Below are 72,089 nucleotides of genomic sequence, written 5' to 3'. Positions count from 1 at the left end.
AGCCTCTAAATGTAATAGAAGAGTAATAGGGAAATGCCGGCAACAAGACTCTGGCTATACCTCAAAACATGATAAGAAAATGAACAAAAGAGACATGACATGACCCCGGGATGGAGTGGGGCTCACCAAGTCTGCTGGGAAAACAATACCGCTATCACTGGCCGATGCCGCCCGCTGTGGAACCACCTGTATCATTTAAAGATACAGTGCCCCCGGCAAAAGGGATGTTAGTGCCGTCGAATAGCACTAGTATGTATAGCTAAAAGTTCTATTTCAAAATAGAAAGTCCATATAAGCAAAAACAACACATAGGAACAGCAAGTCACAATGAACAATATCCAAATAACCAATTGAAACATAAAGATTTTCAAAGTAAGAAAATAGTGTATATATATATATATATATATATATATATATATATATATATATATATATATATATTGTTGCGAGATCACTAGCACCGATATTCCACCGTCTTTGTTAGCACGGAGTCCGATCACGCCCGATCGGCTAGGCCATCTCCCCACGGGCAATGTTGTTTGACATTATTGTCACGCCCCAAAATCCAAGGAGCGCGACCGGCGCTCAACCGAGTAAACCCGGCCAAGCAAGCCTGTTAGATCTCGTTCTACCCAAACTAACTCATGAATAAATTGGAGCTGGACTCCATTAATCAAGTTCTATAAACATATTATTCACGATTTCCATTTCATATTCCATTAGCAAATTCATTCGCCATAGTAAAGGTATTACAAGTTTTATACATCATTGCCAAACATCAATACTTCTATTTTAAATTCCCATGCCCGACACTACCCACAACCTGTCTACGGAGCCTCTAAATATAATTGAAGAATAATATGGAAATGCCGGCAACAAGGCTCCGGCTATACCTTGCACAAATACCAATATAAACTCCGAAGGAAAGGCGGCATGAGCCACGTAGGGCCCCGAGAGGAAAGGGGCTCACCAATACAGCTGATGGAAAGTGGAGGAGGTGCTACTGTCGGTGGACTGGAGTACCTGCTATATAACCACCTACAATCATAACACGAATGTAGCGCCCCCGGCAAAAGGGACGTCAGTACATTTGAATTGTACTGGTATGTATAAACAAACTTCACCCTAAGTAAAATCAAATAACACACACAAGTAACAGACATCAATAGAATCAACGATCAAACACACGTGAAAGAAACAATCAAAGCCAAACAAGTTTTACAATCTCTACTTCATAAACAAGCATGTAATTGTAATGGACATAACAATCAAATCCACAAAGAAAGAGCAATTCAACAAGTTTACAATCTCTCCTGTTTCCCCTTCCATATTTCCACATCAATAATTTCACAATTTGTTCATAGTTCATTTCAATAGCGATTTCGATCGCTTTCCAACCTTATTATCTCGGCCACCCTTATTACCTCGGCCACCCTTATCACCACAACCCACACCTTATTTCTTCGTGTTGCGGCGAGCAACCCGATCCCACCGAACAATCACAATTCACAAACAACACAACAACAACAACAATTCACAAAGAATAACGACAACAATCCTCAAGAAACAACAACAATGACCCTCAAGGAACAACAACAACAATTTACAAAGAATAACAACAACAATCATCAAGAACAACCACAACAATTCACAAGAATTTCCGTAGCCATAAATACCACTTCATCATATTCAACAACTCATATGCAATTTAAGTCACCACAATAATTACCCACAACAAGCCAAATATGTTATTACCACAATTGTTCCAAGTGCATCATTTACGATTTCCGTCCATCATTTGTTTCTCAGTTCTTACCACATAACACTTTCACAATCACACACCCACATTTGGTTTGTTTCCATTTACTTGCACCATCATATCGTAAGACTTAACCAACAATATTCAAGGCACATAAATCACAAGAATTCACAAATAGTTCACATAAGTAAACACATACTTTCATGTCGACATCCTCAAGCTTTTACAACTTTGCACATAACAAGATAGGCACATCAAATCACTTCTCACAATTACATATAACTTGGTGGTATGGAAATCAACTAAGGCAATCAATTCACATATTCTCATACAAGGTACACATACCGTATGCTCGTCACAACAAGGGGGATCCTACAAGAGTTAAAGTTAGCCATACATACCTCGTTTAAGCTTTCCTTAAGTTACTACAACGTTCCGGAAATTCTAGCAATTCCAATCTAGTTTGAAACATAACAAAATTGAACACAAATTAGAAAGGTATTCATGGTTTCAGCTCATTTGAGCATTTTATCAAATACTAGTTGAGCATCTTAATCTCAAATCTCTTTTTCAAGGTTTTCCTTCATTCCCCAACCAAATCTTTACTTATTTAAGTTAAACAATCTTCCCATAAACCTAAGTTGAACATGCATGTATACACAGTATTAATACACCCAAGAATCATACCTTAATAACCCATCTTATACTCCAAACTCGAAGTTAAAACCTTGGCTCTTTAGGCCTTTCACAAGATTCATTACTCATGGCACGGTAGCTGCATTTTATTTATATTCCATGCTTTCACTTCATTTAATTTCAAGGATCACAACCAAATACCAACACATAGAACATTCCAGAAATCATATACCTCAAGTGCGTTAGTAATGGAACTTTTATCCAAAAGGGTTCTTCCCAAAGAAGGGGTGTTGGCCCAAGAACAGGTAAAGTTTTGAAGAATGACAAATGAACTCAGTCATGGACCAGGTCCATCTTGTGAAGCACAGTCATGATCAACCTATACATGTGAGATGCACGTGAAGGAGATAAGTCCTACTGATAAAGCAGCAATATCTCCTGATCTGATCGAAAAGGTTGCATATTAGATAAGGAGAGAAAGTCTCCTTATATGAAGAGAACACAGTCCAGGATAAAGATAGTGTTAGAGTTTGATATCATTATGAACTCTTCTGCGATAGAAGAGCAGCAATTGAGTCCTAATCAAACTCTGATTACTAACCTATTAAATAACAGTGATTGTTCTCTTCTACAGGGATGGCACATACGCAGAAGTTAAACTAAATTGAGAGCAAAAGAGCAAGGCGATTTTGCAAGCAATTTATGTGAAATTTGAGTGTGCACTCCTGAAGCTACTTGAACGAGATAGAAGAATCAGTTCCATTGTGTCTTTCTTTTATTCTAGTTCAATTGTAGTAGGTGGTTTAAAATTGTACCTTTCAGCTTTCATAGACGCAATTGTATTAGGTACTTAGAGTGTTCAAGTTATAGCTAACTTGAAGTTGTCGCAACAGTTGAGGATGTGTGCTATAACGGTATTAGAGTTAATCCGTAGGTTTACAAAGAGTTTTATAAATGCTGTTTTGACTCAGTAATTTTAGTGGAAGTTTGGGAAAATCCTACTGAGTAGTAGGTCGTGGTTTTTTCACCTTTTGAGCCAGGTGTTTTCCACGTAAAAATATCTGTGTTCTTTACTTTCAGTATTTATTATTCCGCAAACAGTAGTAGTTGGAACACCTAGAAGAACCAGGTTCTTCTATAGAGTAGTTAAGCGAAAATTAGGTACCATACAAATCACCCCCCCCCCCTTTTGTGTGGCATTGACGCATAAAACCTCAATTGATATCAGAGCGGGTTATCCTTGAAGTGGCTAATACCTTAGGAAAAGATCAAAATGAGTCCACCACCTGGAAACTGGGAAGGGCAATCCACTGCTAGGCCACCACTCTTTAATGGTCAGTACTATTCTTGGTGGAAGAACAGGATGAGATATCACATCAAAGGAGAAGACTATGAACTCTGGGACATAGTCACTGATGGTCCTCTAGCAACTACAAAGAAGAATGCTGAAGGAGTGGACGTGCCAAAGACAAGAGCTGACTGCACTGCTGAAGATTTGAAGAAATGGGAGAAGAATGTCAAGGCCAAGAAATGGCTTGTGTGTGGAATGGGTCCAGACGAGTACAGCAGAATTCAAAGTTGTACACTTGCAAAGGAAATATGGTACACTTTACAAGTGGCTTATGAAGGAACTCCTCAAGTAAAGAGATCAAGAGGAACACAACTTTATTCTCAATAATGAGAATTTTAGTATGAAGGAAGGAGAATCTATCCAAGAGATGTACACAAGGTTCACAACACTAACAAATGAACTTAAATCTCTTGGAAGAATTATCCTGAAGAAGACAAGGTTGAGAAAATCTTGACAAGAGTCTTACCAGTGACTTGGGAAAGCAAAATCACTACTATTCAGGAATCAAAGAACATTGCTACCCTCAAGCCGGATGAACTGATTGGGAACCTCACTGCCTATGAACTGAGAAGGCAAACCATGAAAATGGATGCACCTAAGAAGGAAAGAAGTCTGGCTCTCAGAATAGCAGAAGGTTCAGAACTGGAGGATAATGAAATGGCCGTGATCATAAGAGATTTCAAAAAGTGCCTGATGAGAGGAAAGGTTTCTTCAAGAGGTACAACCTTCAACAAACCAAGGGTTCCTAAGAAACAGACCAATGAGGGTTGCTACAAATGTGGTAAGACTGATCACATGATCAAGAACTGTCCTCAATGGGAAATTGAGTGGATGAAGGAAAGGGCTGAACGAAGGATTAGGAAGAAGGAACAGGTCCAACCTAAAAGGAACAAAGGATCAACAAAGGCTATGGTTGCTGCTTGGGGAGAAACAACAGATGAGGACTCAGAAGATGAAGCTGGAGATGAACAAGGACTTATGGCTATCGGAGAATTAGATGATGAACAAGAGGTAAGTGTCCTTCATCTCAAAGACAAGATTAAATTCCTGTCTAAAGAAAGGTTGTCTGAACTATTGCTAGACTTCATTGATGAGTCTGAGATAATTAACAATGAGAAGGAAGATCTGTCTAGGGAATGTGTGATCCTAAAAGCCAAGTGAAAAAATCTAGAATCTAGGGCAAATGAGAGTGATAGTAAAAATGCAGAGTTGAAGAACCAGGTTCTTGAACTTGACACCAGTGTCCTAGAACTTAGGTCTGAGAACTTAAAACTGAAAGTAGGAACAGGTAAAAAGAAAGCTGATCACACTCATCTCACTCTAGAAGAAAACTTAGGAAAAATGACGGATGAGATGTACAGGAAAGATGAGCAGATAAAAGTCTTAAAAGAAGATCTATGGAAGGTAAAACATGAACTAGACAGAACTTGCAAATGGAACAAGGCTTCTGATGCACTTTCCTGGCTACAAGAACATCACAGTAGCAACAAAAGAGGACTTCGTAATGGGACTCAAGCACCTAAATGGGATCCTTAAAGCAAGTACCTCACTCTTCCTGAGAACAAAATCTGCACACATTGTGGCAAGACTGGCCATTACAAAAATGAATGCAATGAAAAAGAAATGGCCAGTCAAAAGAACAAAGCTTTTGTTCAAGAGAAAAATAGGCTACCTGGGTGGGCTAAAAGGAATTTGATTTATCCCTTTGCCTATAGAAAGGGACCTAAACTAGTTTGGGTTCCTAAGACTAACCCTTGATTTCTTTTTTTTTTTGCAGGCCCAAGTGAAGGGAAGTAGCCAAGTATGGTACATGGATAGTGGTTGCTCAAAACACATGACTGGAAGCAAGAACCAGTTCCTTTCACTTGAGGACCTAAAGGGAGGTAATGTCTCCTTTGGAAATGGGAAGAAAGGTGAGATTATTGGGGTTGGAAAGGTAGGTAAGACAGACTCACACTCCATTGAGAATTTCTACTTGATAGATGGCTTGAAATGCAGCCTGATCAGTGTGTCACAATTATGTGACAGAGGTAACCTTGTAGCATTCACCTCTACAAAATGCTTTGTGATTAACCTTACCACTGACGAGATTGTTTTGCAGGGAAAAAAAGTGAACAATATTTACATTATAGATTTGTCTACTCTTTCATAAAATGAACTCACATGCCTAAGTGTGTTGGATAATGATCCCCTCCTATGGCACAAAAGACTTGGTCATGCTAGTCTGAATCAGCTAAACAAATTAGTCTCTAAGGACTTGGTGATAGGGCTACCTAACATCAAGTTTAAGGAAGACAAAGTTTGTGATGCTTGTGCAAGGGGGAAGCAGGTAAGATCATCCTTCAAAAACAAGAAAATGATAAGCACAACCAAGTCGTTGGAACTGGTTCACTTGGATCTCTGTGGTCCAATGAGAACCTTGAGCAGAGGTGGAAAGAAATATGTGATGGTGCTAGTCGATGATTATTCTAGGTTTACCTGGGTACTATTATTAACATCTAAAGATGAAACATTTGACATGTTTACTGCTTTTGTTAGGAAAACTCAGAAACAACTAGGTAATCAACTTGCATCCATAAGGTCTGATCATGGAACTGAATTTGAAAATGCTAAGTTTGCTGAATTTTGTGATGAGAATGGTATAGATCATAACTACTATGCCCCTAGGACTCCTCAACAAAATAGAGTAGTTGAAAGAAAGAACAGGACCCTTGAAGACATGGCTAGGACTATGCTTCTTTCTAGTAAACTGCCCCACAGCTTCTGGACAGAGGCTGTAAACACTGCATGTTACATTATCAATAGATGCATGACTAGACCTCTTGTAGAGAAGACTCCCTATGAGTTACTTAAAGAGAGAAAACCAAATATATCACATCTTAGGGCATTTGGATGCAAGTGCTTTGTGCACAATAATGGAAAAAACTCCCTAGGTAAGATTGATCCCAGAAGTGATGAGGGAGTATTCTTGGGAGATTTTTCACATAGCAAAGCATATAAAGTGTTCAATAAAAGAACTTTGTGTGTAGAAGAAAGTGTGCATGTAGTGTTTGATGAAACTAACATTCTTTCTGAGAGACAGGAACATAAAGATGAAGCCAATGGACTGGTAAAGGACTTGACTGAAGTCTCACCACAAGTTAAAGTGGCACCAAAAGAAGGAACAGGTGATGGAACAGGTTCTCCCATCTAGGGCAACCTGACAGGGGGAACTAATCAAAGAGGAATTGAAACTAATTCCCTAAAAGAACCTGTTCATGACCCTGTTCCTCAGCAATAGAACATGGGAGAAACATCTAGCAGAAATCAGTTGGTTGTGAAACCTCACAAGTATCAAAGGTCTCATCCTATTGAGAACATAATCACTGATCCAACATTTGGAGTCAAAACTAGATCACAATTAAAGAATCTGTGTGCTTTTGATGCCTTCCTATCTATTATTGAACCTAAAAATATTGTTGAGGCTTTGCAGGATGCAGATTGGGTGAATGCAATGCAAGATGAACTCAATCAGTTCGAAAGAAGTCAAGTTTGGCATCTAGTTCCAAGACCCAAGGACAGATCAGTCATTGGCACAAAATGGGTCTTCAGAAACAAACTTGATGAAGATGGAACAGTTACAAGAAACAAGGCAAGACTGGTGGTCCAAAGTTACAGCCAAGAGGAGGGTATAGATTATGATGAGACCTTTGCTCCAGTTGCAAGACTAGAGGCAATAAGACTCATCATAGCCTTTGCAGCACACATGGAATTCGCTCTCCATCAGATGGATGTCAAAAGTGCCTTCGTGAATGGCTACCTAAAAGAAGAAGTGTTTGTGAAACAACCTCCAGGGTTTGAGAGCAAGGAATGTCCTGAGCATGTGTACAAATTAGACAAGGCTCTCTATGGACTCAAGCAGGCTCCTAGAGCATGGTATGAACGATTGTCCAAATTCCTGCTTGAACATGGCTATAAAAGAGGTAAAATTGACAGTACCCTATTTTTAAGGGAAAAAGGTAAGGATCTCCTTGTGGTACAAATATATGTTGATGACATAATCTTTGGGGCCACCACTGATAAACTAAGCAAGGATTTTGAAAAATTAATGGGGAGTGAGTTTAAAATGAGTATGATGTGTGAGCATAATTTTTTTCTTAGGCTTACAGATCAAACAAAGCCCAAATGGAACCCTGTTCATCATAAGAGGACTAAGCACATAGATGTTAGACACCACTTCTTGAGAGATAACTATGAGAAAGGATTGATCTCCATAGAAATTTGTGCTACTGATAAACAAATTGCTGACATCTTCACTAAAGCAATGAGTAGAGAAGACTTTGAGAGGAACAGGTTGGAATTAGGGATGATTAAGATCACCTAATAGGACCAGCTCAGAATGCACAATGAAAAAAATATGAAAAAAAGATATGAAAAATGAAAAAAAAAATTGGCTAGGAACTTTGAACTTGTGTAAATATCTAGATTAATTCTTACTCAGCTTCATACTTTAATTAGTATATGACATGTGTTTATATGACTCACTAATCTCTTACAAAATTTCTCTATTATGGCATTTGAGGCATGTTCAAGAGAGTTCTAAATGAAGACCCTGGTTCATCAGTATGGGTTTATATGAAAGCTAATGTATGTTTTTTATACTCCGCACAATTAGAAAGATTAATATTTCAATCATGAGCAGAAGTTCTATAAATGTTCAATTCCTAGAAAATTCTATCTGTTGGCAGTGAACCAGTTTCGTCCACCTAGAACTCTAAACCGTTAATTTTTCCTAATATCTAGGGAAGCCAAATCGATCATTCAAAATCTGGAATTTCAGGTTGATTAGACCTCTAATTGACCACTGCAAAAGGCTGTCGTTACTTATTAAATGTGTAATTCTCTTTAAATACACATCACTTCTCCTGCCTTCATCATAAGTTCAAACCGTCAAAAACTCTTCTTCACTTTCACTTACCCTCTTCTCTAAAATTCCCAAATTCTTTCAAGAAATCAACAATCATGTCTAACCCACAAGAAAATCCTAGAACTCCTCCACCACCATCTCCCTCAAATTCATCCTCAACCACTCCACCCAGTGGATCTCCAAAACCTAGACTACGTAGGGTGAAAATGCTTGCTCGAAAGACTGTAGCATCTGGGCCTCTGAGGAAGGCATTAAATAAAAGGTTGAAAGCAAGCCAAGTAAAAGCAAGCCAAGCTCAAAACTCAGATTCCAGTTCTGATTCTGAATCCTATCAATCTGCTACTGAGGGGGAAGGACATGGGTCTTCTGACTCTGAAAAGACTCAAGAATCATCTTCCAAGGTAAGTTCACCTGAAATTGAAAATTTACAGACTAGGTTTGTTCTGGTTGGACCCATTAGGGATGTTGAGTTGCTTGAGATACGTAGGAGTGGAGGTAAAAAGAAGTTAGAAAAAGAAAAAGAGAGAGAGGGTGCATGTGGTGAAGAGAGGGGAACTGGGAATAGTGTAGTACCTGCTATTTGTGGGGTTGAACATGAAAGGGTAGAAGCGAGTGGCCTAAAGTCAGGGGAAGTGATTCTGGGGAAGCTGCTGAGGGGTTGGTTCATCTGAGCACACAAAGAGATGAACCTGTTTCATCTGCTGAAGAAACCCTAGCAGACCTGCTGAAAAAGGTTGGGGCAAGCTATGACCCAAAGAAACGAAAAACTTCCACAACAAAAGCCCCAAATATTCCAAAGCCTTCCAAGAAAAGAAATGTTTCATCCCCAACACCTACTGCCTCTTCATTGCCTAAGGGTAGAGCCACAAGAAGTAGGGTGAAACAGAGTGAAGCTGAGTTACAAAAGGCTTTGGATGCAAGCAAGAAAAAGAGAATGGATAAAGGAAAGGGAAAGGTTGCAGAATCCTCAGAGGTTGTTGAAGAAGAGAAGATGGAACTGGTCCATCAAGAAAGGGGTACATCAGTAGAGGTTCCTACCCCCAAGCCCAAAAAGCCCAAGACTTCCTCCAAGAAGTCTTGCTCTGTGTCTGAAGCTGTTGAACCTTCACTTGCCAAGAGGACAAGATCTGTAGAGAAAAACAAACAAGCAAGAATTTCTAATGATGAAGAATGGAGTGGAGAAGAAGAAGAAAATGACTCTGAGAAGGAGCAGGACAGGTTTTCCATATTTGGCAGAAGAAAAATCTTGAAGGGAAGACTGTTGAAGGACCTGGTGGAGCCAGGAATGATTAGGTTGGTGGATGCTTTAGCAGCTCAGGGGTGGAAGGACATGGTCCTTCAGATGGATGGTAGGCTTGCCAGGAATGAGCTGATTGAATTTATGGCAAATGCTGAGGTTAAGGATTTAGAAGCCTAGTGAAAGGAGTTCAAGTGCAGTTTGATGCACAGAAACTGGGAGAGATTCTGAACATACCCTCTGAAGGGTTTGATGACTATACAAGGCAAAGGTGGCCTTGCCTGGACTCCCTCCCTATTGCCCTTGAAATCACCAAGAGGTTTGTGATTCAGAAGAAGTGAATGAAGCCCGGGCTGTGCATAAGAGTGAAATGAGGCCTGAGCACAAGGTTGTGTATGAATTTGTCAACAAGTGCTTATTGCCCAGACAGGAGAGAAGGCACACTGCTAACTATATGGATCTGGTCCTTATGGAGTGCCTGGAGAGAGTAAAGCAAATCAATTGGCTTGCTTTCATTGTCAAGCTGCTAGACAGGGTCATAAATAGCTCCAAGGCTCATGCTACTCCATATGGCTTTATTCTAACCACAGTTCTGGACAGGCTGAATGTGCCTCTGAAGAAATGGGAAATGGCCTCAAGCAAGGAACACTTTGGCATCAATACTCTGCTTGCTTATGACTATCCAGTCAATGCCATCCCAAATGAACCTGGTTCATCCCAGAGGACACCCATCAACAGCAAGGTTAGGAGTCTAGTTCAGGAATGTGCAGCCAAGGATGCTGAAATGGAAAGGCTCAAGGAACGTGTGGTTGAAGTAGAAGCTAAGAGGGATGGTCTCAAATCTGAGCTTGCCAAAGAAAAGGAGAAGAATGATGGAATTCTTCAGAACATGTTGAATCTTCTCCAAACCCAATCCCAACCCTCTAGTTCCTCCAAGCCTTAGGACTCCTAGATCCTGTCTCCTGCACTTGTTTAGTACCCCCAGTGACCCAGATTAGGGATTTCTCTATCTTTCTGTTTTTTTTTTTGCTCATGGTTTGAATGTTTTTCCTTCCTTTTGTGGATTGTTGGTGGCAACATATCTCTATCAATGACAACTGCTGTTTTCTCTTGTTCAATGATTATTCTGACCTTGATAATTTAAATATGTTTGTTGATTACTAATGATTGCACCATGATTGCACTTGCAGTTGCCCCAGTGGCCATGAGTATTTATTAAAATCTGGGACTCACATTGTGTATGCAACTTTTCGATGATGCCAAAAGGGGGAAGAGATATTGAGATATCGTGCTTTAAACATTCTGAAATAAGTGATGTTTATAACCTAATTAACCTGGTCCTTGATGATAAGTGAATTTTCTAAGTTTAGTGTTGATGGTTAAGCTGAGTTCTTACAGGTTCCAAATCAGTAAAAAGCACAAAGTTTGTCATCATCAAAAAGGGGGAATTTGTTGGCCCAAGAACAGGTGAAGTTTTGAAGAATGACAAATGAACTCAATCATGGACCAGGTCCATCTTGTGAAGCACAGTCATGATCAACCTATACATGTGAGATGCACGTGAAGGAGATAAGTTCTACTGATAAAGCAGCAATATCTCCTAATCTGATCGAAAAGGTTGCATATTAGATAAGGAGGGAAAGTCTCCTTATATGAAGAGAACACAATCCAGGATAAAGATAGTGTTAGAGTTTGATATCATCATGAACTCTTCTGCGATAGAAGAGCAGCAATTGAGTCCCAATCAAACTCTGATTACTAACCTATTAAATAACAGTGATTGTTCTATTTTACAGGGATGGAACATACGCAGAAGTTAAACTAAATTGAGAGCAAAAGAGCAAGGCGATTTTGCAAGCAATTTATTTGAAATTTGAGTGTGCACTCCTGAAGCTACTTGAACGAGATAGAAGAATCAGTTCCATTGTGTCTTTCTTTTATTCTAGTTCAATTGTAGTAGGTTGGTTTAAAATTGTACCTTTCAGCTTTCATAGAAGCAATTGTATTAGGTACTTAGAGTGTTCAAGTTATAGCTAACTTGAAGTTGTCGCAAAAGTTGAGGTTGTGTGCTACAACGGGATTAGAGTTAATCCTTAGGTTTACAAAGAGTTTTGTAAATGCTGTTTTGGCTCAGTGATTTTAGTGGAAGTTTGGGAAAATCCTACTGAGTAGTAGGTTTTTCACCCTTTGAGCCAGGTGTTTTCCACGTAAAAATCTCTCTGTTCTTTACTTTCAGTTTTTATTATTCCGCAAACAGTAGTAGTTGGAACACCTAGAAGAACCAGGTTCTTCTATTGAGTAGTTAAGCGAAAATCAGGTACCACACAAATCATCCCCCCTTTTTGTGTGGCATTGACGCTTAAAACATCAAGGGGATATACCAACCAACAATAGATACACATATCAAAGTCATAAATTAGCAGTACACCAGTTATCCTTGAATTACTCTTTTCAAATAATGACAACGTACAGTTTCAACACCGCAGTATGCAAGAACTCGGATCACATTGGATGTATTTATAAGGCAAAGTATTATCTTAAACCGCCACTTATGGGCAGAAATTAAGTACAAAAGCCTTTAGGCCATTATATTTTGAAGTCATTTATGAGCAATAAATTCGAGGCTCATTTCATAGTCTGTTTTATATTTTCTCACTTCATAGGCATCACTAGGCACAATTATAACTTATGTTCTTGGAACGTTATCCACACTCTACTTTCCAATTCATTTTCAAACATCTTTATAGATTATCAACAACTAGACACACTCAATCAAGGCATTTGGTACACATAAGAGCAATTAGGAGTATTAAGCATATCAAGTTTTTCTCACCTAATTGGTATACTAGTTTTCATTTAAAACACAACTCAAGCCGTACAATTTTAATAAGCAAACCATACTTTAGACATCTATCTTTCAATACAAGGCTCATTCGGAATAACCAAGTTTATGAGTTTATAGGAGATAACCCGGAATATAGAAACTAGGAATGTTGAGCCAACGATACTTGAACTTACGAAAACATTTATGGAATTCGATTCTAAGAGAGAAAGTTTAGCCAACATACCTTGTCGAGCTTTCCTTAAGTTACAACAATGTCCCAATACTTCTAGCGATAATAATCTATAGGAATATAGAAAAAATTGATTAATAATTAGAAAGACCCCCATGGTGCAACTCTCTTAGGGATTTCATCGAACACCAAACATGTGAAATAGACTTCAAGGTCCTATACTTGAAATCCCTTCTTTCCTCAACTAATTTCAACAAGAAACTACCCAAAAATAGTTGAAAATTCCGCATACTACAACCTAGTGCACATGCATGGCTTATTTCTAACCCTACCATATATTTGAACTCTTAACCTCTTGCATTAAAGCTCTAGGAGTAGGACTTACCCGGATGGACGATAATCTAGTGGCTAGCTTCCTTGATTCTTGAAGATTTGAACAAGATTAGGTGATTTGGAGTGCTAAGGTCCCTCTTTCTCTCTCTATATTGTTCTTACCTCTCTCTAAAATGGTCAGAATATCGTCCCAAATGAAGCCCCTAATGCTATTTATCAAAATGGGGTCGGGTTATGAAAATAGGAAAATTAACCCTCCGAACTCGGGTCTGCGGTCGCATAATGGACTGCATAATGGGTATGCGGGCCGCAGACGCGTCGCAAAACCCGTTGCCCAGAACTAGACTACACTTGACAGGTCTGCGACAATTTTGCGGTCGCATAACCACTTCTGCGGTCGCATAATGGTCTCATAATGGCCGCAGAATTGCATTATGCTAGCCTTTGGTAATTTGATCATAACTTTGCGTAGGAATGTCCAAATGACGAACGATTTGAAGCGTTAGAAACTAGACTTGAAGACCTTTCATCTGATAGGTTGTTCATCACATAAAACCTTATATATATTTAGATATACTCGTCCAAAGTGTGGACTTGTGCGAACTCATTTAGAATTTTAGCCTATTATGAAATTTTCTAACTTGGCTTAGACTTAGGCCTTTCCTTGGACCCCAAATTACTTATTATAAGACTTATACACTTATTTACCAAATCCAATTGATGTCCATCATGTTAATATCACTTAAACTATTATAATTAGCCTACCTGGCACCACGAAATCCTAAATTACTTAGCAAAATTTTCCGGGGCATTACATTCTCCCCCGCTTAGGATCATTCGTCCTCGAATGAGAAGTAGAGTCCGCCCCAAACACTTAACATAATATATCTCTTTTCTAACCTACCTCGGGTCGCTAAATTTTGACTAACTCCCAAACTTTTCAGAAATTTCGGCAGCATCTCCTTTGTAACTAGGCATATCCTTCTGCCAGAGAACCACCAAAACCATTCTAACGACACATCAACAACTCGACAAAGCACCACAACGTATATATCCATAACACTAATCTCAGCATTACAAGCGCTACATTATCATAATGATACCTGAACATGGACTGCACATTTTTAAATCATAACATCTATAAGGTACCTTTCAAATCAAAACCAATTGTTATACAATCAAGAGAAAAGACTTTATTTCCACAACACTCTCGGCCTTCAATGTGGCCTCTTATACTTACAGACTTCGCCATAACACATTCGCGGAAACAATCTCCACCCCCAAACTTACCTAACAAGGATGACAAATAGACACCCTTCATAGGCCAACTATCCATTAACTTCTCCTTCAATAATTTCCACCGGAATGATGCCCAAAGGATTTCCAACTGCCTTCTTAGACATAGACATATGAAAACAGATAATACAGGGAGAACAACGATGGGGAAACATATACTCATAGTGCGGCCTAATGTGAAATACACTTATGTCACCTTCATTATCAATTCACATAACATCTTCAGGGGGGAATATTGATATTAACCCGTTCACCCTCCTAAACTCTAAATCTCTACACGAACACCCAAACTAAACCTTTGATGACCTTCAACAATTACTCTAAGATGTGCTATCATAAACTGACCATAAAATTACCTATCGAATATATGTGATCACACGGTGAAGCTTCCTCTTTGACTTTTTTGAACCTTCAATACCCAATAGATTTAATACAATGAGGAACAACGGAGTTCATGATTGGACTGGAATTATTCAGGAATCCATTAAGGCGCTGAGTAGAGTACTTCCTGAGGTTGTATGCTAATAGACACGAAGATTACTACCAACAATGCTGACATGGTTAATTATTGTGACGACATCAATTATTAGATAAATGGAGCATAGAGATAACTAGCACGCATTGATAAGGTGGGAACCATGTATGTGATCTTGAGATCTAAAAGAACTGGGTCTTTCTAGACATGAGATGCATGGGAAGCATGATCGGGCGGATGAAGACGCTAGCATCAGTTATTATTGGGAGGCGACGAGTTACGCAAGGGATAGTAACAATTGTTCCTTTCCATGTATGCCTTGCCCGACAATTGTAAGCTCTAAGGGGAAGTGGTCAAGTACATTACACTGGTTGCCTCCTTGAGAGTAAGGAAGGTTAGTTTAGCTACGAATGGTAAGATTCTTGCAACATGGATGCGGTAGAGATTTTAAAAGAAATACATGAAGTTGAATGACACTCTTAACATTTATTGGCACAAGGAATCTATGCCATAAGCCCATGAGGATGAAAAAAAGTTAAACGCTTATGAGATTATCATAATTCAAACAGCTTAACCCTTCCCAATAATTGACCCTATATGAGATAACTAATGATACGGCAACTTGTCTTCCAAATCAATAAGCTCATGATATGTGCAAAACTCTGAAGCCATCTAATCTCAACCTTTCACGAGGGAAACCACATAGCTAGGACATTTTAATATTGGGATGAAATCATGTATTGGTTAGAGGGGTTCTAATGGTTAACATGATGCTCTGGGGAGAAAGACAAATAACACTTCTATCCACCCAGGGAGGTGGAATACCAAGGGTAGCAAAACTCCCCGCACATGACAGACATAGTCAATGATTCTAGAAGTCGAGTGTGTAAAGACAAGCGAACCCAATGAGACAGTATAAAATAATCATGGAAGGTCTGCAGATGTTCATGATGAGTTGTCCATGGATTTTGACTTGAGAAGTACCCAGATGCTAATGAAAGACAGGAAAACATGAGAAATAGGCGTTGTGCTATGATAACCCCCCAAAGGTGCATTAGGTCTTGACGGAAAGCCAATTAAGGGTCCTTATGAGAAAGGAAATGTTATAGTGACACATAGAAGGACGCGTTCTCTCATGGTTATCGAACAAGTGTTGGGAAACTAGCACAATGAATTCACTAACTAAGGAACACAATTAACACATGTTGTGTAGGTGTAAAGAGAAAACAAACATCTGTTATGAGCTGGACAGGCTTCTGCTATATTAACTCCCAAACTGCAATACAAGACCATGTCACAGGAACCACACTACTAGGAACAAAGTGAGCTACTTACTGCGGGATGTCCCAAGTGGACACAAAAGTTGTACTAAGATGGCGACACAAGATCTTCCTATGACGGAGATGTGAGGAACTCAATTTTCAGGGAGACTATATGCACACGGTGACCATTTCGAATGACATGCACTTGTATGATAGGTGCTGATGCATACTCATATGTTACTAGACAGTGAGAAGGTTTCGTGATGATACTCGCAAGAGAGTAGAGTGGTTGTTCAAACCATAGAAGCCATATACACTAGTGAGTAAAAGAGTGACTCGAAAGGATCGCAACATTGGGATGCTTTACATGGAACTTGACACCACATAAGTAAACTTTACGAAATAAAAAGATGTTGTCCATTTAAATAAAAAGATTCTGTAAGAAATTCATTGGGTATAGACCCTTGTTAAGAATTTAGGAAAGCAAGTGGGAAGTATTAATCCTAGAGTTATAACTTAATTAAAGGACATAACAATATAACTCAATTCCACAAGAGGATGTAAATAGGAGAATTTGTAATAGAGTGGATTCACGAATAATACGTCTCGTTCAAAGAGTAGGTGCATGCAATGTTTTGTGATTCAACATCTTGTTAAGACCATGATTATGAGAATTCTTCAATATGGATGTACATATACAACAAGTAGAAATTTTGTGTTGTTCATAATGATGTACTAAGGAGTGACTTACTAGGTGGCTTTAGGTTGATAGGGCAATAGCTTAATTGATACCCCTCGACTCCACATCCCTGACGTACGTTGGTACCATACTGATATACTACATGATCTGGTGGTACAGTGACATTAATAAGAACACGGGTACTCACCTAAGCAACAAGTCCTATCAATCCCTATATGGCTCGATACATTCTCCTAACAAACACTTGGGCACTCTCTCTCGGACTCATTGGTGGGGTCATTCCCTCCTTACTGCTTCAAACTCGTGGATTATGGTATCAATATTACTCATGTTGAGAATAAGACATAGTGAGGAAATTATCTCCCTATCTTGAGCTCTACTGCACGATCTGCAGTATCAAAGAAGAGTGAAATTCCTAAATGTCCGAATAGCCTCCAACTTTAAGATGTGGTCGACAACACACCGATAAGAAGGACTCTACTAGACACGGCTCCGAGACATCCTAGGACACTTTAAAACCTTAGGCTCTGATACCAAGTTTGTCACGCCTCAAAAACCGAGGAGCGCGACCGGCGCTCAGTCGAGTAAACCCGACTAAGCAAGCCTGTTAGGTTTCATTCTACCCAAACTAATTCATGAATAAAGAGGAGATGAGCTCCATTAATCAAATTCTGATAATATATCATTAACAACTTCCATTTCATTTTCATTAGCAACTTCATTCATAATTTTCAAAATATTACAAGTTTATAGATTTGTAAACACCAACATTTCTAGTTCCACTCCCAACATCAAGCACCACCCACAAGCTGTCTACGGAGCCTCTAAATATAATAGAAGAGTAATAGGTAACCGGCAACAAGGCTCCGGCTATACCTCAAAACATGATAAGAAAATGAACAAAAGAGACATGACATGACCCCGAGATGGAGTGGGGCTCACCAAGTCTGCTGGGAAGAGAATACCGCTATCATTGGCCGATGCCACCCGCTGTGGAACCACCTGTATCATTTAAAGATACAGCGCCCCCGGCAAAAGGGATGTTAGTGCCGTCGAATAGCACTAATATGTATAGCTAAAAGTCCTATTTCAAAATAGAATGTCCATATAAGCAAAAACAACACATAGGAACAGCAAGTCACAATCAACAATATCCAAATAACCAATTGAAACATAACAATTTTCAAAGTAAGAAAATAGTGTATATATATATATATATTTGATTGGGAGATCACTAGCACCGATATTTCACCGTCTTTGTTAGCACGGAGTCCGATCACGCCCGATCGGCTAGGCCATCTCCCCACGGACAATGTGGTTTGACATTATGATGCGAAAGAAAGTTGTTACAAGAGTAGTACCACCATGTGCTCAACATGGAGTCTGATCTCCACCCGATCAGCTAGGCCGCCTTCCCACATATGCCGTGTGGGTTGGCTTTTTCTTTTCCAATTCACAGGTTCCAGTTTCATCCCAATTTAGGGGAATAATCACAATTTCACCAATATTTCCATTTCATCCCAAATCACAATCCACCCTACACCGGCACGTGTAGTTTCAGGTGTGGGCCTTATGACCCACCCTTCCTCGGTTTTGCTAATGATACTCCCAAAAATATTTTTAATTGATTTGCACACAAGGTAATATAAATATAAATATAAATATATTCATCTCAAAATCTTTCACATTGTATAGATCTTTATTAATATTTTCAACCATCCACATTAATAATGTTTCCTTGGATCTTTGGGCCTTTCACAAGATTCATTACTCATGGAACGGTGGCCGCATTTTATTTATATTCCATGCTTTCACTTCATTTAATTTCAAGAATCACGACCAAATACCAACACATAAAACATTCCAGTGCGTTAGTAATGGAACTTTTACCCAAAAGGGTTCTTCCCAAAGAAGGGGATATACCAACGAACAATAGAAACACACATCAAAGTCATAAATTAGCAGTACACCATTTATCCTTGAATTACTCTTTTCCAATCACGACAACGTACAGTTTCAACATCGGAGTATGTAAGAACTCGGATCACATTTGATGTATTTATAAGGCAAAGTATTATCTAAAACCGCCACTTATGGGCATAAATTAAGTACAAAAGCCTTTAGGCCATTCTATTTTGAAGTCATTTATGAGCATAAAGTCGAGGCTCATTTCATAGTCTGTTTTATATTTTCTCACTTCATAGGCATCACTAGGCACAATTATAACTTATGCTCTTGGCATGTTATCCACACTCTACTTCCCCAATTCAATTAATTTATTTTCAAACATCTTTATAGATTATCAACAACTAGACACACTCAATCAAGGCATTTGGTACACATAAGAGCAATTAGGAGTATTAAGCATATCGAGTTTTTTTCACCTAATTGGTATACTAGTTTTCATTCAAAACACAACTCAATCCGTACGATTTTAATAAGCAAACCATGCTTTAAACATCTATCTTTCGATATAAGGCTCATTTATGAGTTTATAGGAGATAACCCGGAATATAGAAATTAGGAATATTGAGCCAACCATACTTGAACTTACGAAAATATTTATGGAATTTGATTCTAAGAGAGAAAGTTTAGCCAACATACCTTGTTGAGCTTTCCTTAAGTTACAACAATGCTCCAATACTTCTAGCGATAATAATCTATAGGAAGATAGCAAAAATTGATTAATAATTAGAAAGAACCCCATGGTGCAACTCTCTTAGGGATTTCATCGAACACCTAACATGTGAAATAGACTTCAAGGTCTTATACTTGAAACCCCTTCTTTCCTCAACTAATTTCAACAAGAAACTACCCAAAAATAGTTGAAAATTCCGCATACTACAACCTAGTGCACATGCATGGCTTATTTCTAACCCTACCATATATTTGAACTCTTAACCTCTTGCATTAAAGCTCTAGGAGTAGGACTTACCCGGATGGACGATAATCTAGTGGCTAGCTTCCTTGATTCTTGAAGATTTGAGCAAGATTAGGTGATTTGGAGTGCTAGGTTCCCTCTTTCTCTTTCTATATTGTTCTTACCTCTCTCTAAGATGGTCAGAATATCGTCCCAAATGAATCCCCTAATGCTATTTATCAAAACGGGGTCGGGTTATGAAAATAGGAAAATTAACCCTCCGAACTCGGGTCTGCGGTCGCATAATGAGTATGCGGGCCGCAGACGCATCGTAAAACCTGGTGCCCAGAACTGGGCTACACTGGACAGGTCTGCGACCCTTTTGCGGTCGCGTAACCACTTCTGCGGTCGCATAGTGGTCGCAGAATGGCCGCAGAATTGCATTATGCTAGCCTTTGATAATTTGATCATAACTTTGCGTAGGAATGTCCAAATGATGAACGGTTTGAAGCGTTAGTAACTAGACTCGAAGAACTTTCATTTGATAGGTTGTTCATCACATAAAACCTTATATATATTTAGATATACTCGTCCAAGGTGTGGGCTTGTGCGAACTCATTTGGAATTTTAGCCTATTATGAAATTTTCTAACTTGGCTTAGACATAGGCCTTTCCTTGGACCCCAAATTACTTATTATAAGACTTATACACTTATTTACCAAATTCAATTGATGTCCATCATGTTAATAGCACTTAAATTATTATAATTAGCCTACCTGGCACCACGAAATCCTAAATTACTTAGCGAAATCTTCTGGGGCATTACAAGGAGGACTGTCAACCTATCTATCGGGACCTGCGGGCATGAAACGCAACGTCCCCATTCAAAAGGGATGTCAGTACGAATAAAGTACTGAATATGTAAAGCAGGAAAGCATAAATAATAGTAATGCAAAGAGAGATAGAGAAGATACAACCTGTAATATCTGAGTGCCTCTGAGCGCTACTGACATGAAACGCATGATACAGATATATGCACATAAACTTTTAAAAATATACGCCTCTGTTGGCATCATCATCATTATCGTATCGTACCTGGCTGTAATAGGCTTGGTAAAAACCTACTCGGTCATCATAAGGCTCGATAGAATCGTACCCGGTCACGTGGAGCTCGATAAAATCCAACTGATCAATGGTTGCACAATAGGTGCCGTACCCAGCCTACTATAGCTTGGCTCGGTAGAGTAAAATAAATATATTTATATATAATGCATGTTAGACTCGTGGAATCACGTTCTAAACCTTTCAGAGTGATGTAAGTTCGTCGCACCGTCTATTAATATTATGGACATCCATACCATCAATATGAACCTTAATAGGATTCAAAGATCATACATACTTGCTTAGAATAACTTTATAAGGAAAGAACAACAAGGACATCCTTAGTAGCTAGGAGTAGATCCACTATGAAATAGCATATCTTTTACGTTCATTTCACTTTAGATCAAAAAGAAAGAAGGAAGTCCCTTAATATACCTTTGCAATCTTCTCTCTAATCGTCAACCAAGCTCAATATCATCTTCTTACGTCCACAATGAGTAAACCGACTTCGACCCAACCAGACCCTATACTCCCCCAAAACACTTTCAAAGTAGTCTCTATGATTGTGACTTCTTTCAAAGATGATCTTATTTCCGAGGTTAAATCAACTGACTTACGATGTACTTTCACGTACAAAATATGGGATGTAACATCATTCCTCCCTTTGGAACATTCGCCCTCAAATGTTGACTAGTGCGCTTATTAGTCTCATTACCAATAGCTTTTATGAATACTTTAATACTGTCCTTGCCATCTAGGCAACTATTTTGTGAATAAATCCATAGGCCAGGGCATTCTCCCCTTTAGGCCTCTTTCTCATACCACGACCTGTGGTCGAAATTCTTCCGATCTCGTAACTGTTGCTATCTTCTGTCATGCAGCTTGTATGATTTTTTCCTCGTATGTGCGCCTACACTACTCTTCTCTCCTTTTTCTTCTAGGCTTTAGCCAATCTCTAGGCCTCACTGATAAGTGCATTTTACTTGATTTTTAACATATAATTTCTTTGAAAAACACAAAAAAAAACTATCATATTTCTTCCATACTTTGTCCAAATTATGCAGGAAAGGTTAAAGAAGTATTGGTCCGGGAACGAGAAGATTACAGAGGAAAAATTAGAAAAATGGACAAGCTAAAGCAGAGTAAAATATGGCGCTAAAGAAAGACGTGATATGCCATGACAAAGGACAACCGACTCACAACCGGCTACAACAAACTATAACCGACTCACAACTGGCTACAACAAACTATAACTGACTCACAACCGGCTACAACAAACTATAACCGATCCATAACCAAAGAAGCTCATAACCAAGCATAACAAGGCCACAACCAGCCATAACAAGTTCATATCCAAGAGTGTATTGAAAAGTTTGTCATGGCTTGGCTATAAAAGAGGCATCAATCATGAAATGAAAAGGGGAGCGAGAGAGAAATCTGAGAAGTGAATATTGAGAAGAAAGGTTTTTCTTTCTCTTTGTTCTTTAGTTTTGCTTCTGTTTCATCTTTTAGCCATTATTCTGGCTTCATTTCTTGTTCTGAATAAATTGTAGTATTGGAAATTACTCTAGTTCCTGTTTTTAATTAGATAGGAGGTATTATTCTCTTGAATATTTCTTTCTATTTTCTTATTTAATGGGCAAGATTATTTCCGTTGTCGGTATTAACTCCATTATGGAGTAACTTTTCTTGTGTTGGAAAAATGACGGATCTTAATATTTTTATATAATAGTAGATATTATTCTTCAATTTCGCATACTTGCGCTGAAGCTTTTTATTTAAATTTTACCTGCTTTATAGTTGGGTGTTATTTAATTTGTTAACATCTATCTATTTAGTACTACATATTAACTTCTTACTAATTCTGTAATCGAAAGAGGCAGAAGAGGTAATACTTAATTTTGGTATTGATAGATGTTAACCTATATTTAGTGACATCTAGCTCATATATGTTAAAATTGATTCTACACTTATTTGTAATCGAAAGAGGCGAATAGTGTAGTAATCAGTTATAACAAGTAGGGTAACCGAAAGGGACTTACTAAAAAGAGCATGTTTTAGTTCAAGTATATATTTCTGGTTCTTTAATATTACCATTTTAATGATTAATTTGTATAACCGAGAGGAGTGCATTTAATTGTTCAACTATAGTAATAATATATAAATATAATCGTGAGAGACATTTATACATTTCTGAGAAATAGAAGTTGAAGGATAAATGTATCTACTATATAATAAAAATATTAAGTGAAATCAGGATCCCAACACCTTTTTATTATATTTGTGAAAAATAAAATATTTTCTATTGCTCTGTTCATGTATTTTTAGTTAGTTAATTCACAACTCAACTCTTTCTGATTTTCTCAAATAGTAATTAAAACAAGAAACGTCTGTAGAATAGATAAACCAATCTCTGTGGGTTCGACATCTTTCTATACTATAATTTGACAGGGTACGAGTTTAATTTATACACACGCCAGACACTCGTCACTCACCTTGTGAACATATACAGAATTATGACTAGTTGTCCCTCTGGGCATCTATAGGTGTATTGAAGTCCTTCGCTTGATACTTTGTCGAACTTAGGACTATTGTTATATCTTGTTTCATAGCCTCAGTTATCTATGCTTATGGTTTTACTGCATCTGGGTAGGTCATACTATACCATAACACTTACTTCGGTTTACGAGGTCTGCTACCCAACTCAAGGTTACTCTCGATCTTATATGTATAAATCTAAGTCCTTTAATGCTTTATCATTATTGTTCATCTTAAGAAAGATGGCCTAATCTCATCTCATACTTTGTAACTTTTATCCATCCATTGTTAATTCACCTTCATGTTGATCTATAATCTACCACTGATAACTGGAAACCTCTTACGTAATACATTGTAACTAGGGCTCCATCGCATCAAAGAACATTTGAAGTGATTTGCCCGATCCACCTAAGGACGATAATATACTTCAATAACCGTATTTCATAACATCCTAACATGATTCTTATGGGGGGTATTCCAATCCCGTGCAATTTATGAAATCCCGCTTCTTTAAATCATTACTCAATCAAAGGCCTAAGCGTCATCCTCTTATCTATCACAATTACACCCATATTCTACTACCAGGGCAGCATTTCATCTCTTCTAATTGCTCCTAGTCTTAGACTCTTCTAAGTTCATTCAGGCTATACTGAGCTTTCTACAACTTATGAAAACCATCAGCTCTTTTGTTTTGATGGGCTTAATCCTGAGGCCTTACCTATTCTTGTCTTCTTCTTACTCACCTTTTCTTATCCATACTCCTGTCTACCTAAAACCTCTACCATACTTTAGCTTGTGTCCTACACACATCTATTTATACTACTCACAACCTTCCTTTAACTTGCTAGCACCATAGATTTCCTTTGTGCCTTATCAGTTGTCTTTAAATTTAAAAAATTACTTTTCTTGGTCGTTCTGCCACTTTTTGCATGAATACTTGTCTTATCTTAGTGCCCAAACATATTGGAATTCCATACAGTCCATATGATCTTGAATATTACTTTTGATTTCTATTTCCCGTTCATTAGTCATGATAGGTGCCATTTTCTTATGGAATGCATACGATGGTATAGTGAGACTGTTGTTACAAGATCATTTCTTCTTTAGGTCACTATGCTTAGGTTGAAGCCGTCTTCCTTATTTCATCAACTAGTCTTTCGTGGTAATACTTAGGGGAGACCCTCTGACACATGTAAAGCTGCGAGCTTATTACACCGTATACCCGAAGGAATTTTTTTTATGTTCTTACTCGCCTATAATTATCCTTAGTTATTACCTTTTCGCCCTTGTGCTCGTCGGGTTGCTTCTGAATTGAAATTTTGACTGTCTCCCCACTGGCACTTTCTTTTATTTTCATAACACTTATACGGTACCTTTAACTACCCCAACTCCTATCTGAATATTTCTCATGGATCACGATGTCATCATATCTACGAGACTGAATTCCCTATGATGGGTTCACTATCTTTATCTTGCACGATCTGTTGATTTATCTCTATCCTCTTATCTAGCCATAACTAGACTCTTCTTGAATTAACTACTAACTACTCGTTGGTCCATTCCCATATCTATATTTCGCGTAATCTCTCTTGGGTTATTTTCTTTGTCTTAACTTACCCCTCGCATTGGCTCCTTCTGTATCAAGTGTTTATTCGCACTTATTTATCAATAACATCTAGCGAGAACCCTTACTTCCTCTTCCCGACGTCATGCTTGCATAATATTCTGAAGTCGTAACATATCTGTAGGATCTGAATAAATGCAATCTTATTCCTTTCGCCTTTTTACCGCATTCTTCTTTTACTATCCCATAGTTACCTCATCATCTTTGGTGTCTCTTTACATCTTCACTGACATCTTGCTCGCCTTGCGGTTACCCTTATGTACCAAGGATAACCAAATTTCTTACACACGAGGGTGACACCTAGTGTAATTGGCATACTTAGTCCCTTAAGCTTAACTCTACTCACAGTGCTTGCTTTAGGGAACTGTATTCCTAAATGACCTTTAGAGGTTATTATTCTAATGTCCATTCTATTATTTCTGGAACTCGATCTCTAAAATTCTCACGATGTCGGCTATTATCAAATCTTTCTATCCCTAATTCATGTTTAGCGTATCTTGTTCACTAGCCCATACTATTTCAATTACTCCAAGGTCTAACTTTTCCTTCTGGTAATCATGTTGGAGTCAACAACTCATTTATCGAAATGAGGATATGACTTTATGGCTTATACTCTTTATTTTCTCAAGGCATGTAACCTCTTGTCTTTTCCTTCACTTGACTATAGACTCTATCGTCCTATCATATTTTGATTTACCGTTATCAACCATTTATCACATCTTACTCATAATGCTTCATTTACTCTCTTCTTATTCTTCTGCTAGTATTTCTGTCTCTCACCTTATTCTGAAAACTTCAACAAAATACTCTTTCGCTTTTAGCTCCCATTGCTCCATCCACTGGCTCTTCAGGTTTCCTAACGTTCTCTCTTTATTAGGGACGAGAGCCACACTAAGGTAAATATTTATCCCTTCTAGGATTCCAGTGTCTATCTTCTAAATTTTCTGAACATTCTAGTATTCATATCTAACTGTACTAATCTAGAATGCTCTATCTGGGTGTCTCACAAGGAAAACTATTACCACGTTTGTAATATCCTTCGGAAATATCAGCTAATACTAACAACCCAACCACCATTTTGGGTTACTCTAACCCCAGCTGGATCCTGATATCTCATCCTTCTCTTAAACTATATATTTTAGTTCCCATAGAGCATAACTAAGATGGGTGTTGCCAATTGTACATACCTCTATTACTGTTGAAGGTAACTTAGAATGCTTATATTTCTCTACCTGAATTGTAAATACTGATAATATTCACTAACTGGGTGCCTCATACCCTTCCTCACCTTGCTTCTTTTACTTGTTGACTTGTATCTACCTTCTATTTCTCTTGTTGCTTTTTGCCATATGGGTGGATAGATATTCATGACTTAAGGCTCCTTATCAAGAAGCTTACACGCCTTAGTACACATGATCTGCAGAAGACCTCACACTTACTCATCATAAGCATGATGAAAAATCGAGTTCCTCTGACTCAACTCTTCCACAGCCACATTCAATCTCTTACCAACTGACTTTCTGGATGTAGGTATCGTTGTATTACAAATAAAATAGAATTTACGAGTTTGAATTCTTACAACTGAGCTCTACCACATGATCTACAGTAAGCAGAAAGAATGACAGTCCTAAATGCCCCGTAGCCTCCTGCTTATAAGTATGGTGCACAATACACCCATAAACAAGACTCTACTAGATACGACTTGTAGACTCCCTAGGACAGAACTGCTCTGATACCAAGTTTGTCACGACCCAAATCAGAGGGCCGCGACAGGCACCCGCTGCCTTACTCGACCGAGTACCAACGTAGCATATCTTTCTTATCATACCATCATGGGTAAATGGGCCAGAAGGGTCATCATGAGATAACCAGTATAAAACATAAGGGAATACTCGACATAGGATGACTCAACATGATATATAAACTTATACACGTGACATACGGGCCTATAAGGCCGACATTATCATTTGTACACTCAAAACATAAGCCGACAAGGCCATACAAGTATCTATATACATGACATCTGTCTACAAGACTCTAAGAGTACATAAACTTCATAAAGGTCGAGATAGGGCCCCGCCATACCAATCATTATATGTCCAAAGCATACTGAGTAAACCGACTTTGTCGTCATCATATAAACGTTGTAACTATCATATTTCAAAACCAATATTCTACTAGAAAACAGACACCACCTCCCATGTTTGTACTACATCCCATAAGTTACTAAAAGTCACTAAACAGCCCAAATAACAATAATATAATTCATATAAGCTCTTCGATTACTTCAACAACCATTTTGAGCGGCAAGCTCGATTTACGATTAATAAATTATGGTTTGAACCAATTCTTTTTCCATAAATCTTCTACAACATCTATAATATCATACTTATGTTTACCATATCATTTTAAACCCAAAACATCATAAGAATAATCTTCAAAAATAATCCACACGCCTAACATCTTAACCTTTATCGTGATCCTCTTGTTTTTCATGTTATCTTCTTCAATCAACTTAATTAGCACATAGATAAGCTTAACAACAGCAACCATACCATAATTAAACTATTTATAATAATTTTCAGCCACAACAAACTATATATATAACCTCAACACAACCCACACAAAAAAAGATAATGATTTCTTATGTTATGTCAATAACTATCTTGTAGATTTTCACTCAAACAACTCAACCAACATATGATTAACCTTAAGAAAAACCAAAAAAATGATTTAATTACTTTAGGAAGTAGATACAACTTGAAATCACCAGCTTATGTAGCTCACAACAACCCCCAATCACACCACAACACTATAGGAGTTGTATTCTCTTATTGAATCAACTTTTGTGTTCAAGTTGGTGTGTAACACTCGATTTCGCCATGAAACTCTAATATATATATATATATATATATATATATATATATATATATACACGTGAAAAATAATTAAACTTATATACACAATATAATTTTCTGCGAAGGAAATTCGGTTGAACTCCACTTGGCCACCTAGTTCCACCCCTTCGTTTACACTCTCATAATAAGTATTCTTCAACTTGCATTCTGATTAAACTTTTTGATGAATTTCAGATATTTAATGGTTAAAAAAATTACAAATTCGAACTTCATAATAATAGGTTCACAAATGCAAGTCATAATTCCTGGAGAAAAGGCCAACACTTGTCATTATTATAGATACGAGGTGCATTCTATTTTATCCAGAAAATGGCCCCATTTTCCTGTTCTTTTTCCACCTTGTTTTTTACGTATACTGTTTTTCACGTTGTTTATATGTTTCTTGCCGAAGAAAAACTGGATATAACATTAAATTTTGCCAACAAACTTTGACAAATTCCCCAATTTATTAGCTTTTCCTTTATATCCAGTACACGTGTGAGTATAATGATATTTTGTCTTTAATGATATCGATTGGCACAAAATGAGTTCGTACAATCACCAAGGATGGTAATGCAATAAATATAATAATTTTTTTTATCCTTAATTAGAAGTCTTAAATTTCGATTTAAGTTATGAAATATATTCTCTCCGTTTACTTTTATTTGTCCAATATTTTAAAAATAAATTTTCACTTTTACTTGTCACTTAGCATATAAAGAAGACAAATTTCTTTTTCCTGTTATACCCACGGTATTAATTACATTTTAAATTATTTTCTCAAATTCATTAAAAATATATATAAATATCATGATAAATTATGCACTTCATTTATTATTTCATAAGGGGCGTGCAAAGTCTATAATAGACAAATAAAAGTAAACGGAGAGAGTAAAAAATAGGAGCATTTAAGTTATGAAATAGAGAACACTTCCTCAATTTAATGAGCACGTCGAGAATCCAAATTAGGTGTACTAAATATTTACCCACACTGAGTTTTTACATCTAATAAAATACTTAACCCTAAGAATCAATAAACCAAAATGAAAGTACATATCACTTGACAATAATTAAGTATTAGAAAATGTTCCCTCCGTCTCAAATCATTTATCGATATTTTAAAACTAATTATCTCAAATTATTTATTATTTAAAAAATTCAAGGAAATAGGAAATTAATTAGTATTTTTTTTATTTTATCCTTAATAGTAATTGTTCTTGAAGATGAAAATAACATATAAATAGAATAAATATTTAATAAAGAAAGATTATATTTTATTACGTAAATAATGATAAAATATTTCAACACTCTTAATAATATTTTTTTTAAGACGTATATAAAAAAAATATAATAAATAATTTGACACGAATAAAGTACATATTCCACCTTCATTTATTTGATGTAAAACATACTAGTAAATAATCTGTCCAGAATGAGAACAATTAAATGTGTATGTTAAAATTCAGCTGACTAGTAGTACATTTAATTGGTCCCCACACCCTTAGATTTTCCATTATTACACATATCTACACAATTCTTTCAATCAAATACCAGTAGGTCCACCAAACTTTTCTACAAATATATAAAAAGCCCCTACTCCCCCTACCACGAGCCATTCACTTCAACAGTTCAACTACCACCACCTCCACCGAACTAACCGTCGCTGTTCGGAGCTCCGACCGGAGCATCAAATGTTCAAACAATACTGCTGTTGTCTCTTTCCGGGTCGGAGCCCCGACTCCGTCAATGATGTTGTGGCTGATAGAGACCCTGTATTGTTGGTTTCGGGTCTTGCCGGGTCCATTCTCCATTCAAAGAGTAAGAAACTGGGCGGTTTTGAAACCCGAGTTTGGGTCCGACTTCTCCTTGCTGAACTTGAGTTTAAGAAAAAGTTATGGTCCATTTACAATCCTAAAACAGGTAGTAATAACTTTTCTTAATTATTATTTGGCGGAATTATCAATGAAAATGCTTTTATAGAAAATATTTTACGCATGACTTTACTGTGTAAAAAATATACTTAAGCAATGAGGTCATCTATTAGGTAACTACATGTTAATCTCTTGATAAGTAGTTATTAATTAATAAAACGGACGGCCCCGTGCACTAACGCAGCCTTACCTGTATTTCTGCGGCTCGAATTCGTGACCTCCTGGTCATATGGCAGAAACTTAGTTATTAATTAGTATATGGTAAAAATGTTAAATAATTGCTATCACAGGTTTTGTTTATTGATAGTGTTAAGGAATTTTTACACTGCTAGTGCCGTTTAGTTTAAATGGGAACTAGAGTTTAAGTTATACGCACTGACGGAGTAAACTTTTTGTTTTTTTACATAATCAGGTTACTTATTAGGTAATTACATGTATATCTATTGAAGAAGTAAATCCTTTTCTTGGAATATTCAGGGTATACAGAGTCATTGGATGACAGCACGGAGATAGTAGTGCCTCAAGATGATTATGGGCTATTTGCAATTGATATTTTGGATCCTTCTATGGTATGTTTTTGCATCATTAAGTGGTCACAAGTGAACGTATACCTATGTGCATTAGTATCATGTTTCTTCAATAATTTTTTTGCTTGTAGTTTTGCTAGGTACACATTTTTATGGGGAGGTGATGTAATCAGTAATCTTGAAAAGTTATAGCACCTTTATATATATAGAAGCTGATAATTACCTGAGTTTAGAAGCTAAATAGTTACTTGAGGGTATCTTTTGAAAAAATAGTTACGTGAGTATAAGTACACTTAAGTGGTAGGTAAAATATTTTGTTCCGAAGGAAAAAAAAGTGATAAATGGAACATGAAATATATGTTTCATCTATCAAAAAGATATTAAGTACCAGTTAGTTTCGTCTATTATACTCTACATGTCCTGCGAAAAATAAATGTATGATTTGTCTTTTGTTTCTTTTCCTTTCCTGAAGTACTTTTCTCTAATGAGATCATGATCTCTTCTAATTGTGTTTGATTTCCAGATGGTGAAGTGTGTACACATGACCGGTGTATACCATTTTCATGATATGATTGATATGCTCGTCAAATGTGGATATAAAAAAGGAACCACATTGTTCGGTTTTGGTTACGACTTCCGCCAAAGCAATAGGTATTATTTTAACTGGTGAAATTTCCATTGCCCTTATGCCATATCGCGTTGTATTATAGCTTATTATTCGAAGAGCCAGTTGATTGTGATGGTAGCAAACAGGAATAGCTCAGTTCTATTTTGGCTTATTTGATTCTTCTGGTGAAACTATTTTCGCACTTAGGATCTGGTTAGCATATTGTTGCAGGATTGACAAGACAATGAATGACCTGAAAGCAAAGCTAGAGACAGCTTATAAAGCTTCTGGGGGAAGAAAAGTCGATATTATTTCGCATTCCATGGGTGGATTGTTGATCAAATGTTTCATTTCTCTTTATAGTGATGTAAGTCCAATTGCTTGAGACTCATTCATTTGCAAATCACCTATACTGTTTAATCAAGCTATATTAATCAAAAGAAGATAAAGGCTGTCGTGTCCTAAGTGGAGAGAACAGGGGATTGGTCTGTTGTTCCCGTTGGTCAACTATGTGTCTCCCATTTAAGATAATGTATTCCTATTTGTTCTGCTCATGTATCTTTTCTATTTTGCTTTTCCTTCTCCTTAATTCCTGCCTAGCTTCTTGTTTTAGATTCGTCACTCTTCCTTGAGTGGCATCGCTGAATGCAAACAGTTGCCTTTCAGGTATTTTCCAAGTATGTGAATAAGTGGATTACCATTGCCACTCCTTTTCAAGGTAACTTTGCTTTCTCTCTTTGCAGCTTTTTGCAGATGATGTCTTTTTTGAATTGCTAGGATACGAGCTAAGATATCCTTATCAATCAGGGGATCCATAGATAATACAGATTGAGATAAATTTGATCGTCATATTTGAGCACCTCCACCTTCCAAAAAAGAAAAAAAGAAGAAGTGTGTAACTAGAGAAGGTCAGGGAAACATCAGACACTTAGCTTTTGGTGGGGGAGGTAAAAATTACAAAAGTATAAGGAAGAACCAATAACTAATTGAAAAATAATTTCAAGAATACAACCTAAATCCATTGCTTCCAAATCTTTATTTATATATTCAGTAATTAAAAGAAGTAAAAAAAAAGAAGATGCACAACTTCTTTTGAAGATTACTCAAAATGTATGCCAATAAGATAATTTCTGCGAAAAGTTGGTAGTCAGTATATTTTAAGTAGCAGATCCCTGACTATAAGGAATACGCCTAGAGGGGAAAATTATATTGAATTTTATAAAATCTAAGTTGACCATTTGCTATTATAGCCTTGCTAGCATCCTGGGGCTAAGAGTAGACAGACCAGGCGAACAGTATAAAGTTCTGAAATATAGGAGGAGGAGGAGGAGGAAATAGGAAGAGTAGTATATAAAAAATATTATAAGCCATTAATTTCCAAAAGTAAAAGTACTGAATCTTTAGGAATCATTGTTGAAGGAAAAATTGTTTGCAAATAGTAATGCTTATAATTGGAAAGAGGGGAAGTTTGTGCTTACAAACTCTAGTAACTTTTTTCTTCCAGATTTCTAGTGAAACATATTAGGATTCACCTTCTATTTGAGGATCGCAATGTATGAGTGGCGAGGGAGAATCCATGGTCCTGCCACTGCTCCTGCCCTACCGCACTAAAAGAAGAAAGGAAAAAACCTAATTGTGCCCAGTGAAATTGGTTTCGGAAGAGCCATTGCCATGGCTAGAGTTCATGCTCCTTAAGAAATGCCCCCGGATCTCGAGGCTGTGGGTTACAAGTGTGCAGAGTACTGATTGTTCATCTCTTGTAAACAGGTGCACCTGGATGCATTAATGATTCTCTCTTAACTGGAGTGCAGTTTGTTGATGGATTTGAAAGCAACTTTTTCGTGTCAAGGTGGACAATGCATCAATTGGTAAGCTCTCTTGGTCAAGGAACTTTTGCAAGAGCCCCGTTAATAGCTTTTGTAGGAAAAAAGCTTAACTTTACTAATAGCTCCGTATCTGTTACTTGGTTGGCAAATATGCCTTGATGATGAATTTAGTCTACCTGCTTCCTTATTTGCTGAAGTTAGACTTTTTCAACAAATTAAGCTAGTAAGACTACGCTCGAGTATGTCTAGCTTCATATGCTCGTTTTTCATTTTTATATTTTTTAATCATATCTTCAATGGCCCTAGATAGTTAGTAGATATATCAGAAGTAAAGCTTTCCAAAACTGTATGTTCGAAGTGTAGTGCTAGGCTTTGCCAAAAGATTTTGAACCTTACTGATACATCTCTTAAACCATGGTATCTACAAAATTGAGTTAAACTGGAAATGTCGTTCGATCGCGGGATGACTGTTCTTTCACCTGCTAGTTCTTGTATTTTATTTTTTGTAATACTCAATGGGTGCATAAAAGAATATACTTTAGTTTTTCACTGATACGGTTTCCATCAATACTGCAAATAATTGTTTGTTCGTCAATCTTGTCCTTTTAATCTTTTGCAAGTTGGTTGAGTGCCCATCAATCTACGAGATGTTGCCAAATCCCGACTTCAAGTGGGCAAAACAACCTGAGATTTTGGTGTGGAGGAAAAAATCTAAGGAGGGGGAGGCAGTGGTTGAACTAGAACATTATGGTGCTAGCACAAGTGTGACTCTCTTTCAAGAAGCACTGAAGAGCAACGAGGTATGTCTCCAAGCTATCTTTAGCCACTAGAATTTTTAACTTTATATTATAAGTTCTTAAGTTTCATGCTTCTACACCTCTCCAATTTGCCAATTAGCTATTAAAATGAGAAGGCTTGTTTGCTTGCTGAGAAAGCATTTCGTGATCTCATGCATGTCTGAACTAGTCAAAGCTTAAAGTAATAAGGCTTTGGTAAAGTATGTGTAACATTAGCCGCCCCATTGATGCTGAAAAGTGTCACTTGGACCAATTGTTGATCTCTTTTTGGTGCAAACTAGTTTTTGTACCAGATGTAGATGAGATATTAGACACAATCGCTGATTTGCACAACCTGTAATTACTAATTACGCATGTTGCACTGGCTTAGTGCAAATATTTATATAATATATTATTTACCCATAAAAAAAGTGGCTAAATTTAATCCAACCAAAAGCAAGAGTGCAACTGCTGTATGCTCACTTCAATGATTATGACAAGCCAAAATATGATGTTCATATCTGTGCTGTAGTACTTCAATGCTGTTTGTATAACACTTCAAATGACCATGACCTTTTCCTTGTCTTCCTTGTATCAAATATTCATGGAGCTCACTTTTATGAGACAAAGGCTGGAAGGGCTTAGAGGTTACATTAAACTTGACTTGCATATTTCTTATTTATCATGTTAGAGGGCAGGATGAAAAATGTTCTATTCACCTCTCTGTAAAACAATTTTTTTTTTGCACCAATTTAAAGAATCATAACATCGTCTATGCAGTTGAAATTTTAAAACTTGTGGGCGATATACCTGTCATCATCCTCGGAAGTGTAGCAACTATTGAATGATGGCCAAAAATAGAATGTGTGTGTCATACATAAGAATATAAGATAGAGGGAGAATTTGTTACTATTATTGGTTTTGGATGATATTGCTTACAACCTGCTTCTATTATGCATCTTCCTATGTCTAGAAGCCAGTGTTTGTAGCAATTGATTTTTTTTAATTTTCCCTGAATTGCAGCTCAACTTAAATGGGAAAACAGTGGCTCTACCTTTCAACTTATCAATTCTTGATTGGGCAGCTAGTACTCGCAACATTTTAAACACTGCTCAATTACCGCAAGGAATTCCTTTTTATAGCATCTATGGGACATCTTTTGATACACCTTTTGATGTTTGGTATGTAACTTCATCTCATCATACAACAAGACAAGGTAGTCCATAACGGGTTCGTACTTTGTCTGAGGTTCTGCACTATTTAGTGTCTACCTGTTTCTTTTGTAGTTACGGTTCAAAGGCTTCACCAATCGAGGACCTAACGAATGTCTGCCATACAATGGTAACTAACTTCACTTCTTTTTCCTTTCGAGTAAGAGCGATATTATGACATTCCAACTCTTCTGCATTTTTTTTTTCTGGGTTTGTGGTTTGTTTTCAAAGAAGATTCTTTTGCCTTATGTTCTTATTGGTGTAGGTAGAATCCTTATGTCTCCAAAAAAGGTTTTAGAGTTAGTAGTGATATAACCTGTGGGGTTAAGGCTCCAAATAGCTTGGTTCCCCTTCTGGCTAAAGTTCAACTCAGATTTTAGGATTTCTTGGGTAATGTTATCTAAGACATAAACTTGCAATTTCTGACTTTTCAGTGGCCGTTATGATTAACTCTTTAACTAAGTTTTTATGAGATATGAGATTGCTTTGAGTCAGCTTAACTAAGGTCGCATTCCTGACTAGTTATTCTACCAAATGGAGCTAATTAATACCCTGGTTAATTTCTGGCAAATGTGATCTCAATCTCGGGTTTGATTTTTGTGAGTTTTCTCCAGGTACGGAATTTAGTCAATTGACCATTGGTTAATCTTCTTGTAAACGTTGATCTTTAATCTTGTGTCTGGTTTTGAGGATCTGCTCTGCACGTACGGAATTGGCCATTTCCCAAAACTTGGATGAGTCTTAGATAGTATTTCCCTTTTATGAATGACCCCATGCAGAATCTTTTATTCGAAGGTTTCACCAAATTTTACTTCCCAAAGCATGCATATATCTCCAAAGATATAAATCCCACACCTTGAGGAGGATAGTACGTTTTGTTCCAGAAGCATCAGTAATGCGTGTGATTTTTGTTATGGTCACTCTGGAGAATTTATCAACGACCTTTCAATCTTATTTAGGGTGGGTGCTTTAGAGGAATGGGTCGTGTGAAATGTGCATGGGGATGGAATTCGTTCTGTATTTAGAGATTACATGTCTTTATTGTTATATAATGCTCCTGAAGCTTTTCTACTCACTAACCTATATCCCGTTTGTGATATAGCCGCAATACTCCTACGTGGACGGTGATGGAACTGTTCCAGCTGAATCAGCAAAGGTTATTCATAACTTCTCTATTTTGTTTCTTACTCTTCTTATTTATTATAAAGATCAATGCTATCTTGGCGCGTGTAAGTAGACAGAATCTGATTCTAATGAAGAAGGAAAAGGAAAAAGATAGCAGTATTATTTTTCTGTGGTGACATCACATTTCTAGGAAAACCCAGAATGAAGTAATCTGACAGCTTGTGTATATTATGGTTGACTTCATGACTAAGAAATTTTGGATAGGTGTTAGTAAAATTAGTCTTGTTGTAACAATTTCATATGATGCATTGCTATTACCTTCATCTCTTGCTTTTGCGTCCCTCCGAAATCTCTATTTGCTCGTCTCATGACCTTGTAAATTTTACCTTTCAACAGATATAAACTAATACTTAACGTTATGTTGATCTTTATGCGACATTCCAGCTAACCACTTCATTGTTTTAGTTACCATCTGCCTTGTGTTTTCATTTGAGGAAACCAACCAGAGATTAGGGAAATTGTATACCACCGTAGACAAATACTCAATCACATGGCTTATTGTTGACTCTTTGTGCTGATAATTCTGCAGGCGGATAATTTTGAAGCGGTGGAAAGAGTAGGAGTTCAAGGTGGTCACAGGGAACTATTAAGAGATGAGAAAGTTTTCCAGCTTCTCAAGAAGTGGCTTGGCGTCACCGATAAAAAGAAGGCGCATTCCAGGTCCTCCAGGGTAGGGGACCTTTGTTCAGGTCAAAAGTTGTAAACATTTGTTCTGCTCATTCTTAGAGCACGTTTCTGATTTCTCGTCTCTCTCTCTCTAGGTTTATTAGTCGTAGTTATAAGTATATACGCGTGTACATTCTTCGAGAATGTTGAACTTAGCTTCTACATGAATCATCGTTTGTGTAGCTATGTTAGTGGCAATATATATTAGGCACTCCAGGATATTAGAAAATCAGTCCAAAACTTGCTGTAAGAACAATGTTTATCGTGTATATACGCAAGAATTCAAAGGTTTTATCTTTCTTTTTCTTTACTCCTTTTTTGTTATTCTTGATTTCATAAAAGAGTTCTTTTGTCTACCTATAGTTTTGTAGAATTAAAAAATGTAAAATCTTGAATGTGCTTGCTTTAATCTTTCTTGTTGCAGTTATGTCCAGGCTCAAATTCTTGTTGAATTATTCATTTCTTTGGAGGTGCTGAAGGCATTTCGTTACTTTTTCTTACATCTGATGGTAATCTGCTCAGCAATTCTTTTATACCAAACAGTTTAAAGACAAGAACTCTTCTTTATTGAAATCATTCTTATCAGTCTCATCTAAATTGCTATATCTTTGGACAGACTAATTCATAGCCTAGTCATATTTCTGCAATTTTAAATAAATACAAAATCAAATTAGAATACTTGGTGTTACACCTTTTTCCGAGGAATAGCGAGTTTTTTCAATTAAAGTGATATTATTTGAAATGAGATTATTATTTAATTAGAGTCGCCACTTGGAATACTTATTATGGTGTCCCAAGTCACCGGTTTATTTTTAAAGTCTCAAATCGAGGAAATTGACTCTGTTTTAAAGCTCACAAAACACAGAAAACCGGGTAAGAAATTCTATTAACCCGGGAGAAGGTATTGGGCACTCCCGGATTCCGTGATTTTAGCACGGCCGCTTTAATCACACTTGGCTTAATTATTGGTTTAGTTACGTAGTTTTAGAACCTATGTGCGTTTTACCTTTTACCGCTTTTAATTATGGCGTTATGGATTTATCTTTGAAACGGATTACATGTGTGTGAATCAATTTTATTTAGTGTGCTAAAAATCATGTCATACGTACGTGTACAAAATCAATAACACTATTAATAAGGTTGTTTAGCGAAAGTCGCGCGAACGCATACCTTGATTTATTTTGGGAATCATAATTATGCCATGCGAACGTGTACATAATCACGATGGTATATTAGAACGCGCCTAAAACATCCTACGAATATTCATGAGTTAACTAATTTCCTAAAGTTCAAGGATTAAGTAAAAGGGTCTATCCTTATGGCATTGATTGCTAAAGATTAAACTACAAGCTTGGGTGCACAGATGCTACTGAAACGATAACACTAGTTAAAAGCCCGACTGTGGCAATTCATAAAGGAAACATGCAATGTTTGATTTAAGAGAAGCGAAATTAGTTTGTTAAAGAAGGCCATGTGAAGCACCTGGTTGTGCTGTATTTTAGGAAAGTCAATTAGTGGACCAGTCATACCGATTGACTAATAATTAATTAATAGCTTATGAGTTGCCTAACTAGAGTCCTATGCTAAAGTTTCAAACAAGTCCAAATTGTGAAGCGCACATGGGCCAGAATGAAGCCCAAGGCGTCCCCACCCTTCTGCAATGGTCGGCCTACTTATGTGATGGGGCATGCTTCTAGATGGGCTCAAGGTTGAGCCCGAATACATGCAGAGTCCAAAATTCATTTGATTCTAAATTGGCTAAATAGCACCATTTGGGCCAACTGTTCAACCCAGTCAATCAACATGACTTTTCAATATAATTTGCAAATATCAGGAGGAGCAAAATTAGTTACAGACTTTCTTAAACATTAATACATGAATATTCAAGCTAAATCACTACAGCACGAAAAGGAACAAAGGGAAATAGTTCAAATTCTCACTCATACTAAGAGACATTTCTATGAACCAAACACCATCTATTTTCCGGACCTAAACAGTATTACAACATATAAGCTGCGAATCATTAACTCATAATCTTCGCATGCTTTTGACTTCAAATTGAAACCCATGATTCCACCTTCACCGTCATGTGTGTAAAGAAGCGACTACAGTAGGCATATTCAATTCAAAAATTCATAAGCTAACATTAATGCTGGACTAACCGTGGTTTTACAATAAGGTGAGTGAACAATCAGTAGCAACTAGTCCAGTTAGTGAGTAATCATAGCTTAAATATTTAGCTCAAACAAACAAACGTAATCAGATACTCATCAAGAAACAAAGATGAAACAAATTTCACATTCAAACATCAGGAACATATAGAAGTAGGCATAGTCAGGGAATCAACATATCAATTCTGTATTTCTACATTCACAAGAGTTACAGAAGGAACTTTACATATCTACTAGCAAGAGACATTCAGCAAATGGCCAAATAAAGGCAAGGAGAAAGGAAAGGAAGCTCAAGCTAATAAATCCAGCAAAAAATAGCAAACAACATCACTTCTATGACCTTGAAATTCCTAGAGAATATAAAATAAATGAGTTGAGATTTGGACCAGCTTATGATTCCCTTTTTTGTTTTTGATTTTTTTTAGCTTTTGGTTTCTGAAACTTTTGAAATTCAGATCTGGATTCTTAATTTCCAGCTACTACTAAGATGTTTTAGTGTGTGTAAAAGGAAGTGAGAGTAGGGGAGTGAGAGATTAGTATGTGAGATATGCCAGATGAGAAAACAAAAATGAAAATCTGAAAGAGTGTAGATGCGTCAATATGTGAGGGGATTCTCTGAAAAATACAGAAAAAAGTGAGTGTCTTATATGCAGCAAAATGAGGGAATAATCTGCAAAAAGTGTCAGCTAAAAAATAGGAAAGAGGCATTTTTTTAACAGTTTTGATACAGCTGTCCCTCTTCAGATATTCTTCTCTATTTTACAGCCCCTTATTTTTTTATTATTTGCTCCCTAAGTCCCTTACACCTGACCATTTCTTAGTTTTTCTTTGCAATTTAGTCCTTTTCTACACTCTCCTAGAGAATTCTAAAAGATTCTACAAAACCTTCCAGACCCCCTGCTAATTGCCAATGACCGGACTTACATGCGTGGGCCTCAAGCTATTAAACCCAAACCCCACAAATCTAAAATAAAAAAATAGAACAACCCACTACTACTAAAACTAATTTCAATTCTAATTTGAAAAGCACTATCGCGGTAAAAAGAATTAAAACAAATATAATATACGATTAAACTAGCTATTATGCAATTTAGCTGCTATTTTGGTCATGTTAATATCAACAAATCTAATTATTATGTAAACCCATGAAAATTACTGATTATCCGACTAAACTAACTAGGTGAATCATCAATTTATTTACTAACTAACAGAAAAAAGATAGAGAAGAAGAGGAGAAGAATACCATCTCGGAACCCAAATCAGCCAGTAAGAGAGGTCAAGGAAGTTAGACGGAACTCCGGCGGCCATGCGGTTAATTCGAGATCATCATCATCGATTGATATCGACTGATGTTGATTTCGAAATCAACAAACTTAAAATGGAGGAAAAGACGAATTAAATTTTTTGAGAAATCTCAGATCTAAAAATTGAAAAAACCTGTGGGGATTTCATAGACGAGATTACGGGTCTTTAAAAGAGGAGGGGATGGGGATTGTTTGGTGAAGATTTGGAGCCGTTTGGAGGCTGTCCGTCGCCGTGAGGTGATTTCCGGCAGCGGAATAGGGCGGACAACAGTGGGGGTAAGAGAGAGAGAGAGAGAGAGAGAGAGAGAGGGGAGAAGGGCGGTCTTTGGGGTGGGGTAGGGTCAATAGGACAGTTTTGGCTTGGGCAGTTCCGAACCGTCAAATTATGATCAACGAACGGTGGAGATAGAATAATGCCAAACGTCGTCGTTTGGACATCAATGAAGCTGGACCGGATTTATGAACTGGGTTTGGGCTTTGGGGCGAATTTCATGAACTGGACTGCTGAAGTGCTTGGACCATTTTGAACATAGCAACCCTATTTTCCTTTTCTATCTTCCTTCACTTTGATTTTCAGATTTAACTATTTTTATTTTATACTCTTAATTCAAATTAATTTGCACAATAAACCTAAACACCTATTTTAGTTTAGCAATTAACTAATTAATTAAGTAACAATGTGAACTAACGAAAGAAAACTACTAATTTAAACCTAAAAGCTAAAATGCAAAATGACTACTATATTTTTTTTTTTGATTTTCGCTTGACAATGTTTTTAATAACGTAATTAAATCCTAAAAATGCAATTAGAATCTAAAAATGTAACGAATGAAAGATAAAAATATTTTTTTGATGTTTTTTTTGTAATTTTGAAAATGCTTAAAATGATGCAAAATGACAAACAAAATTCCTAATTCTACAAAAATAATTTAAAACTATTTTGTATATTTTTTAGGAGTAATTTCGCATAGGGCAAAAATTACGTGCTCACACCTGTCCCTATTTGCTCGAGAACATAAAGAGTTTTCGAGTAAAGATAAAGTGAACAATCATGAGTAATTTTTGCCCGTTTGATACTCCATGGGAAGCATTTTTTAAAAAGTTTGAATGAACCTTGCTTCCGAGGTTACCTACATATCCTTGGCTATAAAGGAATCATGTCAGTGTAGTTCTGAAAGTTTTGGTAGATGGGACTACGAGGAAGCTGTGATTTCACTGTTGTTGCTGCTGTTACTACTTGCTGAACTCCTTATTACACCAAAATTAAAATCAAAAGAAACTAAACAAGCCTAATCAACTATGCGTTACAAGATTCCTATCTATAAGTCTTCTGAAAATTGATCTTGTCACGACCCAAGTTCTCCATCTGTGAACCGTCGTGACGGCATCTAGTCTCTACGACTAGGTAAGCCTAATATTTGCGAAAAATGAAACGAAATCAAGAAAGCTAATAGCCAACAGGTAAATCTAAATAAGAAACTAAGATGTCGCTCGGCATATACAATAACCACTCTCAAAGTGTACATAGACTCTCCCAAAACCCGGAATATCATAAGTCACAAGCTACAGAAAGAAAACAGTGCTTCTATACTCCAGAGTATAACAAAAAGAACTACAAGAAATGTTTGACATGGGAAAGAGTAGATAGGGACTCTGAGGTCTGCGGACGCGACAGATATACCTTGAAGTCTCTACAAGCTGCCTCGCCTCACTGATAATGCGGCTGATAAGCGGTACCTGGATCTGCACACGAAAACATGTGCAGGGAAGGGCATGAGTACACCACAATGGTACCCAGTAAGTGCCAAGCCTAACCTCGGTCGAGTAGTCACGAGATTAGGTCAGGGCCCTATTGGTATAAATAAAATGAAATAAGACAGAATGAAATATCGCAGTAAAAATAAATACGAAAATCTAACAGGAATGAAATCATAGAAAGACAACAGCTTAGAACACAGAGATAACAACAGGGGATCTCCCGAGATACCGTCTCGTAGTCCCAAGCGTAAATGTGCACGAGGTTCTCCCGGAATACCGTTCCGTAGTCCCAAAGTAAATATGCTGAACAAGGGAATCTCCCGGAATACCGTACCGTAGTCCCAAAGTAAATATGCAGTATAAGGGGATCTCCCGTAATACCGTTCCGTAGTACCAAAGTAAATATGCAGCTCAACCAACAGAAATAACAGTTACAGCAAGAAAACCTACAGCTTAGACTAAGTTCAAATCAAGGGAAGCAGGTAATTCCACTAAACATGCTGCAAAGAGATCAGATAGGCAGTTAAAACACGTAGGCATGCTATTCTAAACTAAATAGGATAGTTACATATGCTAGTGTAGTTCAAATAAGGAGAAACAAGTTATGACTTAGTGAAAACGGAATTTTACAACAAGTGGCTCTGTACGTACTCGTCACCTCACGTACACGACGCTCACATATCAAAACAGTACCAAAATCCTTAGGGGAGTTCCCCCACACAAGGTTAGACAAGTCACTTACCTCGAACCAAGAACAATTCAATCCGACACAATGCTCTTTCCATGAATATCTGACTCCGAATGACCCAAATCTAGCCAAAACCAATTACATAACATAAATACAACTACAAGAACTAATCTAGCTATTGAAATCAAAGCTAAGGCAAGAAATTGAAAAATCACCCAAAAAGCCTCCCCGGGTCCACGTCTCGGAATCGGGTAAAAGTCACAAAATACGAAAACCCATTCACTCACGAGTCTAACCATACCAAATTTACCCAAATCCGATACCAAAATCTCGATCAAAACCCAAATATTTGGTCTACGAACTCTTCTCAATTTTCTCCAATTTTCACCCCGAATCCGAAATTAAATGATAAAATTAATGATAGATTAGCGGGATATAACCATAAAGTTAAGAATCATTACCCAATTGGTATCTCTGAAAATCCTTCAAAATCTCATCCAAATCCGAGCTCCCAAACTCAAGTTTTGATAAAAATGGCTAACCCTCGTTTTTGAAATGTTTAAGTACTGCCCAATTATTCCTTCTTCGCGGACGCGGAAAGCCCCTCGCGTTCACGAAACACAACTTGCCTTGGCCCAGAATTTTTTCATCGCGAACGCGATGACCCTATCGCGAACGCGAAAGCCACTCAGCTCAACCCTACGCGAACGCGGAACCAATCTCGCGAACGCGTAGGCAAATGGCCTGGGGACCCAGCAACCAAACTCTCCTATGCGAACGCGGGACCATCTTCACGAACGTGTAGGCATATGACCTTAGAGCTTCGCAAACGCAGGACCAAAATCGAGAACGTGGAGCATTAAATTTCCACCCGCCCCAGATGGCTTATGCGAACGCGAGACTCCTCCCGCGAACGCGATGAAGGAAATCTCTGCAACAAAATACCAGAAAAATCTGCTACTTTCCTAAGTTGAAAAATGACCTGTTGAGCATCCGAATCACACCCGAGGTCCCCGGGACCTCAACCAAACATACCAACCAATCCTAAAACACCATACGAACTTAGTCGAGCCCTCAAGTCACATCAAACAACGCTAAAATCACGAATCACCCTCCAATTCAAACTTAAAGAACTTGAAACTTCAAAATTCTACAACCGATGCCGAAACCTATCAAACCATGTCCGATTGACCCCAAATTTTGCACACAAGTCATAATCAACACTACGGACGTCTCCAACTTCCGAAATCGGAATCTGACCCCGATATCAAAAATTCTACTACCAGTCCAAATCTCCAAAAATTTAACTTTCGCCATTTCAAACCTAAATGAGCTACGGACCTCCAAAACACAATCCGGACACGCCCCTAAGCCCAAAATCACCCAACGGAGCTAACAGAATCGACGAAACTCCATTTTGGAGTCGTCTTCACACAATTTCGACTACGGTCAAAATCCTATGTCTTAAGCCTCCATTTACGGACCAAGTGTCTCATAGCACCCCAAAAACTAGAACGAGACCTCCCGGCAAGTTGCAATAGCAGAAATAAATACGGGGGAAGCAGTTAATAGGGGATCGGGGCTCTAACTCTCAAAATGACCAGCCCGGTAGTTACATCCTTCCCCTCTTAAAATAATCGTTCGTCCTCGAACGAGCATAGAGGCATACCTGAAGTGGTGAAAAGGTGAGGGTAACGGCTGCGCATATCCTGCTCGGTCTCCCAAGTCGCCTCCTCGACCGACTGGCCCCGCCACTGAACATTTACTGATGGAATGTTCTTTGACCTCAGCTTTCGAACCTGCCTGTCCAACATAGCCACTGGTTCCTCAACATAGGATAGATCCTTGTCCAACCGGACTAAGCTGAAATCCAACACATGAGATGGATCGCCGTGATACTTCCGGAGCATCGAAACATGAAATAACGGATGAAGTCCTGCTAAGCTGGGAGGTAAGGCAAGCTCATAATCAACCTCCCCAACTCGCCGCAACACCTCAAAGGGACCAATAAACCTTGGGATCAGCTTGCCCTTCTTTCCGAACCTCATAACGCCTTCATAGGCGAAACCCAGAGTAAGACCCGCTCTCCAACCATGAATACAACATCGCGAACCTTGTGGTCCGCATAACTCTTCTGTCTGGACTGGGTTGTGCGAAATCTATGCTGAGTCACTTTAACCTTCTCCAAGGCATCCTGAACCAAGTTCGTACCCAATAATCTGGCCTCGCCCGGCTCGAACCAACCCACTGGGGACCGATACCACCTACCATACTTAGCCTCATACGGTGCCATCTGAATACTAGACTGATAACTGTTATTGTATGCAAACTCCACAAGTGGCAAGAAATGATCCCAAGAACCTCCAAACTCCATCACACACGCACGGAGCATATCCTCAAGAATCTGAATAGTGTGCTCGGACTGCTCGTCCGTCTGAGGGTAAAATGCTATGCTCAACTCCACCCGAGTACCCAACTCATGCTGTATGGCTCTCCAAAACCGTGATGTAAACTGCGTATCCCGATCAGAGATGATAGCTGCCGGCACGCCATGAAGTCTAACAATCTCACGGATATAAACTCGAGCCAGCTGCTTGGAAGAATAGGTAGTCATCACAGGAAGGAAATGAGCTTACTTGGTCAGCCTATCCACAATTACCCAAACTGCATCAAACTTCCGCTGAGTCCGTGGTAGTCCAACAACGAAATCCATAATGATCCGCTCCCATTTCCACTCCAAAATCTCTAACTTCTGAAGCACCGCTGATGCTCATACTTTACCTGCTGGCAATTTAGACACCGAGCAACATACTCCTATGTCCTTCTTCATCCTCGTCCACCAGTAATGTTGCCTCAAGTCCTGGTTCATCTTCGCGACACCCGGATGAATAGAGTACCGCGAGCTATGAGCCTCCTGAAGAATCAACTCACGCAAACCATCTACATTAGGCACACATAGCCTGCTCTGCATCCTCAATCCACCATCTTCCTGAATAGTGACCTCCTTAGCATCACCGTGCTGGACCGTGTCCCTAAGGACAAGCAGATGGGGGTCATAATACTGATGCTCCCTGATATGATCATAAAGAGAAGACCGAGAGACCACACAAGCCAATACTCGACTAGGCTCAAAAATATACAATCTCACAAACTGGTTGGATAAGGCCTGAACATCCAACGCCATGGGCCTCTCTACTGCTGGTAGATATGCTAAACTCCCCAAACACTCTGCTCGGCGACTCAAAGCATCGGCCACCACATTGGCCTTCCCAAGATGGTACAAAATGGTGATATCATAATCCTTAAGCAGCTCTATCCCACCTCCTCTGACGCAAATTAAGATCATTCTGCTTGAACAGATGCTGCAAACTCTGGTGATCAGTGTAGATCTCACAAGGGACATCATATAAATAGTGCCTCCAAATCTTCAAGGCATGAACAATAGCAGCTAACTCAAGGTCGTGGACAGGATAATACCTTCAGCAGTCTGGATGCGTAGGCAATCACCCTGCAGTCCTGCATCAACACTGCACCGAGGCCAACTCGCGACGCATCATAATAAACCGTATAAGACCCCGAACCTGAAGGCAATACCAATACTGGGGCTGTAGTCAAGGCTGTATTGAGCTTCTGAAAGCTCCCCTCACACTCCTCTGTCCATCTGAACGGAGCACCCTTCTAGGTCAGCTTGGTCATAGGCGCTGCAATTAGGGCTGCTTATCGGGCGGATTGAGCGGTTATTTACTCTTAACGGTTTGGCTTATCGGTTAACGGCTTGTAAATGTATTAATCCGCTAGACACCCGATAAGATATCGAGCGGATTGGTATCAGTTTAACTCTTATCGGGCGGTTTATCGGCCTAATTCAATATATATTCAATCAAAATTACTAGAAAATATGCACTTACAAACGGAGTACTAATTCAGAACCCATACAGGAGTGTTAATCCATGTCTGATTGTAGCCATTGTATATAAGTTATATCTTATCCGAATAAATCACCGCTTCAAATTCCAGTATGCAATGTAGAAAGCAAAAGAAATTCACCTCATCTATAGTAATAATTTCTTTGATATGCTGAAGTCGGTGAACAAACAGCCAAAAAAAGCACAAGAATTAGATTTCTGCAAAAAATAGAGAAAGCAATAAAAAAAGAAGTTCACCTCCAGAGTACAATAGCCTTTTCTCTGCCTAAAATTGCAGAAGGATAAGAAAGAAGAGGATCAAGAATACGAAGATCTCTAGCATGTATAGGAACTCGTTTCATAATAGCATACTTATCCAAATCCAAGATACTACTCTCCCCCTTACAAGTTGAAAACTAACTTAGTTCATGTTTACGACTAAGATTTCAGGCGCACTGTAATATTCGTTGTTAATGCCTGAAAAAGATATCTCTACACCCTCACCTATATCGCATAATTGATACATTGGCTAACTTATCTTGTCCAATTCAGTGATGTTGCATCCTTTATGCATTATGCCTGAGAAAGACTTGTTTATAATGTAATCTAAACTTCATCTGTATGAGTATTCCAAAATATTTGGTATGGCTTGAATTTGATTCTGACTTTCTGCCTTTTCTAAAGTAATTAACAAGGATTATGTTACATATTTTTCATAATTTTGATTATTTAGGAATTAAGCGTTAAAACCTAGTAGAGTAGTGGAAAGAGTGGAAAGACTAAAGTCGAAGGGTTCTTGATATTTATATATATATGGATAAAAATAAATTATATATATATATATATATATATATATATATATATATATATATATATATATATATATATATATATATATATATATATATATATATATATATTCCTAACGGGTTAACGGATTATCCATTAAGAAAATTGAATAATCCGCCCCCAAACCGATAAGCCGTTAATGAAAAAATTTCAATCCGTTCCCCGTCCGTTTAACCGTTAACGCGATACCAATAATCCATTAAGCTTCGGTTTCGGTTTGGTTTTTGGTTCCGGTTCGGTTTTGAACACCCCTAGCTGCAATAGATGAGAACCCCTCAACAAATTGACGGTAATACCCCGCCAAACCAAGGAAGCTCCGGATCTCTGTAGCTGAGGACGGTCTGGGCCAACTCTGCACTACTTCCACCTTCTTCGGATCCACCTTGATCTCTTCACTCGATACCACATGACCCAAGAATGCTATGGAATCTAACCAAAACTCACATTTAGAGAACTTTGCATATAACTTCTTTTCTCTCAAGGTCTGAAGCACTGTCCTCAGGTGCTGCTCATGATCTTCCTGACTTTGGGAGTACACATGAATGTCATCATTAAAGACAATAACGAACGAGTCAAGATAAGGCCGAAATACACTATGCATCAAATGCATAATGCTGTTGGGGCGTTGGTCAGCCCAAATGACATGACAAGGAACTCGTAATGACCATACCGAGTCTTGAAAGCAGTCTTCGGGATATCTGGCTAGTGAATCTTCAACTGATGATAACCTGAACACAAGTAAATCTTGGAAACTACCCTGGCACCCTGTAACTGATCAAATAGGTCATCAATACGAGGCAAAGGATACCTGTTCTTCACTGTGAATTTATTCAACTCGCGATAATCAATGCACATATGCATAGAACCATCCTTTTTCTTCACAAACAAGAGCACCCCAAGGTGACACACTGGGCTGAATGAAGCCCTTATCAAGCAATTCTTGTAACTATTCCTTCAACTCCTTCAACTCAGGAGGGGCCATATGATAAGCCAAGGAATAGAGATGGGCTGAGTGCCCGGCAACAAATCAATGCCAAAATCAATATCTCTGTCGGGCGGCATGCCCAGAAGATCAGCAAGAAACACATCAGGGAAATTCCTCACTACTGGTACTGACTCAACTGTAGGGGTATCAATACTAACGTCTCTCACATAGGCTAGATACGCGTCACACCCCTTTTCAACCATTCACTGAGCTTTAAGAAGTGAAATAACTCTGCTGGGAGTGTAATCTAAGGTACCTCTCCACTCTAATTGCGGTAAACCTAGCATAGCCAGCGTCACGGTCTTGGCGCGACAATCAAGAATAGCATAATGGGGCGACAGCCAGTCCATGACCAAGATAACATCAAAATCTACCATGCTGAGAAATAATAAATCGACTCTTGTCTTAAAACCACTAAGAGTAATTAAACACGACCGATACACGCGGTCCACAACACAAAAATCTCCCACAGGAGTAGACACATAAACAGGGGAACTCAAAGAATCCCGAGATATGCCCAAATGAGGGGCAAAATAAGAGGACACATAGGAATAAGTGGAGCCTGGATCGAATAGAATCGATGCATCTCTATGACAGACCGGAACAATACCTATAATGACAAAATCAGAAGTAACAGCCTCTGTACGAGCAGGAAGGGCATAGTATCTAGCCTGACCTCCCCCTCTAGGGCGACCTCCACCTCCCCACCTCCACCTCGAGTTGGCTGAGCAGGTGGAGTGGCAGCTGGTACCGTAATCATAGCCTGGGAGTCCTGTGGAGCACAATGTGGCTGAGAAGTCCGAGGAGGTGCACCCCTCCTAAGCCTGGGACAATCCCTCACTATATGACGAGTGTCGCCACACTCAAAACAAGCTCTAGGAGGACGTGGCGGCTGTGGCTGACTCGGGCCAGGTCTGCTAGACTGACCACTGAAAGCACCCCGTGTAGGAGGCGCACTAGATACTGGCGGTGCATAATAAGGCTCCTGAAGTCTAGGAGGAGCTAGAATACCACTGGCGACTGGAAGAGTTGAATGAACAAGGTGAATCACATAGCCCCTACGATGACGAACTGCAGCTGAGGCACGAGCACCAGAATAATGGCCAGACTCTTGAGACCTCTTGGGCTCTCTCTTCTCCTTATCCCGAGCAAGCATGCCCTCTACTCTCCTAGCAATACTCACCACCTGCTGATACGAGATATCCATCTATAACTCCCGGGCCATGTTAGTCCTGATGCTGGGAATGAGTCCCTCAATAAACCGATGGACCCTCTCTCGAACTATAGAAACCAAGGCCGGTGCATGTCTAGCAAAGTCACTGAAACGGACTGCATACTCTGAAACAGTCATAGTACCCTAGCGCAACTACTCAATTCCGCGCGCCATGCGTCCCTGAGGCTCTAAGGGACATACTTTCTCAAAAATATGTCAGAGAATTGAGTCCATGTAAGGGAAGCTGCCTCAGCCGGGCTGTCCAACTCATAAGTACGCCACAACTGATAGGCTGCTCCTCGAAGCTGAAAAGCAGTGAAAGAAACCCCACTCGACTCTGCTATGCCTATAATGCGGAGGATACGATGGCACTCCTCTAGAAATCCCTGAGCATCCTCTAATGCTAGACCATTGAATGTAGGAGGGTCATACTTCTTATACCTCTCGAGCCTACGCTGCTCCTCCCCGGAAACTGCTGCCCTACCCTCGGGCTGAACTAGGGCTATAGGTGGTACCGGTATAACCTCTGGAATCTGATCAACCTGAACTCGCTGCTCTGGGGTGCGGGCGATGGGAGTTTATGCTCCATCCCCAGCTTGAGATGTGGCTAGAGCAAGGGGAATCAACCCTGCCTGAGCTAGAGTGCTGTACATGCTCATGAACTGTGCAAGGGCTCCTGAAGAGCTGGAGTAGTAGTAGTAGGCGTCTCAGGTGCCTGTGCTCCGACTGGAGCTACTGGTGGCTCCTCGGTAGCAGCTCGCTCAGGTGCTCTGGCTGCACCACGTGGGCGTCCTCGGCCTCAACCCCGGCCCCGACCTCGGGTGGCTCTAGCAGGGGCCGCGGGTGCTTGACCATCTCCGGCTGTTCGTGTCCTCACCATCTGTGAGAGAATAGAAGACAGAAGTTTAGAATTTCAAAGTCAATAATCTCGCACGACAAGGAATCAAATGAAGTGGAATTTTCCTAGCACTTCCATAGCCTCCCGAAGATAAATACAGACATCTCTGTACCGATCCGCGAGACTCTAATAAACCGGCTTGTGACTCACGATTCCTACGTACCTAGAGCTCTGATACCAACTTGTCACGACCCAAGTTCTCCCTCCGTGAACCGTCGTGACAGCACCTAGTTTCTACGACTAGGTAAGCCTAATATTTGCGGAAAATGTAACGAAATCATGAAATCTAACAACCAACAGGTAAATCTAAATAAGAAACTAAGATACCGCTCATCATATAAAATAACCACTCTCAAAGTGTACATAGACTCTCCCAAAACCCGAAATATCATAAGTCACAAGCTACAGAAAGAAAACAGTGCTTCTATACTCCAAAGTCTAACAAAAAGAACTACAATAAGTGTTTGACATGGGGAAGAGTAGATAGGGACTCCGAGGTCTGCGGACGCAGCAGATATACCTTGAAGTCTCTACAGCTGCCTCGCCTCACTAATAATGCGGCTGATAAGCGATACATGGATCTGCACACGAAAACATGTGCAGGGAAGGGCATGGGTACACCATAATGGTACCTAGTAAGTGCCAAGCCTAACCTCGATCGAGTAGTGACGAGATCAGGTCAGGGCTCTACTGGTATAAATAAAATGAAATATCGCAGTAAAAATAAATATGGAAATCTAATAAGAATGAAATCATAGAAAGACAACAACTCAGAACACAGAGATAACAACAGGGGATCTCCTGAGATACCGTCTCGTAGTCCCAAACGTAAATGTGCAGGGGGATCTCCCGTAATACCGTTCCGTAGTTGTTGATACCCAATTTTTTCCAGTATATTTTTATATGCAAAATATCTTTAAAATAGCATATATATGCATATATAAGTATGTACAAGCATTTTACTATTTTTCCCATAATTTTTTTAGGTTTTTAAACTAATTTATTTCCCTTTTTCATCCATAAAAATCCAATAATTATTTCCAAAATTATTATTTTGNAATAATTATTTCCAAAATTATTATTTTGGTAATTCATTTATTGGAATTTTAGATTTATGCTAAGACATAGCTGAGGTAATTTTTTGCATATTTTTTACAAATTTATTTAGTATTTTTAAGCTAAATTGCATATAATTGTAATATTAGCCCTTTTAAGATTCAATTGTGTTTTATATTCATAAAATTAAGTCATATATTTTTAAATTGTTAATTATATATTATAAGTCATTTTAGTGCTTTCAATTCGTTTTTAGAAATTTATTTACTATTTTTATAAATTAAATGGGAAAAAGGGCTATTTAACTTATAGCCAGATTTTGGCTTTCTAATTTAGCCTAAATTAAAACCCAATACCCCAACCCAATTAAACCAACCCAAGACCCAGGCCATTCTTAAGTCTACCCGACCCTAACCCGGATCAAATCTTGACCGTTGATCAATTTTGATCAACGGTCTAGATCCGCCCTTACCTAATTAAGCCCAAACGACCCCCCCAAACCCCTCTCATTCCTCACTCGACCGACCCTTTCCTCTATCTCTCTATCTCTGGTTCTCTCTAGAACCTTCCCCCTCCCCCTCCGCTCCGATGAGTTTCATTCATCTTCTCCGGCCACCTCCTGGCCCGAATCCATGGTGGTTTCACCACCCACCGGCCCTCTATGGCTCCTATACACCTGTTCGTTGGGGTTTCATGGTCCGAACACGAAGAAGCTTCATCGAGACCTGGTTCGATTCAAGTTTTATGGCCATCTCCGGCCTCGTTCCGGCAAGCCACGTCTGTTTTGAGCCTGGCCTCGCCTCCTCTTGGTTAGATCAACAACGATCCAAGTCTTTCTCACCAAACCCTAGCTTCTGTGGTTCTTATGATTTCTTTAGATCTGTTCTAGATCCAGGTTTTCCCTAAACTCTTAAAACAATTTTTTGATATTTCTTTTTTTAAAAAAACCATCGCTTTCAAAACCTTTATTTTTTACGACCTAGGGTTTTTGAGTTATGTTTCTCTGATTTTCTTTTTCTCTTGTGTGCTTCTCTGATTTTCTTTTCTCTTGTGTGTTTCTTCTACTACGTTTCTCCTACTGTGTTCTTGTTAAGTTGTTCACCATGTTCTTATTTGTTTCTTCTACTTGTTCTTCTACTGGTTTCGCATGCTGTTCTTTTACTATGCTTATCATGAATTCCTACTACTAAGAGGGCATGCTAAAGGTCTCAGTTTCTTTCTGAGACCTCTGAACCTGTTTCAATTAGTATCTTTTCCATTAATCACTTGTCCTTTCGTCTCTGCACTCGGTTAATGGCAAGAACCCTAAATTTGGGGTTCATCCGAGTTTTGAGACTATTGGCTATGTGACTTGCTTGTGCTTCATCTCTGAACTTGCTTGATTTCAAAAACCCTAATCTTTTGGACTTATTTGAGTTCCTAGAGTTGTTTCATCTACTGGTTCATTAAGTTTCAAAATCATTGCTTCAATTTTGTTTCTTCGTATGATTCTGACTTTTGCTAAACTCTATAAGACCTTTACTTGACCCCTTTTCGCATGCTATCGCTGAATTACCATATTCCTATAGTCTACTACTTACTTATTTTGCAATTGCATGACACTTTCACTTTGTCCTAAATTCAGCCTCGCATGCCTGATACTTGTGTACTCTTTATATGTGCTGAACTTCCCTTCTAAATGGCTTTCAATTGTGATTGGTTTCAGACTTTCTTTGTATAAGTTTGATTGATTTTCTTTTCATGTTTGTTGACTTCCCTGTTACTCGATTTGAGTCAAAAGTTTTCCTTAGTTTTTCTGACTTGGTTCATTCGTGGACCAATGCTTACAAAATCTCTAATCCCCCTTGATTTACTGAATACTGATGGATCCTTACCTTATTTGTTTTAAACCGTGTATTTCAAAATTCTTCCCTTAATAAAAACCCCTATGTATTTACCCCTAATTGCCTACTTTGCACAAGATATTTAGTTGATTTCTTTCCTTAAATAGTTTTACCGTTTGAATCTGAATTCCTTAATTAAAGGAAGTCTTGTATTGATTGATTTTTTAATTGATATTCAGTTCCTTAATTATTTTCTTGCATTGTTTCTATCTTTTCTTCACACTATAAATGCACGACCCTTTCGTTGACAATCACAGACAATCATACACAGTCTTTTCTGAACTTACACTTATACTAAAAAAAAAGTATTCTCTTTTGTTTGCTTACATTGTGGCCTGTTACAAGACCTGTTGCTTGCTCTCTATTTGTTTCTTTGAAACTGGTATGCCCTGATTTAAGTTTCAGCACCACAACAATGTGTTTATCTACTATTTTTGTATCCCTGTTTACTGCTTATGTATAGTTCAATACGCATTATAGCTTATTGATTTCTTTCTGCATGTTCTATTATGAATCCCAAACCCCTGCCCCCTATGTGTTTAAGCTATGGTTTGAGGCATAGCAGTATGCAAGTTATTGTCCATGAATTAAACTTGATCCCCTAGGGATCCTAGACTCTAACAGTATGTGTTCTGGCAGGCTTGTAGGTGTGCCAGCATTCCCCATTGCTGGGCATGCCCAAAGTCTGCCTTTTTGCCTAAACGACAGGCTCTTTATAATTCCCTATTCCCCTGAATCCCCTTGTGTGCTTATCTGTAGTTGATTCCCACTTCCTTTTCCCTTTTAGCACTCTATTCTGCACTTGCACACCTTCTTAGTCTTTAAAGTTCTTCCCCCCCTCTTGTGAGCCTTGCCTTGGGACCCTTTGAGCTCCCTCTGAACTTGGACACTTGAGGGCTGGCCCTTCCACAATGCACTTGTCCCAATTTGATAATACATTTGGGTGTGAGCATTTCCCGGAGTCCCTTTGAGGCTCTTAGGGAACTTTGACACACTCGAGTGGGAGAAAGGCTTTGGATCATGATCTCATGGAGTTGGTTTACCGCATATTTCAGACATGAATTCTGAATCAGGCTCTCCTTGGTTGTACTTTTATTTATATTTTCTGATGTATTTTTTTACTTTAATCTGGGCTGTAATAATTTGTAATAAACTCTTAGGGATAGCTAGTGAAAAGGGTGGGTAACTATGTATGCAAAAAAGGGTAGAAATCATGCCTATAGGTTTCAAACAATTTCTGCATTTAGATATCATGTTCATAGGTTTCAAACAATTTCTGCATATAGAAATCATGCCTATAGGTTCTTAAAATAAATTCTGCATTTAGATATCATGTTCATAGGTTTCAAACAATTTCTGCATATAGAAATCATGCCTATAGGTTCTTAAAATAAATTCTGCATTTAGATATCATGTTCATAGGTTTCAAACAATTTCTGCATTTAGATATCATGTTCATAGGTTCCAAACAATTTCTGCATATAGAGATCATGCCTATAGGTTCTTAAAATAAATTCTGCATTTAAGAATCTTGCCTATAGTTTTAAAACAATTCCTGCATTTAGATACCATGTTCGTAGGTTTTTCAAATAGTTCAGCACCTAGATATCATGTGCATAAGTTTTAAAACAAGTCTTCTGCATTCTACACCGTTTAAAATCAACTACGCGTAGAAAGCATGCCTATAGGAACTCTTAATCGAATCTGAGCCGCTTATAAGGGTACTGTCAGTTGCAGAGCTAATAATCCGTTCGTTTAAATCTGGCCTCTCTTTTAATGATCTGATTCCCACACTTAGCAAGTTTAACGAGTATGCATTCAAACAGTTTATTTCAAGCTTTACTATTTCTGAATTCAGTAGAATCATGCCTATAGAACCTCGTCTCAACACTTAGGCAAGCCTTAGGGTAAAATTAAATCCGTTTCTTTTAATAGCTACAACCAGCAGACATGCCTGATTCGGGCTTCTTATCTGAATTATGTAACAAATCAGTCTGCCTCAACCTTTAAGTCCTCGCATTTTAATTTTTAATCAGACCCTAATTAGTATGTGTAAGTCATGCTAATTATGTGCTTCTTTTGTTTAAAGGGGGTATATCTGAGCCTTTGCTTGTTATGTGCTTTCCCCCAATTTGGTATACATATTTTGTATGTCGCCTTAGAATTTTTTGCCTTTAAAACCACAAATAAGCCTAACATCCCTACCGCCCTTAGGATTAGTAGTCCTAAATGCCCCTGGGACTGACAGGATTGGGACGGGTAGTAGCATGCAATAGGTAAGCGAGATTATTCCGCGCTTTAATACCTTAACGGGGCGGGAAGGGTAGATATGGATATGATGACCACGCGATAATGTCACGTGTATCCCCTCATTGAGGAGTGATTACCGGGCATTGTGTGGGGTGATCCATATTATTAATAAACCTAGGACCCCCCTCCCTTTATTCTTTATTTCTTTTTTTTTCCAGCATTTTAACTCTTTATTTTTTAAAAAAATCAGCTTTCCTAATTGTTCTTTCAAACCTTGCTTACTTTCAAACCTTTATGTGATAAAATCCCCTCTTATTTGAGCCTTATTTGTCTATATGCTAATTGTACCCAAATTCACAATAATAGTCTGGCCGGGAACCACACTAGTGGATTCTGAGGGGTGCCTAACACCTTCCCCTTAGAATAATTTCAAGCCCTTACCCAATCTCTGGTTACTCAAATCAAACCTCCTTGGTGTCCTAATGCACCCTAATCATTAGGTGGCGACTCTTCAAATCAAACCCAATTCCCAAGAGGAATGAGTTGCCCTACTAAATGTCATAAACCCGATTTTGCGAGAAAAAGGGGGCGCGACAGTAGTCCTAAAGTAAATATGCAGAACAGGGGAATCTCCCGAAATACCATTCTGTAGTCCCAAAGTAAATATGCAGTATAGGGGGATCTCCCGGAATACCATTCCGTAGACCCAAAGTAAATATGAAGCTCAACCAACAGAAATAAAAGTTACAGCAAGAAAACCTACAACTTAAACTAAGTTCAAATCAAGGGAAGCAGGTAATTCCACTAAAAATGCTGCAAAGAGTTCAGATAGGCAGTTAAAACACGTAGGCATGCTATTCTAAACTAAACAGGATAGTTATATATGCTAGTGTAGTTCAAATAAGGAGAAACAAGTTATGACTTAGTGAAACGGAGTTTTACAACAAGTGGCCCGTGTACGTACTCGTCACCTCACGTACACGATGCTCACATATCAAAACAGTACCAAAATCCTAAGGGGAGTTCCCCCACACATGGTTAGGCAGGCCACTAACCTAGAACCAAGATCAACTCAATCCGACACAATGCTCTTTCCATGAATATCCAATTCCGAATGGCCCAAATCTAGCCAAAACCAATTACATAACATAAATACAACTACAAGAACTAATCTAGCTAAGTCAAGAATAAAAAATCGCCCAAAAAGCCTCCCCGGACCCACGTCTCGGAACCGGGTAAAAGTCACAAAACACGAAAACCCATTCACTCACGAGTCTAACCATACCAAATTTACCCAAATCCGATATCAAAATCACGATCAAAACCCCAAAATTCGGTCTAAGAACTCTTCCCAATTTTTCTCAAATTTTCACCCCAAATCCGTAATTAAATGATAAAGTTAATGATAGATTAGTGGGATATAACCAAAATCGAGTTAAGAATCATTACCCAATTGGTATCTCTGAAAATCCCTCAAAATCTCGTCCAAATCCGAGCTCCCAAATTCAAGTTTTGATAAAAATGGCCAACCCTCGTTTTTGAAATGTTTAAGTACTGCCCAATGATTCCTTCTTCGCGAATGCAGAAAGCCCCTCGCGTTCACGAAGCACAACTTGCCTTTGCCCAGAATTTCTTCATTGCGAACGCGATGACCCTGTCGCGAACGCGAAATCCACTCAGCTTAACCCTACGCGGACGCGAAACCAACCTCGCGAACGCGTAGGCAAAAGGCTTGGGGCCCAGCAACCAAACTCTCCTACGCGATTGTGGGACCCTCTTCGCGAACGCGTAGACATATGACCTCAGAGCTCCGCAAACACGGGACTAACATCGTGAACGCGAAGCATTAAATTTCCACCTGCCCCAGATGCCTTACGCGAACGCGATGAAGGAAATCTCTGCAACAACCAGAAAAATCTGCTACTTTCCTATGTCCAAAAATGACCCGCTGAGCATCCGAATTACACCCGAGGCCCCCGGGACCTCAACCAAACATACCAACCAATCCTAAAACACCATACGAACTTAGTCGAGCCCTCAAGTCACATCAAACAACGCTAAAATCACGAATCACCCTCCAATTCAAACATAAAGAACTTGAAACTTCAAAATTCTACAACCGATGCCGAAACCTATCAAACCATGTCCGATTGACCCCAAATTTTTCACGCAAGTCAAAATCAACACTACGGACGCACTCCAACTTCCGAAATCGGAATCCGACCCCGATGTCAAAAATTCTACTACCGGTCCAAATCTCCAAAAATTCTACTTTCGCCATTTCAAGCCTAAATGAGCTACGGACCTCCAAAACACAATCCGGACACGCCCCGAAGCCCAAAATCACCCAACGGAGCTAAAGGAATCGATAGAACTCCTTTCCGGAGTCATCTTCACACAATTCTGAACACGGTCCAAATCCTAAGTGTTAAGCCTACGTCTAGGAACTAAGTGTTCCAAAACACCCCAAAAACCTAAACGAGACCACCCGGTAAGTCACAATAGCAGAAATAGATACAAGGGAAGAAGCTAATAGAGGATCGAGGCTCTAACTCTCAAAATGACCGGCCGATTGTTACAGATCTTTACTGGTTCTTCACATAGACTCTAATCTGAACCTCGATGCTTGCTAGCTGCAGGTGCTAGTTCATTCTTCTACGGCTTTTTCTGATCAAAACGGGAACTACAATGCTCGTGGCTTCAAATCATGTCTTGAGCAGTCCACATCTTTTCATCCGCTTCTGTATTTTGGATTTACTTCTTATTTTTTCTTTTTTTTTTCTAGATTGAGACTTCTTCTTTTGGTCATCTTGGACCCTGTGCCTCGAGATAAAACCTGCTCAAACACCAAAATAAACAAACAAACAAAATATTTGTGCCCCAGTTTTCACTAGGAAAATTTTGTGAGTTATTTGTAACAAAACTCTGCACTACTTCACTATTGAAAGCAATAAAAGTCAAGACTGGTGTACCTTGATTGTCTAAATGGTGCCTCAATTAAGGATTAATGTACCTTATGTTGGGAGAGTGCGACTAGGGAATGGTGTTCCCTATATGAGCAATGATATCAGGGAGTGGTGTACCTTGCAATTCAGCTCAAATGAATAGTAGTGATAGCAGGGAGTGGTGTACCCTGCATTTAAGCTCAACTTTCAACTAGGGAGTGGTGTACCCTATGTTGGAAAACACAACTAGGGATTGGTGTACCATATACTGGAAAAGGAGACTAGGGAGTGGTGTACCCTACGTCTAGGAAAGATATCAGGGAGTGGTGTACCCTGCATTTCAGCTCTATCGATAAAGATATCAGTGAGTGTGTACCCTGCATTCAAGACCAACTCAACTAGGGAGTGGTGTAACTTATGTTGGAAATATCATCAACTAGGGAGTGGTGTACCCTATGTTGGAAAACGCAGCTAGGGATTGGTGTACCCTATACTGAAAAGGAGACTAGGGAGTGGTGTACCCTACATTTGGGAAAGATACCAGGGAGTGGTGTACCCTGCATTTTATCTCTATCGATAAAGATATCAGGGAGTAGTGTAACCTGCGTTTAAGACCAACTCAACTAGGTAATGGTATACCATATGTTGGAAAACACAGCTAGGAATTGATGTACCCTATACTGGTAAGGAGACTAGGGAGTGGTGTACCCTATGTCTAAAATATCATCAACTAGGGAGTGGTGTACCCTATGTTGGAAAACACAGCTAGGGATTGGTGTACCCTATACTGGAAAAGAGACTAGGGAATGTTGTACCCTACGTCTAGGAAAGATATCAGGGAGTGGTGTACCCTACATTTAAGCTCTATCGATAAAGAAATCAGGGAGTGGTGTACCCTGCGTTTAAGATCAACTCAAGGGAATAGTGTACCCTAAGTTGGAAAATAAAGCTAGGGATTGTTGTACCCTATACCGGAAAGAAAACTAGAGAGTGGTGTACTCTATGTTGGAAAACACAGCTAGGGATTGGTGTACCCTATACTGGTAAGGAGACTAGGGAGTAGTGTACCCTATACTAAGAATCATCAACTAGGGAGTGGTGTACCCTAAGTTGGAAAATGATGCTAAGGGTTGGTTTACCTTATACTACCTTGATTTTGAATTTCCTTTCTTTTCTTTCTTCTTTTTATTTACAAAATGAGTAAAATTCAGGAATAAATTGGAGAAGACTTCCCTTTTGGAGTTGTTATTGCGGAGCTATTTCTAGCCCCCACGCAGTTTCTTTTGGTTGCACCTGCTTCTTGCAAGGTTGCTTTTGGATTGCACTTGTTTCTTGTTTTTCAACAAAAAACAATTGATAGTTTGAAATGGTGGTTGGTTTTGTGGACTTGAGTGTTTTAGTCACTTGATCTTGGCTCATCTTCTTTGATGATGATTTCAACTGCAACTGGTTGTTTCCTGAATACCGATTGCATTTCTAGCTCCAGAGAACCTTGGCTCTTCCAAGCTTTATCATGATGGTTGGTCACGTGGGACTCAACCTTTTTCAACTTTATCTTGCCTTTGTAGATATTTCACTTCTGACTTCTTTCTTCCAATTTGAACTTCAGGGCATTGGGGAACCTTTAGCTTTTCAAACCTTGCCAAGACAGTTAGTCACGTGGGACTCAACCTTTTCAACTTCATTTTGACCTTGTAGACACTTCAACTTGATTTTCTTTTTCCAAATTTTCGATTTTCAAGCATCAGCCGCTATAGCCAGTCGGGGTTGACTTAATGCCCTTGCCGAGGCTAGGCGCCTTCGAATATATCAACTCGCTTTAAACGAGAACCCTGTAAATCAGTCTTGCCATCTCTTCTTTGCCTTATTTTTGGAACAAAGTTAGACCGAAAGGGATTCAAAGCAAAAAAAGTAATGGAATAGAGAATGATTTTAAACAAAAGGTGTCCCTTTCGGGGAACAGAAAGAAGGACTTATCTAGGAGTATATGAGTACTTCAATGAACATGACATGCTTTTTGGACTGGATGTCTGATACGTGTAAATCGTCTGACTCTTAGAAACTCGTCACAACTTTGCCTCGAAACCGAGAAACCTTGTCCAGGATTGTGTCAATGTCAGTGGCTGTGAGGATCCTCTTTTCGATCAGTAGTACCCTTTTCAGGTTTTCACCAGCTGACCTCTCTTATTCTCATCTCACTATCGCCTTATAGTGTTCTTTGCAGGTTTTCACTAACAAGACTCTCTCATTTTTGTTTTCTCTACTCACCATCTCCTTACGGTGCCCATGAGGGTTTTTACCAATAAGACTCTCTCATTTTATTTCTCTCTTTTTGGTTGCATCAGATCTGAGTAACTGTATCCTCCAATTTTGAACATTCTTGCCGATCGATCGGAAGGACTTGAAAAGGATTTGTGTAAACGAATTTGTATTGCATTACAACTTTGGAACCTTTCAGGCGAAACCATCGCCGAACCATTGTAACACCTGCCCCAGTTTTTACTTTTGGGGAAATGTGGATTTTTGTTTTGGTGTGACTGAACCCCAGAAAGAGGCTGCCTACGTATCCTTTTGGAATCAAGTCGAACGTAGTTCTGTTGTGTGAACTTTGTTTTTGATTTTTTTTCTTTTTTTTTTCAATAATAACTTTCAGGTTCCAAAGACGGTAATCAAAGGAAGGGAACCGGCTCAAAAGGTTTGCAAAGGGTTGATAGTGTTTGGGTAGCGAGAAAGAAGGCCTTCGTTATCCCAATCAGAGAATGTTTAAAGCTATGTAAAGAGTCAAACATAATACCTTTTGACCGCGTCTGCATTGACAGTTGTCCCAGGAAGATTTCGTTTTATGTCTCCCAAATACAGCGCTCCCTTTGGTAGCACTCTTGTTACAATGAATGGACCTTTTCAATTTTGGAGCAAATTTTCCTTTGGCTTCTTCATGATGCGGGAGAATACATCTCAGAACGAGTTTCCCCACTTTGAATTTTTTGGGCCTCACTTTTTTGTTGTAAGCACGGGCCATTCTTTTTTGGTACAACTGCCCGTGGTAAACTGCGACCATTCACTTTTCATCAATCATAGTCAATTGTTCCAAATGAGTTTTGACCCATTTATCATCCTTGATCTCGGCTTCAACAATGATCCGAAGAGAGGGAATCTTCACTTCTGCAGGTATAACGGCTTCAGTGCCATAACCAATAAGTAAGGGGTGGCTCCAATTGATGTGCGTCCGGTTGTGCGATATAAGTGCAAAAGGCAACTTTTCGTGCCACCTTGAACCATTTTTCCGAGGATCTTTTTGATGTTCTTGTTTGCAGCTTCAACAACGCCATTAACTTTAGGCCGATAAGGGGTAGAATTACGATGCATAATTTTAAATTTCTTGCATACCTCCCCCATCAAGTGGCTTTTCAGGTTTGCAACATTGACTGTAATGATAGTTTTAGGAATACTAAAACGACAAATAATGTCGGAATGCACGAAGTACACCACTGCTTTCTTAGTGACGGCTTTGAAAGTGACTGCTTCGACCCACTTTGTGAAATAATCTATGGCAACCAAGATGAATCTGTGCCCATTTGAAGCTTTCAGCTCGATTGGCCCAATAACATCCATGCCCCAGGCAACGAACGGACAAGGCGCTAACATAGGATGTAACTCTGATGGGGGTGCATGAATCAAGTCACTGTGTATCTGACATTGATGGCATTTTCGGACAAAACTAAAACAATCTTTTTCTATGGTAATCCAGTAATAACCTACCCGAATGATTTTCTTTGCAAGGACACACCCATTCATGTGAGGCCCACATACTTCCGAATGCACTTCATTCATGATCCTTTCAGCTTCTCGAGAATCTACATACCTCAAAAGATTAAAATCTGGAGTTCTTTTGTACAAGATCTCTCCACTCAAAAAGAAACTGCTTGCAAGCCTTCTGATAGTTCTCTTTTGATCTCCACGGGCCTGCTCGGGATATTCTTTCGTTTTCAAGAAATTTTTGATATCATGATACCATGGCTCACCATATAGCTCCATTTAAATTGCATTATAATAGCCATGCCTTTCTCGAACCTGAATTTCCAAAGGGTTAATATGAACATTACCCGGGTACGGCAACATTGAGGCCAAAACAGCTATTGCATCTGCTAGCTCATTATGGAATCGGGGAATATACTTGCACTCGACGGACTTAAACTGTTTACTGAGGTCTTCCACATGTTGCATGTACGGGATGAGTTTGATATCTCGAGTTTCCCATTCACCTTGGGCCTGCCAAATGATTAAATCAGAATTCCCCATGATTAATAATTCCTGTACATCCAGATCAACTACAATGTTCATGCCCATGATGCAGGCTTCATAGTCGGCGGCGTTTTTTGTACAGACGAACCGAAGTCGGGTTGTGGCCGGATAGTGTAGACCTGTGGGCGAAATCATAATTTCCACAATCCTCACTTCAACCGAGTTTACTTCCTCGTCTGGAAAATAAGTGCTTAATGGTTGGTATTCATCATCAACCGGGTTCTCAGCTAGAAGATCCGCCAAGGCTTGAGCTTTCATCGCCGTGCGCGTGACACAAACAATGTCAAACTTGGTGAGAATGATCTGCCATTTTGCTAACCTTCCGGTGGGCATTGGCTTTTGGAATATATATTGTAGACATGTAATTTTTGACCCTTCCCGAAATTTTACACTTTTTTAGTGCTTTCATATTTCTTTTAGTTCTAATATTATTACTTTGCCTATTTTTGGCCTTTTAGCTTTATTTTCTCTTAAAATGAAAACTACAAAATTTTTTCCTTTATTTAAGCTAATTGATATTTCATCTAGTTACTTTTAGTTTATTTCACTTTTCATAGAGTTGAAAAATACAAAAAAAAGTATTGATACTTTATTTTTCCAAAAAAAGATAAGAAGAAAATTTTAAAAAATATATTTAACTAGTTTAGTTTTGGTATATATTAAGTAGTATTTAAATTTCATTAACATAGTAACTCTATGTCTCCTCCTAATATTTTTTGTTATCCTAGATATATTAGTATTTTTGTGAAGTTTTGATTTTATTTTATTTTATTATCCAACATTAGAAGAAAAGAAGAAAAATGAAATGAAAAAAAAACGAAGGAAAGAAACGTAAATGGGGGAAAACAGATTTTTTCCAAACTTTGAAATTCAATTCAAGTGATTCCCTACCCATTTTATCCTCTTTCATTTTTCTTAAGTAGATAATTAATGGTTTCTTTATTTTCTAATGGAGCCCACCTCCTTAAATGGATTCTTCCATATCCTCAAAGAAACAGAAGCCAAATTCCTTTTCCTCATTCTCATACTTTGCATTATGGGAGATTGGCACAACAATAATTTGACTTTGTCCATTCCACTCACAAAAAAGGGGACACGACATTTTCTTATGGGGTGGGACCACACGCTAGCAAAAAGAGATTCTTTCTTCTTCTACAAGCACAAGAGCATAGATGACACACACGCATAGAGAGGAGAGAGGATTGGAGGGAGAAAAAACAGAGCAAAAGCGCAAAAAAGAGCCACGGCAGACACAGACACCAAAATCAGGAGTCTTCCACCTTCTTCTTATTCCTAATCTCCACCATGAAACCACTATGAGAACACCTGATTTTCATCCATTAATATCAGATCTCAATTTATCCATGAACACCCCAAACCCACCTCCAACTTACTGTGAAAATTTGTCAAAAACGACGCCAAAACTGAGCTCTGAAACTCATCTCCAAACCAGTTGAAAATTGCCTCACCCACCCAAAACACCATATAAACATCCCTTCTGCCTCTGTTCCAAGCCGTCAGATTAGAGTAATAGAGTAAGAAGATTGACAAGACAGTCATTTTCGTTAGGATTTCGAGTTGGGTTTAAGAGGTTCGAGTTTATCCGGTGAAGTTTCTGGGTCGTGTTTCTGTTCGGGTCCTCGTCAAGGTCCGGTCCGTCGAGGTCGTCAACCATAGCTTTGGCCTGGAGTTTTTCTGTTCATTGTTTCAAAAACACATTATAGATATAAGGTCCAATTTTGAACTTTAGTTGCTCTTCGATTTCAGATTGGTTTCTCTTGATACTGTGAATGGACTCTTTGTCTGGTTGTTCCTAAATATTCGTTCTGGATTTAAATTGCCTCTGTTTGATTAGTTCATCCTTTAGTTAATGTATCTCTTTCTATTAAAAAGTAGGTTTCAAGTTGCTAAGCTTCGTAGGATCCATTAGCACATAAAGATAGGTCAATTTTGGCAGTAGAAATATTGCATCTGGAAAATTGACAAGGTTCTCGTTCTCATCTAAGTATTCTCGCACTAGAGAAATCATTTGGGTGCTGAAAACCAATTTGGCTAAAGTTCAGGCTGCTAAAACATTTGATTTAGTTACCCAACTAGACTTGACGTTGTCCACTTCCAATCTTCCATAAATATGTCATCGTTACATGCTCATTCTGTGCTTCTTTCATGTTCTAAATTTTCTTGGGTAGGGGGGTGGGTGGGTGGGTTATTACTTAAATGAACAGAAATTCGGACTTCAAATATTTTTGTGCTTCTGTTATTACTTTATTAATTTATTCGCTAGTAGCATTTTTAGGCGACCACACCTTGGTAGGCAATCTTTAATACTTTCGTTTGATTCGAGGTGAGAGGTCGTTCCCTTTAGTTATATTCAGGGGAATGCCCCGAAGATTCTTTATATATTTTTATTCAGGGGTATGCCCCGAAGTGAATGTAAATAGAGGCCGTGTCATCATCGTTAGAGGCATAAGATAGGATAGTAAGGCTTATTTTATTTTATTAGGTGGGGACGACCTCAAAACTTTTGTGTTTATTTCTGCTTTCGTATGTTTCACCTTAATTTGAGTACTCTTTAAAGCCAACTTGATCATGTACGTAACCATACTAGTTACGGGACTCGGGGAATGCCTAACACCTTCTCCCCGAGTCAAATGAACCCCCCATACGTAGAATCTCTGGTGTAAACTGGTTAAAGATTCAAATGTGTTTTGAAGGGAAATTGTTATTTTAATAATGGTGACCTGGCACAGCGAAACCAAATGTCAGGTGGGGACTCTGAAAAAATCCTTCGAAACACAATACTTTTTCACTTTTCAATTTTGAAAAACTCTTTTGAGCTTCAAAATTCTTTTTTTTATAATTATTTTAAAGGGGTTAGTGAAGTGAAAAAAGGGGTGTGACAACTTTGGCGACTCTGTTGGGGATTTGCAGGTTCGAGCTGATACTTGATCTTGTTGGCTTTTAGGATATTCGGTTGAGGTGTTTGTTTTTTTATTTGCTTTGTTTATTTGGTTTGTTTGTCTTATTTCGTATTTTGTTGGTTATTTGTTTATCGCTTTTCCTTATGTATTACTGCTTTATAAACTGTCATCATTTGCATAACCATGGGTCTTCTTTCTGCAACAAGTCTTTCGGAGTACGATTCAGTGTACACGGCATTTTGTGAGTCACCCATGTCTTTAGGGGGGTGGCGTGGGAGCGTGGAGTGGGCGAACAGCTAGAGCAGCCACCATCGACCACATGCCGCCCCGAATTACCTTGTCTAGTGACCTGCAAACTTAGGTCAGCCTTTAGGTCATTCTTATTTGCATCATGTCATTTAGACCTAGCAGAGCTCGGTCCCAGGCTCTGTGTCCCTTTGTAGGAGGCCTATCCAAATTATGTCAAAATGGGCCCGTGGCCCAAAAAGACATTTAATCATCCCTATGTGCTACATGTTGCATTCTTTAAGGGTAAAAGGGGTCATTTGGCGGACCAATGATGGTTGAGGGTAAATAAGAAAGAAAAGAGGGTAAAGTGTAAAAATGAAGATAGATTGGACTTTTGGCAGGAGAGAATACTGATTGAGCACATGCCGACGGCTGCCCCCTCTTCCCTCATTCTCCTTTCCCTAATATGAGCCTTGAGTCACCAAAGCCGCGTGACTTGATCTCTTTGAAGAAGGACGAACTCTTCTTTATATACACAATTTGATGTACGAAATTGGAAGAAGAATTGCTGCTTAAGTAGGGCACATTTACATTTTTCTTTCGCGGTTTCCCCAAAATTTTAAAAAAAAAGGAAGAAAAAGAACATCCAAAAAGATTCTACGTTTTCCATTATTTTTCAAAAAAGACAAAAAATATTTTTTCTCCATAATTAGTTGTTTTTTTTTCAAATTCTATTCCATATCCATTCTTCCCGAACTACACGAACCTGATTCTCGTCTCTCGGGACGGGATACGTAGGCAACCCACATAGGGTCTAGTGAGTCTTAGGTTCTTGGCTTCGGGGGTCGTAGCCAAATCTTGCATGTCTAGCCACTTTGGCCACATCGGCCATTCTTGCAAAATAGGGTCATTTTCGCGAAAGTGGTTGAGTGACCCATGCCTTAGAATCTTGAGTTTGCAACTAGGTGTCTGTATTACTTTATGGTCCGTCCTTGTTGAATTTGCATCTCTAGTCACGTTTGGCCAGACCGATCGTTTTTTGCAAAATGGGTCATTTCTGCAAAGTAATTGTGAGGGTCATGATTATTGGGAGTTTGAAGCCATATAAGCCTTAGTGAGGAATTTTCCATGCCTTCAAGGTCAATCTTGTTGAGTTTGCACTTTTAGCCACCTCTTGGCCACGTAGGCCGTTTTGCAAAAATAGCCCAATCATATCTTGCACGTGTCTAATAGGAGGTGTTGTGGTGTCGCCTATTGTCTTGAGTCACTAATTATGTTTCATCTTATTCTTATCATTCAGGTACAAAGTCATTTGCCAGAGCTTGAGCATGACAGACGCCCCAGGACTATCTTAGTCAGGACCGTTGCTTTCAGGAGCTGTTTGAGGGGACTTCTTACATTTTGAGTCTGTTTTGTCTTTTATTTTATAAGACTTGTCAACTAGTGTTGATTCTTTTAGGAAGTCTCACAGTTTGTCATAATTTAGTTGAGTTTTTCGAATCTTTTGTTATTATACTTCCTATTATATATTTGAAAACAAAAAAAAAGTTATAAATGAAAAATCCAAAAATATCTTTTTTTTAGTTTATTTTGTCCATTACTTTTCCAGAACTACGCTTGGTCTGATTCATGTGGAACATGATACGTAGGCAACCTACATAGGGTACGATCAAATTTTTTTTTTAAAAAAAAATTAAAAAAAAAGAGGATGAAGTTGTGGGATGTAAGAAATGAGAGGAAAGAAAAGAGTGATAATCAGAAAGAAAAAGAGAGGAAAGAAAATGAGCAAGCCAATAAGTACTAGAAAGGAAAGAAAAGAGAGGAAAGAAAATGGGAAAACCAAGTCGTATTAAAGAGAAAAATAAAGAGGAAAAGGGGCAAAAAGAGTGAAATTGGGATGATGCCATATGACCTTAGTACCCTCCAAGTGATTTTAGAATCGATAATTGTGACTAGGTGCATTGCACATAATGTGAGATTATCTTATGTTAAATGCCCTAACACTAACGTGATGACTTTATTTTGTTCCTCTTTGTTATCTTCATTATAGCAGAAGGGTGGTTGGTTTGTGGTTCTTAAACTGGTAACTCTTCCCTACAACACAAAGTCGAAAGGTAATGACAGATGTCAATGCAATCGAGTTGGTTGATACTGGTGCCCAAAACTGGGTTGGTTGAAGAGGTAAGGATGTTAAGACAACACATGTCGGATATGTATCAGGCTTGGATGACTGGGAAGGCACCATCCCGGCCACCACCTAGCTTCTTAAATGCTACCCTCACCCAAGCTCCGGTCATAGTGTCAGATGATCCACCATATTCTCCCGACTTTCCCGCTTATCATAGCTTTCCCAACCTCCCTAGTAGCTCCATTGTTCGTCCTCCAACTACATTTCCCAAAAATAGCCCTCCTATCATATCCACTATCATAACTTCTCAACAACCTTTCTTTCATAGATCCAGCAGTGAACACCAGTTCAAACCTCTTGATATCCAATACTACTCCTCAGAGTTGGCCCACCAGGTCCCGAACTCATATAATCATAGCTCTCAGAACGAGCCTCATGTTGAAAAGGAAAAATTCAGAAGGAAAGAAGAGCAAGATTAGATATCCAGAAAGCTAAAAGGTATAGAATAATCCTTAAAGAACATGTAAGTGATGGAAAATCAGATTAACATGTCTTACAATGACTTGTGTATATTCCCTCATGTTCATCTGCCCGCGGGGTTTAAAATGCCAAAGTTTAACTTGTATGATGTGCGTGGAGATCCAGTAGCCCATTTGAGGGGTTATTGCAGTGAAATGAGAAGTGTAGGCGGGAAAGATGAGTTGTTGATGGCGTATTTCACTGAGAGCTTGAGTGAGGCAGCTTTGGAATGGTACACTCGTCAAGATGTCAGTAAGTGGTATGCATGGGATGACATGGCTCAAGATTTTGTTCGACACTTTCAGTACAATTTAGACATTATCCCAAACTGCTCCTCCCTATCTAAGATGGAAAAGAAACCCAAAAATTTTTTTAGGGAGTTTGGGTTCAGATGGGGAACAAGCTGCTCGGGTCAGTCCCCCGATTGATGAAGAAGAAATGGTTAAGATTTTCCTACAAGCTCAGGGACCCACCAACTTCAGTCATTTGATCCTGGCTTTAGGTAAACCTTTCAAGGATGTGGTAAAATGGGGGAGATGGTAGAAGAAAGAATCAAGTCAGGCAAAATCATGAGCTATTCTACATTGAAAGACACTACAGAAGACATTCAGAACGTCTCAGTAAGTTTGGAAGGAAGAAAGAGAAATAGAAAAGATATTGTTGAGCCCCGCCAACGACAAGATCTAATGGGAATTCCTGCTCAATGCTTTCAGCCTCAATATCGACCCCATGAATATCCCCGTGCTCCAGATAATCCTCCCCAATGTTACTCCTCTCCACAAAGTCCCCAAAGTCATACCTCACCTTCCCAGTACTCTATCCATAATGCACGGCCATATGTTCCACATCCACAAGACCCGCAATGCCTACACCACCTCTACAAATGTCTTACCCACCTCTACAAGCATATCAACCACCTACCCGCAAGCGGTTCCAACCGAGGCCAGAGTACAGCAACAAAGAGAAAAGTCTTTCACTCATATTGGAGAATCATATGCCAGTCTGTTCCAAAGGCCGAGGCAATTGGACATGTTGAAGCTGATTCAGATAAAAATAAACCCCCTTCAAAATATTTTGATTATTCTCAAAGGTGCAAATATTGTTCTAATGCCAAGTGTTGGCATATGAAATGATCAGTCGAGAAGCTTATTGATGCAGGTGACGTTACCGTGCAAAATCCAGATGCAGCATATACTACCAAAGTCCATTGCCTGTTCATAATGAGACACATATGGTGGGCAAGATTTGTATTGCAATGGAATATGAGAACTCTTCTGAGCTCCTTGGACGGCCACTTGCCGCAAAGTATTCAGCGCTATCAGTCTCGGTTCCAGAAGTTGACCTTAAGAACGAGTCGGCAAAAGAGACCCAAAAGTTATTTGTTGAGGTCAATGTGATTGAAATTGATAATAGTATTGGTAATATTGATGTGGAACTCAGTGGCTAAGATGTCGGGCTTGGTAATTGGAAAGATGATCCTTTCTTGGTTAGCCGGGGAGGAGTCTTGGTGGTTTATTTTGTTGTCATTTCTGTTGTCCGGGTTATTTCAGGGTTGTAATCCAGATATTTTCTTGTGACTCAAACCCTTCTATCCTTTTATTGTGCTTAGTTCGTTTAGTCGTAGTAACTCGTCTAGTGTTATCTAGGATTGTTCCAGGGTTGTAACCCAAGTTTATTTTGCTTGTGTTTTGTTGTTCAAACACTTTCACCGTCTGTCTAATGCAATCTCTGATTTGTCTTATTTCTAGCAGTTTTTGTTTAGTTCTCTTTTCCTTTTATAGTTCTTTTCATGGTGGCTCTAGTGACATGACATGCACGTGGAATTCCTAGCCTAGTCTTAAAACTTAGTCTAATCATGAAACAGTGAAACAAGGTTGGAAGATGACAGGGATATTTGAGGGAAATAAGTAAAGATTTAGACATTTTAAGATCATTTAAAGCCCATATTGTGTGAAACTGGGACATATAGTTTGGAAAGTCAAGAGGACTACAAGAATTTGTTACAAGAGAGTGCGTTCCAGGCAATTTAAAGCGAGCAACTTTGAGTTCAAGTGCAGCTCAATTCACAAGATAAATCCAATGGAGTTTGGTCCAAATTGACGCATGACATCCATTATGAAGAAGAAATCACCCAACAAGAGTTCTATACTTGACAAGGCATTAATGAAAGGTGGAAGGCATATCAGTGATACAATGCCGAAGCTGCAAAAGAAATATTGTGCATGATCTTTCTTTTTCATTCTCAAGTTGCATGTGTTATACTTGGCATTTTTAGGGATTGGGAGGCCCTCTTTCAGCTATCCAAACACTTTATACCATTCGGTACCTCTTTTTGAGCCTATAATAATTTTCTTGACCTCCCCTCTTTTAGAATCAAGTTAGAGTCATTAAAAAAAATGCCCCATAAGGTTTGTTTTAAAAACTTCATTCCAAAAGAAAAATTCAAAAAGAAAAAAAGAGAGAAAAAGAAAAAAAGAGAAGAAAAGAAATTAGCAACAACAAAGAGTAGTCTTTTGAACTACGTTCAACCTGATTCTTGTCACCAAAAGGTACGTAGGCAGCCTTACGATTCAATCGAACCAAATAAAATATTTCATAATCTCACGAAGTCAATAATGGGGCAGTTTTCTTCGAAATTCCATCTCAGAAAAAAAAGAAAAAAAAGAATTAAATTCTCTTGTTTTAGAAACTAGGGCAAAGTTTTAATGGATTCCAAAAGTTGTAACTAAATTAACCCTTTTGTCTTAGTTTTAATTTGAGCCTTCATGCCTTTCTTTCTTTCTAACCTTGTCCAAAAGCCACATTACAGTCCAAGAAACACCTCTCTGATAATCTTTGAGAGTGCCGAGTTAGACATGCCAGGAGCATATGATATATTTACCATGGTTATGTCTTGTCATCTGTAGAATCAAATGAAATAAGAAGAAAAAAACAAAAAGAGAGAGTCTTATTGGTGAAAACCCTCACGGGCACCACAAGGCGACAGTGAGTTGAGAGAGAGAACAAAAGAGAGAGGTTTAATGGTGAAAACCTTTGTGGCACCATCAGTCGAATGAGTTTCGTGAATCTAATAGGACAATTGGGACATTGGAGCCCAGTTCCAGAGATTGAAGGTATGACAAAATTTGAAAATTAGACTTACTGGATAGATTAGGCCACTTAATCCAAAATGCGTGTCATGGTCATTAGTGTTGGTATCCACATCAGATAAGTTTCTACTTTGAAATTCTCTTGTTAGATATTATCTCTTTCTATTATCCCCTTTACTATGTTCTTCTTGCTTTGTTTAAATCCTCCTTTTGAGTCTGTTTTGTTAGAACAAGTGAGAAATGACCTCAAAATTTGTTGCAAGCTTTCCAATCGCACAA

The 72,089-nt window shown here is 38.7% G+C and overlaps 1 protein-coding gene and 1 long non-coding RNA gene across 2 annotated transcripts; one reads left to right on the top strand and one right to left on the bottom strand.

Moving 5' to 3' along the window:
- Positions 1 to 29,521: 29,521 nt before the first annotated feature.
- Positions 29,522 to 37,028, top strand: LOC109243091 (phospholipase A(1) LCAT3). Its single transcript, XM_019409983.1, has 11 exons — positions 29,522 to 29,909; positions 30,398 to 30,489; positions 30,971 to 31,098; positions 31,286 to 31,421; positions 31,721 to 31,772; positions 32,822 to 32,922; positions 33,501 to 33,680; positions 34,680 to 34,837; positions 34,943 to 34,997; positions 35,970 to 36,023; positions 36,582 to 37,028. Exons 1-11 carry the CDS (start codon positions 29,681 to 29,683, stop codon positions 36,753 to 36,755), a joined length of 1,359 nt encoding a protein of 452 aa, XP_019265528.1. The 5' UTR covers positions 29,522 to 29,680; the 3' UTR covers positions 36,756 to 37,028.
- A 1,474-nt stretch (positions 37,029 to 38,502) lies between these two features.
- LOC109243090 lies at positions 38,503 to 40,552 on the bottom strand. The gene is made up of 2 exons (XR_002070491.1): positions 40,133 to 40,552; positions 38,503 to 38,823 (listed from the first exon to the last, which is right to left on the bottom strand). It is a non-coding gene; the product is annotated as an uncharacterized LOC109243090 (long non-coding RNA).
- Between the last annotated feature and the right edge of the window lie 31,537 nt (positions 40,553 to 72,089).

The sequence above is a fragment of the Nicotiana attenuata genome, unplaced genomic scaffold (genome assembly GCF_001879085.1).
Source record: "Nicotiana attenuata strain UT unplaced genomic scaffold, NIATTr2, whole genome shotgun sequence".
Classification (NCBI taxonomy): Eukaryota; Viridiplantae; Streptophyta; class Magnoliopsida; order Solanales; family Solanaceae; genus Nicotiana; species Nicotiana attenuata.
This window is presented reverse-complemented; position numbering and strand designations above follow the sequence as displayed.

Bases quoted from the DNA above. Each gene is read 5' to 3' on its own strand.
- LOC109243091 (XM_019409983.1), top strand. From the start codon at position 29,681: ATGTTCAAACAATACTGCTGTTGTCTCTTTCCGGGTCGGAGCCCCGAC. The intron at 29,910-30,397 runs GTAGTAATAACT...TGGAATATTCAG, and splicing joins CATTTACAATCCTAAAACAG to GGTATACAGAGTCATTGGAT. The intron at 31,099-31,285 runs GTATTATTTTAA...ATATTGTTGCAG, and splicing joins GACTTCCGCCAAAGCAATAG to GATTGACAAGACAATGAATG.